This window comes from Bos mutus, chromosome 11, assembly GCF_027580195.1.
Source record: "Bos mutus isolate GX-2022 chromosome 11, NWIPB_WYAK_1.1, whole genome shotgun sequence".
In the NCBI taxonomy this organism is placed as follows: domain Eukaryota; kingdom Metazoa; phylum Chordata; class Mammalia; order Artiodactyla; family Bovidae; genus Bos; species Bos mutus.
The window spans coordinates 33,242,144-33,303,091 of NC_091627.1; the positions used below are offsets into that span (position 1 = coordinate 33,242,144).

The window sequence follows — 60,948 nt, forward strand, 5'->3', positions numbered from 1 at the left end:
GTTAAAAAAAAAAAAAGTAATTTCAGGGGCCTCCCTGGGGATCCAGTGGCAAAGACACTGTGTCCCAATGCAAGGGGCCTGGGTTCAGTCCCTGGTCAGGGAACTAGATCCCACATGCCACAAATAAAAGTATACATTCCATAACTAAGACCCAGGGCAGCCAGATAAATAGATTTTTTTTTTTAAGTAAATTCACAGTGGATAAGCACTACCTTAGCCAGGTTATCAAGGTCAAAACAACAGTGATAAATCATGTTAATAGTAGTATGTACCCTAGGGACTTCCCTGGCAGTCCAGTGGTAAAGACTTTGAGCTTGTTTGGGTTCGATTCCTGGTCAGGGAACTAGAGATCCCACGTGCTGTGTGGTGCAGCTATATATATGGCTTCCCTGCTGGGCTTAGATGGTAAAGAATCCATCTGCAATGCAGGGAATCTGGTTTCGATGCCTGGGTTGGGAAGATCCCCTGGAAAGGGGACTGGTAACCCACTCCATTTCTGCCTACTATGGACACAGGAGTCCTATGGACACAGGAGTCTGGTAGGCTACAGTCCACGGGATCTCAGAGTCGGACGTGACTGGGCAACTAAGACACACACACACACACACATACACACACCCCGTATCCTTAATATGATGTGATGACAATGATACTTTGCCTCTATGGTGTTCTTCCCAAAACCCCATAGCCTCAGCTTCCCCAAACCCCACAGTCTAGTCATGAGGAAACCATCAAACAAAGCCCAATAGAGGGACCGTTCTATAAAATACCTGACCAGTAATACTGACAAGTTCATCAAAAACAAGGCAAGTCTGAGAAACTGTGACAGTCAAAAGGAATCAAAGGAGTCGTGCTGACTAAAAGTGATGTAGCATTCTAGATGGGATCCTGGAACAGAAAATTAGGCAAAATCTAAGGAAATCTGAATAAAGAATGGGCTTTAGCTAATAATAATGTATTACTATTGATTTATAAATTGTAACAAATATATCATATTAATAATGTGAGATGTTAATAGTAGATATAGAGTATCTGAAAATTCTCCAAACTATCTCCACAATTATTCTGTTATTTAAATCTCTGCTTAAAAAAGCTTAAAAAAAAATAAAGAAAAATAATTCCTAATGAATCATGCCTCCCTATGTCCATACCACTTTATAATATATCTTGCCACTTCTCCCATCAAAAGAGAGTCTGGGATTTCTCTGGTGATCCAGGGGTTAAGAATCTACCTGCCAATGAAGGAGACACAGGTTCAATCCCTGGTCCAGGGAGATCCCACATGCCGCAGAGCAAATAAGCCCCAGTGCAACAACTTCTGAGCCTACGCTCTAGAACCTAGAAGCTGCCACTGCTGAGCCCGCCTGCCTCAGCTACTAAAGCCGGAGTGCTTAGAGCCTGTGTCCAACAAGAGAACCTACCATAAGGAGAAGCCCCCACAACTCAACAAAGAGTAGCTCCTGCTTGCTGCAACTAGAGAAAACTAGAGAAAGCCTGCTTTCAGCAAAACAGACCCAGCACAGCAAAAAAATAAAATAAAACATTTTTTTAAAAGATACTCCATGAATTTAAGATATTATTAGCAGAAAATTATGAATAATAATTATAACTAATATGTGCACAATGTATTTCTCCTCCTGTGAATTTTAATATGAAAGAAATACTCTCTAATGATAGTGTTTCTAGTCTCTGTGGTGTTTAGGGGACTTGTTTGCAGAGAGTCTATTCTGAGGTCCCTTCAAATCAGCCATGAGTGGCTCAGTCATCTAGCCTACCTGTAAAGCAGTACAGCCCTGCTTGGGTATTCCAATTTTCCAATGAGACTTCTTTCAGAAAACAGCAATTTGTGTATTCTATATCCACCTTCTCCCACAATCTTTTTTTCTGTTTTTTAGTTTTCCCTAAATGGTAGGTCATAGACCCTGGAGTCTAGATAAGAAGCGTCCCCTCTGCCTACGCTCCACTGACTTTTTCCTCACTTAAGGCCTGTGTCCTAGCTACACCATGTGCAGAAGATTCCCCAGGGATGCTTCTCACCTGCCTAAGCTCGTGCGAGCATTAGCTATGTGCTCAGTCGTGTCCAGCTCTGTGACCCCATAGACTGAGGCCCCCAGGCTCCTCCCCAGGCTCCCATGGGGACTCTCCAAGCAAAAATACTGGAGTGGGTTGCCATTTGCTCCTCTGGGGGGTCTTACCGACCCAGAGACCGAACCTGTGTCTCCCATATTGTAGGCAGATTCTTTACCATCTGTGCCACCAGGGAAGCCTGAACTCAGTCCTTGGTAAAAGAGAGAGGCAGACCCTGAAGAGGCTGAGCTGTCTGCCCCTCTGTGAACCCAGGAGCTGGAGCTCCAGCTGAGCCCTGATCAAGTGTGTTTCATCTCTCAGGGTGGCCCTCAGCAGGATCCCTTGGAAACAAACCTGCATTCACTTTGGAGACCAACCACCCCTCCCATGCATAACAGAAAGCAAGGGCAACTCTTGCGGGGCCATTGCTTCAAACAGTGGGCAACGCAACCTCTGGGAAGTAGGACTTGGGTTAGAAAAAGCATCAGTGACTTACCTAGCTTTTTCCTCCAGCTTGTGCCTATAAGTAGTAATATGGTTATCACATCTAATGACACATTCAAGAGCGCGAGAAAAGCAATAAATCTTTGTTGAATGGTTATTACAACAGTAGCTACAGCCCTAGGCAGTCTCTCTCACAGCACCCAACTTCTTTATTATAAAAAATTCCAAACATATAGACATATAAAATATAGTTTATCCATCCTCTGCTACTGCTACTGCTAAGTCACTTCAGTCGGGTCCAACTCTGTGCGACCCCAGAAACGGCAGCCCACCAGGCTCCCCCGTTCCTGGGACTCTCCAGGCAAGAACACTGGAGTGGGTTGCCATTTCCTTCTCCAATGCATCAAAGTGAAAAGTGAAAGGGAAGTCGCTCAGTCATGTCCAACTCTTAGTGACCCCATGGACTGCAGCCTACCAGGCTCTTCCACCCATGGGATTTTCCAGGCAAGAGTACTGGAGTGGGATGCCATTGTCTTATCCATCCTCTAGTTTCAACAAAAATTCAGGGCCAACCTCTTTTCATCTTTATCCCTACCCTCACTTGCCCTTCCCGTACTATTTTGAAGCAAATTCCAGATACCATATTCTTTTAACCAGAAATCATATTTCAATATGTATCACCAAAAGATAAGAGCTCTTTCACAACATAGCCACAAATCATTAATATATCTTTAAAAATTAACAATAAACTTTAATATCAAACAGTCGGTCAGTATTTAAATTTCTCTAACTATCTATATATATCTTGTAACCAATTCAGTCATTTCTCTTAATCATTTTTGAACTCTTCCCTGCCCTTTTTCATCTTTGTGCTTTCACATTTGTGTTTTCTGCCTGGACTGCCCTTTCCTGCCTACCCAGTGAGACAACAGCTCTCCAGATCTGTTCAAATATCACCTCCTCCAGGAATTTTTCCTTTGCAAACCTTCACAGTTAGTCATCACTTCAGCACTGACTCTCTGCTCTCTTTGTGTACGTACCTGTCTCTCTCCTCAGATTGTGAGCTCCTTGAAGACATGAACCCTACTCTCCTGGTCTTTGTAACCCCAGTACCCAGCATGGCGTCTGCCCTTTAGTATCTGCTTCAAGCCAGCAGATTATTTCTAAGAAGAGGTTCCCAAGGCCTTTCTATTGTTCTCCTTGTTGATCTAACCTTTTCTAAAGTTCAATGTCTTTTGCAAAGATGGTGTTTTTCCTCCTTCATCTGGGCTGGAGGTTGACCTGGTGTTTCAAACTGAAAGCTTTTAGAAACCGCTGGAGGCAGAATTAATTGGTTTAGAGCTTTTTTTTCTTTCTTTTTTTTTTTTAGATTCCAGGATTGATATAAAGCAGAATGACTGAGGGAAGAGAAAGCCACTTTGTCAATCAGCAGCCTGCTCTGGGATTTACGTAGTAAGAACTGTACAGAATTGAAAGAAAAAGATATTTTCCTTGTCCTCTAATCGGATACAATCTACAAAGCATCTGGTTCTCTGAGAAGGACCTTGGAATATGCTCCTAGTTTCCAAACTGTAGTTAATAACATTTTGAACAATACTTTTCAAGCATTTCTTTAACTTCAGAACTCCCTGTTCGGGTTTATCTAGCCTGCAAGATCAATGTGTTATACAGACAAAAGCAGATTCCTGGGGCCTGGTCCACAGGGCTCTCTGCCAAGTCCGTCCCATGTGACCCCCAGACACAGAATTCAGGACACCAATCAATCATTCATTCATTCTGTCATCATTCAACAATTTATTGAGCGCCTGCTATGTGTTTGGTGCTGGTAGCTCTGTGCTGAATAAGACAGATGGACTTCCATTCTTTTAGATTTACATTCTGAGGGGGAAGAGGGAGAGAAGCAGTAATCATTAAAAGCCAGTGGTTCTCAAACTTTAATTCTCATCAGAATCACCTGGAGGGTTTGTACAACTACAAATCTCTGGATCCCACCCCCAGAATGTCCGATTCAGTAGGTCTAGAGTAGGGCCTGAGAACAGGCACTTCTAATGATTTTCCAGGTGATGCCAAAACTTATGAACCTGGGACCACAGTAAAAACTATTATGTCAAAAATCAAGCAAATAAAACACCTTCAGATAGTGGTAAGTGCTGAGCTTTTAGAAAATAAATTTAAAAGGGTAATGGTGTAGAAAGAGCAATCAATTTAGACTGAGTGGCCAGGGAAAACATCACTGAGAAGGTGACACTTGGGGAAAACCTCACCGAGAGGGTGACATTTGATGCGAGATATGAATGGTGAAAAGGAGCATCTACAAGTCGGGGGGAGGGTATCCCAAGACAAGGACATAGCAAGTGCAGAGGCCTTGAGCAGGGAACAAGCATAGCAAAGCTGAGGCACCATATACATAATTAAAAGTGCCAGTGTCAATACTGAGTATTTTGAGGTGGGGGACGTGATATAAGATTGTAATAAAAGTATAGATGCAGTCAGTTTGTGTAGGACCTTGAAGGCAGTTGTAAAAAAACAAAAACAAAACCCAGTTTTTAAAGGGTAACATAAAACCATTGGAGAGTTTTAAGTAGGGGATTCTTATGATTTTATTTTACATTTTAAATATAAACTCTTTGCTGTGAAATATCTTTTTGGCTATTGTGTGGAGAATGTACCATGGGGACAGGGATGGGGATGGGGCAAGGAGAAAAGGAGGAAGGTAGAAGCTGACAGACCAGTTAGGAGACTTGTAGGATTTGATGGGGGAGGGGAAGTTGCAGTGGAAATAGGGAGAAATGGTAGCTATGTGGGTGGTGAGGAATTGTTGATGGGAATGACATCAACAATGCTAAAGGCTTAGCATAAGCCTTGCTCCTTGCAGGTATTCAGTAAGTAGTCATGAATGAATGAATGAAACTCCCTTCCTTTCTAAAACACCATGACTACAGCTCTGCATTTCCCTGAGGAATTGAAGAATATGGTAAATTATCATTCCTAAGCTAGATTTCATTTTCTAGTTGGGAATGGGGCTTTGGGTAAGTGTGTGTGGGTGTATGTGAGTGCATGTTAGTTGGGTATTTTTGGATATCGTATCCCCTTCCATTCTCCAACTCTCTTTTTAAATATTTCACTGCTACCCTCCCCCACTTTTTCAGATATAATGCAGGTTTCCAACGGCTCCTTAAGAATTATTTTCTCTTTGTAAAGCAAATTGAGTGGGGGCGGCCTGGGAGCTCTGCAGTTCCCCTGGGAGCTGGAAGGAGTTAGTTGAGGCTCTGGTTGCTGGGAGAGGCTGGGGGTGAGGAGTGCTTCTTCCCTGCTGCACTTAGGGCAAAAATCCATTTATTCCTTTGGATCGTTTTCATTGAACTGCTTTTATTACTGTTTCTACCGCATCTCTTGCAACTATAATGAAATGCAATCAAAATATGAGTTGAGTTTCACAAGGAGAAAGGGCCAGGAACAACTTCTGTGGCGTGTGACAGCCCTGAGCTCTGCAAAAACAAAGATGAGTCAAGCAGCTTCTGCAGATCAAAGGGAGCTGTCATACTGCTCCACTGACAGCCATGTTCAGTAGGGAGGAAGATCTCTGAAACACAAGTCGTGCCTTCCAGTGCTAGCAAAACTTTTAGAATTCCCTGGGGAAATAAACCCTTTTTCTCAGCATGAAGTTTCAAAAGTTAAACATGTAATCATAAAAGCAGAAAATCTGTTTTTCTTGCAAAGATGGAATTGAAATACCTGCAAGACGTCAAAAGGACTCAAAGGTCAGCTTCCACTTGCTTTAGGTCCCAGGATCCTGGAGGGTAGAATCTGGTGCATGAACCCGAAGCTCTTCCTGCTGGTTCCTTCTCATTCCCCATCACTTCATCACTCGCTCTTGTACTTTCCTGGTACCGTGTTTTCTAGACGACAGCCTAAGATTGCTCTTTCACATTTTTCTTTCTCTCTTTCCTGCAAACCCATTTCCATTCTCTCTCTAAGAGTATCTTAACCAGCCAAGTACAAAACCAGCTGAATTGTAGAACTGAATTTTTTTATATGTTTGACTATTAGTTTTACATAAAAAAGTATACGTTTTATATGTAAATGTACAAACTGTTAGTTCTTCATTCCTCATTAAAAATGTAGACAGGTAAAATATATTATCATGGCTTTCTCAAAAAAATATTTTAAAATCCTGTTTTGTTTGTTTGTTTTTGAGGATTTTTTTCTTTTCTTTTATTGAAGTATAGTTGATTTACAATGTTGTGTTAGTTTCATGTACACGGCAAAGTGATTCAGTTGTACATATATGTTGCGGGAAGGGGGACCCCTTCCAGGGCCTGAAACTGGGCCCTTGTCTAACACTCGCAAATGAATTGTCCAAGGGGACACATGTGCTGACAAAGCAAGAGATTGTATTGGGAAAGAGCACTCCGGTGGAGAGCAGTAGGGTAAGGGAACCCAGGAGAACAGCTCTGTCACATGGCTTGCAGTTTCGGGTTTTATGGTGATGGGATTAGTTTCCGGGTTGTCTTAAGCCAATCATTCAGACTCAGAGTCCTTCCTGGTGATGGATGCCAGCAAGGAGGATCCTGGGAGGTGGTCGGACATGTGGTGTCTCCTTTTGACCTTTCCCGAACTCTTCGGGTTGGTGGTGGCTTATTAGTTCCGTGTTCCTCACCAGGTTCCTTACCTCCTGTCATAAAACAACTCATGCAAATGGTTACTATGGTGCCTGGCCAGGGTAGGCAGTTTCAGTCAGTGTGCTTCCCTTAACATATATATAAATATATTCTTTTTCAGATTCTTTTGCATTGTAAGTTATATAAGATATTGAATATAGTTTCCTGTGCTATACAGTAGGTCCTTGTTGTTTCTCTATTTTGTAGGTAGTAGTGTGTATCCATTGATCCCAAACTCCTAATTTATCCCTTCCCGCCGTGTTTTCTTTTTCAAGTACTGATTTCCCTTTTGTAGGCCATTGGCTGTAGAGACAGAGAGACAGAAACAGACAGACAGACAAAGAGGTGTGGTAAAAAAGGAAGGAAGGAAGGAAGGCCAACCCCAAGCACTTAAATTCCCTACAGTGAGAGCAGCCTGTCTTATCAGACTTTACTCGTATTTTTAAATAAAGATGTTCTCTAATCAGCTGCATTCCAGGTTCGGCACTGGCTTTGGAAACGGTGGTCACACAGGCTTGGCATTAAAAATGAATGTCTGTGTGAATACCTGGGATCTAGAAACTCTTCCTCATCTTTGGAGAGAGACCAAACACAGGGCTGTGTGAGGAAGCACATATTCAACAAGCATCTTTGAAAGAGGATTGCCAACCAAATAGAGAGCACATTCTCCACAGTACCTGCTGTATAGCATGGGTGTGTATACTTGTGTGTGCCCATACAAGTACACATATGCACACACACACACACACACACACCACAGGTTAAGAAGCAACACTCTGGACAAGTTCAGGCTTCCATGAATGATGCCTTTGAACAGGGCCTGGGCGCAGTCCCAGGGTGAGTTGGCCAGCTCTTAGCTGCCCATTGTTAATAGTGGCCTAATTACATAGATAAACTATTAAGATTATTTATCTACATGTTGTTTAGTTTGTAATGTGTGTGCACATGTGTGTATATGTTCGTTTATTTATTTTAACTGTTCTGACTTGGTTTAAAACTTATAGTTTAAAAAGGTTCCCATTAAGAAATTTATCTGTGGTGATACTTGCGTATTATTGTCTATCCTCTTTATCAGGAAGAGAGAAGTCTTCAGAACGTGCATTGGAAGGGAAGTGGTATGAAGAGGAGAGCTGGAAAAGCAGGGCTAGGTTACCAAGGGGAATGCAAAGTTGGTTTCTACCTTGAATCACTGCCATGAAAGCTCTGTCTACACCTATGGGTACTGAGGTGGATTTACTATGAAGATGTTGCTGCTGTTGTTGTTGTTGTCCAGGCAACAAAGTTGTGTCCGGCTCCTCTGTCCATGGGATTCCCCAGGTAAGTATACTGGAGTGGGTTGCCATTTCCTTCTCCAGGGAGTCTTCCCAACCCAGGGATCCAATCTGTGTCTCTTGCATTGGAAGGTAGATTCTTTACCACTGAGCCACCAGGAAGACATACTATGAAGATCAGATCAGATCAGTCACTCAGTCGTGTCCGACTCTTTGCGACCCCATGAATCGCAGCAGGCCAGGACTCCCTGTCCATCACCAACTCCCAGAGTTCACCCAGACTCATGTCCATCGAGTCAGTGATCCCATCCAGCCATCTCATCCTCTGTCGTCCCCTTCTCCTCTTGCCCCCAATCCCTCCCAGCATCAGAGTGTTTTCCAATGAGTCAACTCTTCGCATGAGGTGGCCAAAGTACTGGAGTTTCAGCTTTAGCATCATTCCTTCCAAAGAAATCCTAGGGCTGATCTCCTTCAGAATGGACTGGTTGGGTCTCCTTGCAGTCCAAGGGACTCTCAAGAGTCTTCTCCAACACCACAGTTCAAAAGCATCAATTCTTCGGCGCTCAGCCTTCTTCACAGTCCAACTCTCACATCCATACATGACCACAGGAAAAACCATAGCCTTGACTAGACGGACCTTTGTTGGCAAAGTAATGTCTCTGCTCTTGAATATGCTATCTAGGTTGGTCATAACTTTCCTTCCAAGGACTAAGCGTCTCTTAATTTCATGGCTGCAGTCACCATCTGCAGTGATTTTGGAACCCAGGAAAATAAAGTCTGACACTGTTTCCACTGTTTCCCCATCTATTTCCCATGAAGTGATGGGACCAGATGCCATGATCTTCGTTTTCTGAATATTGAGCCTTAAGCCAACTTTTTCGCTCTCCACTTTCACCTTCATCAAGAGGCTTTTGAGTTCCTCTTCACTTTCTGCCATAAGGGTGGTGTCATCTGCATACCTGAGGTTATTGAGATTTCTCCTGGCAATCTTGATTCCAGCTTGTGTTTCTTCCAGTCCAGCATTTCTCATGATGTACTCTGCATATAAGTTAAATAAACAGGGTGACAATATACAGCCTTGATGAACTCCTTTTCCTATTTGGAACCAGTCTGTTGTTCCATGTCCAGTTCTAACTGTTGCTTCCTGACCTGCATACAGATTTCTCAAGAGGCAGATCAAGTGGTCGGGTATTCCCATCTCTTTCAGAATTTTCCACAGTTTATTGTGATCCACACAGTCAAAGGCTTTGGCATAGTCAGTAAAGCAGAAATAGATGTTTTTCTGGAACTCTCTTGCTTTTTCCATGATCCAGCGGATGTTGTCAATTTGATGTCTGGTTCTTCTGCCTTTTCTAAAACCAGCTTGAACATCAGGAAGTTCACGGTTCACATATTGCTGAAGCCTAGCTTGGAGAATTTTGAGCATTACTTTACTAGCGTGTGATGTGAGTACAATTGTGCGGTAGTTTGAGCATTCTTTGGCATTGCCTTTCTTTGGGATTGGAATGAAAACTGACCTTTTCCAGTCCTGTGGCCACTGCTGACTTTTCCAAATTTGCTGGCATACTGAGTGTAGCACTTTCACAGCATCATCTTTCAGGATTTGGAATAGCTCAACTGGAATTCCATCACCTCCACTAGCTTTGTTTGTAGTGATGCTTTCTAAGGTCCACTTGACTTCACATTCCAGGATGTCTGGCTCTAGGTCAGTGATCACACCATCGTGATTATCTGGGTCGTGAAGATCTTTTTTGTACAGTTCTTCTGTGTATTCTTGCCATCTCTTCTTAATATCTTCTGCTTCTGTTATGTCCATACCATTTCTGTCCTTTATCGAGCCCATCTTTGCATGAAATGTTCCTTTGGTATCTCTGATTTTCTTGAAGAGATCTCTAGTCTTACCCATTCTGTTGTTTTCCTCTATTTCTTTGCATTGATCACTGAAGAAGGCTTTCTTATCTCTTCTTGCTATTCTTTGGAACTCTGCATTCAGATGTTTATATCTTTCCTTTTCTCCTTTGCTTTTCGCTTCTCTTCTTTTCACAGCTATTTGTAAGGCCTCCCCAGACAGCCATTTTGCTTTTTTGCATTTCTTTTCCATGGGGATGGTCTTGATCCCTGTCTCCTGTGCAATGTCACGAACCTCATTCCATAGTTCATCAGGCATTCTATCTATCAGATCTAGGCCCTTAAATCTATTTCTCTCTTCCACTGAATAATCATAAGGGATTTGATTTATGTCATACCTGAATGGTGTAGCGGTTTTCCCTACTTCTTCAATTTAAGTCTGAATTTGGCAATAAGGAGTTTATGGTCTGAGCCACAGTCAGCTCCTGGTCTTGTTTTTGCTGACTGTATAGAGCTTCTCCATCTTTGGCTGCAAAGAATATAATCAATCTGATTTCAGTATTGACCATCTGGTGATGTTCATGTATAGAGTCTTCTCTTGTGTTGTTGGAAGAGGGTGTTTGTTATGACCAGTGCATTTGGAAGCTTTAACCCCAGGAAACCCTGCTTGCAGGGGCCAATGAGGGGCCCTGACAATGTAATCATATAGTCACATGTTTCTTTAAAAAATTATAAAAGTAAATGGTAACTAGACTTATTGTGGTGACCATTTTGCAATGTAGAGAAATATCGAATCACTGTGCTACGTACCAGAAAGTAACATGTGGTAGGTCACTTATACTGTGTGGTAGGTCACTTATCCTACAAAAGGAGGAAACCAACAAACTCCTAGAAAAACAGAACAGATTTGTGGTTACATGTTGTAAAGGGGTGGGGAAGTCAGGGAGAACCAGATTGGATAAAGGCAGTCAAAAGGTACAAACTTCCAGTTAGAAGATAAGTAAGAACTAAGGATAAATATAATTAACACTGTTGTACATTATATATGAAAGTTTTTAAGAGAGTGAAAGTAAAAGTTACTCAGTCATGTCTGACTCTTTGTGACTCCATGGACTATACAGTACATGGAATTCTCTAGGCCAGAATACTGGAGTGGGTAGCCTTTTCCTTCTCCAAGGGATCTTCCCAACCCAGGGATCAAACCCAGTTCTTCTGCATTGCAGGCAAATTCTTCACCAGCTGAGCCTCAAGGGAAGCTCAAGAATACTGGAGGGGGTAACCTATCCCTTCTCCAGTGGGTCTTCCTGACCAAGGAATCGAACTTGGATCTCCTGCATTGCAGGCAGATTCTTTACCAACTGAGCTACCAAGGAAGCCCATAAAGACTAAATCTTAAGAATACTCATCACAAGAAAAAAAATATTTTTTTTCTATTTTTTCAATTTTTTATCTATAAGAGGTGATGTTCACTAAACTTACTGTAGAAATCATTTCATGATGGATGTGAATAAAATAATCAGGCTATATACCTTAAACTTATACAGTGCTATATGTCAATTATATCTCAATAAAACTGGGGACATTCCCTGGTGGTCCTGTGGTTAGGACTTGGCACTTTCTTTCATTGCCATGGCCTGGGTTCAATCCCCGGTCAGGGAATTAAGATCCCGCAAGCCCCTCTGCCAAAATTAATTAAATAAAATTGGAAAAGAATTCTAAAAGTAAGATATTTTTACTGTGGTCACTTAAAACCACTGTCTCCACTCCTAATTCCCTGACACCCTCAAGACATGGCTACATGTATATTTTAGATCTAACTAAAAGGAAGTTGAGTTGGGGGCATATTTAGCTTGGTTCAATGGGATATATTTATGTGGTGCACAGTCTAAATGTATAGACGAATATTGCTATCTGACATAGGGTAGGAAGACCTGCCAAGAGTCCTCTCATGACTCACTCTGCCCACTCACTCAGGTGACAAAATATTAAAGTGCAGGGCCAGAGACCGTTAACTGGTAACAATGATTCCTCCGGTGCCTGGCACCAGACATAGGTGGATAGTGAAGGAGAGACAAGGTCTGAAATTTACCCAGCCAAAAGCTCGTCTGTAGAAAATTCTTCCAGTTTTAAGACATGCAAAATAGTATAAGCAGATGATTTGGTTCTCATCAATCCTTGATCAAAATGAAAATTCCCTCCTGTCAGGAATATACATAACATAGTGTTTCTAATCATAAACACACAATTCATTTTCCTCTTTTTGATGGAAGTTGTGCAAAAGAGAATTTATTAGAATTCTTGTGTTTACAGACACAGTCTTGCAGCAGTACTAAAACAGCTAATACATCTGTGTGTATGTTGTATGTTTTCTGCATCCCCCCAATGCTGACATATGAAGATATAAAAAATTAATAATAAACCATTACAGTTAGGATATCATCAACAAACTGGTCAATGAGCATTATTATTTCAAACAGTATCTAAGATTAGTTATTGTACACATATACCAATAACTTGAAATGTCCTGAAATCCGGTAGCACATATATGAAAGAAATTTGATAGAGGTTTTCCCAAATTTAGTCATAATTCTAAAATAATATATGACAGCTTCCCCAGGTGACACTAATGGTAAAGAACCCGCCTACTAACACAGGAGGCAGATTCAGATTCCATCCCTGGGTCTGGAAGATCCCCTGGAGGAGAGTATGGCAACCCACTCCAATATTCTTGCCTGGAGAATCCCATGGACAGAGGAGCTTGGTGGGCTACAAACCATAGGGTCGCAACGAGTTCAGCACCGCTGAAGTTAGCATGGATGCACCAATAATGAAGTGAAGCAGAAAGAAACTTTTCTAAACTCTCAATAAAAATATTTTTAAAATTTCAGTCAACCATTTTAAAAGAGACACTGAATTAATTATGCACCTGGGGTTTTTGTATGCTTTTTTGGCTAGAAAATATTGCAAAGTTATGGTTACTGCAAAGAAAATATTGCAAAGTTATTCAGATGCATCCAAAAAGTGCACAGTCAGAAAATGCAGGGAAAAAGCTTTAGAGAAGTCTGTCAGATTTTTAAACATTAAGCATAACATACTATTTTTCTGAATTTTGTGATACGATATTTGCCAGCTTTTAAATTGTATAATTAGTGCTATGTGTTTTCATTCTGCCTATTCACTTCTGTAGCTAACTTTGTGCTTTTTTCTTGGTTAGAGCTCTCCTTTCTCTCCCCAAAACTGTATAAGGTCCAAGTCCTGCAAATCTTGGCTCTGTTGTCCATGACAGAAACACACATCTGGAATTTGCAGGAATCCGGAGAATACAGGGCTCACCTTGTGACCAGGAACAGGGCCAGTCCACACAGTTGTGCCATAATAAAATCTCTGATTATTAGCAACCCAGAATAAAGACCCAGACTCCCACCTTGAAGGTGAGCATGACAAAGTTCTGGCCAATGGGATTATGCAACTTCCAGGTCCCACTAAGGATCGGGACATGCCCTCTACTCCTCCTTTTTTCCCTTTCCAGGGACTGGAACACAGATGTAGTGATGAGTGTCTTGGCCCTGTGGACAAGAATAACGCTCTAAAGATGTTGAATCAACAAGGAGGAAAGAACGTAGGTTTCTAATCCCATGGAATAGCCCTATCAGTCAGCAAACCAGCCCAGGTCCACTTATACCAATATAACCATATGGGAGAGTGATCAAACTGTCTTTTTAAACCCCGGTTATTTGGGATGCCCTTTTAAGCAGCTAATCTAATATCCTGATACAACCATAATAATAACCCCTTACACTTACAGGGCTCTTTATTCTTTCTAAATTCTAGAGTGTCTCTTACCATGAGTAACTGCTGGTGAGGGGGTAAAAGCCATTATTTTAGATGACCCAGGGAGTTGGATGACTTGACTAGGGGCATACAGGAGAGGGGCCCTGCTACAGCCAATTCACCCATGAGGCCCAGTGCTCAGTCGTGTCCGACTCTTTGCGACCCCATGAATCTCTTTTTCTATGATCCAGTGGATGTTGGCAATTTGATGTCTGGTTCCTCTGCCTTTTCTAAAACCAGCTTGAACATCAGGAAGTTCACAGTTCACATATTGCTGAAGCCTGGCTTGGAGAATTTTGAGCATTACTTTACTAGCGTGTGAGATGAGTGCAATTGTGCAGTAGTTTGAGCATTCTTTGGCATTGCCTCTCTTTGGGATTGGAATGAAAACTGACCTTTTCCAGTCCTGTGGCCACTGCTGAGTTTTCCAAATTTGCTGGCATACTGAGTGTAGCACTTTCACAGCATCATCTTTCAGGATTTGGAATAGCTCAACTGGAATTCCATCACCTCCACTAGCTTTGTTTGTAGTGATGCTTTCTAAGGTCCACTTGACTTCACATTCCAGGATGTCTGGCTCTAGGTCAGTGATCACACCATCATGATTATCTGGGTCGTGAAGATCTTTTTTGTACAGTTCTTCTGTGTATTCTTGCCATCTCTTCTTAATATCTTCTGCTTCTGTTATGTCCATACCATTTCTGTCCTTTATCGAGCCCATCTTTGCATGAAATGTTCCTTTGGTATCTCTAATTTTCTTGAAGAGATTCCTAGTCTTTCCCATTCTGTTGTTTTCCTCTATTTCTTTGCACTGATCGCTGAAGAAAGCTTTCTTATCTCTTCTTGTTATTCTTTGGAACTCTGCATTCAGATGCTTATATCTTTCCTTTTCTCCTTTGCTTTTCGCTTCTCTTCTTTTCACAGCTATTTGTAAGGCCTCCCCAGACAGCCATTTTGCCTTTTTGCATTCCTTTTCCATGGGGATGGTCTTGATCCCTGTCTCCTGTACAATGTCATGAACCTCATTCCATAGTTCCTCAGGCACTCTATCTATCAGATCTAGGCCCTTAAATCTATTTCTCTCTTCCACTGTATAATCCTAAGGGATTTGATTTAGGTCATACCTGAATGGTCTAGTGGTTTTCCCTACTTCTTCAATTTAAGTCTGAATTTGGCAATAAGGAGTTCATGATCTGAGCCACAGTCAGTTCCTGGTCTTGTTTTTGCTGACTGTATAGAGCTTCTCTATCTTTGGCTGCAAAGAATAAAATCAATCTGATTTCAGTATTGACCATCTGGTGATGTCCATGTATAGAGTCTTCTCTTGTGTTGTTGGAAGAGGGTGTTTGTTATGACCAGTGTATTTTCTTGGCAAAACTCTATTAGTCTTTGCCCTGCTTCATTCTGTATTCCAAGGCCAAATTTGCCTGTTACTCCAGGTCCTTCTTGACTTGCTATCACTACGAACAAAGCGAGTGGAGGTGATGGAATTCCAGTTGAACTATTCCAAATCCTGAAAGATGATGCTGTGAAAGTGCTGCACTCAATATGCCAGCAAATTTGGAAAACTCAGCAGTGGCCACAGGACTGGAAAAGGTCAGTTTTCATTCCAATCCCAAAGACAGGCAATGCCAAAGAATGCTCAAACTACTGCACAGTTGCACTCATCTCACACGCTAGTAAAGTAATGCTCAAAATTCTCCAAGCCAGGCTTCAGCAATATGTGAACCGTGAACTTCCTGATGTTCAAGCTGGTTTTAGAAAAGGCAGAGGAACCAGACATCAAATTGACAACATCTGCTGGATCATGGAAAAAGCAAGAGAGTTCCAGAAAAACATCTATTTCTGCTTTATTGACTGTGCCAAAGCCTTTGACTGTGTGGATCACAATAAACTGTGGAAAATTCTGAAAGAGATGGGAATACCAGACCACCTGATCTGCCTCTTGAGAAATCTGTATGCAGGTCAGGAAGCAACAGTTAGAACTGGACATGGAACAACAGACTGGTTCCAAATAAGAAAAGGAGTACGTCAAGGCTGTATATTGTCACCCTGTTTATTTAACTTATATGCAGAGTACATCATGAGAAACGCTGGACTGGAAGAAACCCAAGCTGGAATCAAGATTGCCGGGAGAAATATCAATAACCTCAGATATGCGGATGACACCACCCTTATGGCAGAAAGTGAAGAGGAACTAAAAAGCCTCTTGATGAAAGTGAAAGTGGAGAGTGAAAAAGTTGGCTTCAAGCTCAACATTCAGAAAACGAAGATCATGGCATCCGGTCCCATCATTTCATGGGAAATAGATGGGGAAACAGTGGAAACAGTGTCAGACTTTATTTTTGGGGGCTCCAAAATCACTACAGATGGTGACTGCAGCCGTGAAATTAAAAGACGCTTACTCCTTGGACGGAAAGTTATGATCAACCTAGATAGCATATTCAAAAGCAGAGACATTACTTTGCCAACAAAGGTTCGTCTAGTCAAGGCTATGGTTTTTCCTGTGGTCATGTATGGATGTGAGAGTTGGACTGTGAAGAAGGCTGAGCGCCGAAGAATTGATGCTTTTGAACTGTGGTGTTGGAGAAGACTCTTGAGAGTCCCTTGGACTGCAAGGAGATCCAACCAGTCCATTCTGAAGGAGATCAGCCCTGGGATTTCTTTGGAAGGAATGATGCTAAAGCTGAAACTCCAGTACTTTGGCCACCTCATGCGAAAAGTTGACTCATTGGAAAACACTCTGATGCTGGGAGGGATTGGGGGCAAGAGGAGAAGGGGACGACAGAGGATGAGATGGCTGGATGGCATCACTGACTCGATGGACATGAGTCTGAGTGAATTCCAGGAGTTGGTGATGGACAGGGAGGCCTGGCGTGCTGCAATTCATGGGGTTGCAAAGAGTCGGACACAACTGAGCGACTGATCTGATCTGGTAATCCTAAGGACATCTTTTTTGGGTGTTAGTTCTAAAATATAAAGTACTGGAAGGTTTTTGATTCAAATATAATGTGTCTCCCTCTCCCTCCACACCATCCAGTTCCATCCTCTTCTGCCTCCCTCCTTCACAATCTGGTCATTAAACATGGCTATGCAGACCATGGCCTCCCAGAGATATTGGTACTCATGTGAAAAGGACAGCTGAGCAGGGTGGCAGCCCCGTGTGCTATGTGACAAGTTGCTCAGTCATGTCCGATTCTTTGTGAGCCCGTGGACTATAACCCACCAGGCTCCCCTGAACATAGGATTCTCCAGGCAAGTATACTGGAATGGGTTGCCATTTCCCTCTCCAGGGAATCTTCCTGACCCAGGGATCGAACCTGAGTCTCCTGTGGCTCCTGCATTGCAGGCAGATTCTTTACCGCTGTGGTGAAAGAGGAGAGTGGAAAAAGTTGGCTTAAAGCTCACATTCAGAAAACTAAGATCATGGCATCCAGTCCCATCACTTCATGGCAAATAGATGGGAAAACAGTGGAAACAGTGGCTGACTTTATTTTGTGGGGCTCCAAAATCACTGCAGATGGTGACTGCAGCCATGAAATTAAAAGACGCTTAGTCCTTGGAAGGAAAGTTATGACCAACCTATACAGCATATTAAAAAGCAGAGACATTACTTTGTCAACAAAGGTCCATCTAGTCAAGGCTATGGTTTTTCCAGTGGTCATGAATGGATGTGAGAGTTGGACTGTGAAGAAGGTTGAGCACCGAAGAATTCATACTTTTGAATTGTGGTGTTGAAGAAAACTCTTGAGATTCCCTTGGACTGCAAGGAGATCCAACCAGTCCATCCTAAAGGAGATCAGTCCTGGGTGTTCATTGGAAGGACTGGTGTTGAAGCTGAAACTCCAATACTTTGGCCACATGATGAGAAGAGCTGACTCATTTGAAAAGACCCTGATGCTGGGAAAGATTGCGGGCAGGAGGAGAAGGGGACCACAGAGAATGAGATGGTTGGATGGCATCACCAACACAATGGACATAGGTTTGGGCGGACTCCGGCAGTTGGTGATGGACAAGGAGGCCTGGCATGCTGTGGTTCATGGGGTCTCAAAGAGTCGGACACGACTGAGCGACTGAACTGAACTGAAAGGATGTATTAAAACATAGTGAGAACATTTGGGACTCCCTGGTGGTCCAGTGGGTAAGAATCTGCCTTCCAATACAAGGAATGCAGGTTTGACCCCTGATTAGGGAGACTAAGATCCCATATGCTTCAGGGCAACTAAGCTCACAGGCTGCAACTAAAACCCTACACAGCTAAATAAATAAAGAAATTTAAATATATATATAACAGGAACATTAATTTCAAAAGGACACAGAAGCCAGCTTGATGGCACTGCCACTGATCAAATCTGGGATAATCTGAGTGTCAAAACAACTCACAGTAAAAAAAAAAAAAAGAGAAACTCATAGTAATGATGGATTACAATTCTATGAATATCAAAAGAATCCATGAGTCCATACTGATATAAATAAGCAAAAACCAGATAAGGAGAAGAGAAAGCAAATTTCTAACACATTAATGTCAACTAATAAATATAGGAAAAATAATGGAATTTTAAGGCCACTGTTTGTCAACCATATAACAATAGTTCATTCAAGCAGGAAATTATCAATGGATATTAAAACCATGGGTGAAATTTAGAGCAGTGGAATGTTTACATAACTTCACAGTACCTCCTCCCAAGATGCTTATTACTTACAAATGGATAAAGGGTGACTGCTTTACAGTAGAGAAGCCTGGCAGACACCACCTTAATAAGTGATCAAACTGAACATTATCAGTACAGGACAAAGCAATGTTATCATGTTCCATCTGATGGGATACAATGAAAGGACCACAGCATCACTTCTGTGCATCACCTGACTCTAATCAAGGGAGATTTCAGACAAATCTGAATTGAGGGACAGTCTACAAATTGACTGGCCTGCAACATTCAAGAACATTAAGGTAGGTGTAAAGATCAAGAAGAAGACTAAAGAGACATGACAGTTAAATACAACACATGATCCTGGATTGGATCCTTTTGCTATAAAGGTCATTCTTGGGACAGCTGGCAAAATTCGAACAGGATCTCTGGGCCAAGAATATGCTGCTGCTGCTGCTGCTAAGTCGCTTCAGTTGTGTCCGACTCTGTGCAACCCCAGAGACGGCAGCCCACCAGGCTCCCCCGTCCCTGGGATTCTCCAGTCAACAACACTGGAGTGGGTTGCCATTTCCTTCTCCAATGCATGAAAGTGAAAAGTGAAAGTGAAGACACTCAGTTGTGTCCGACTCTTAGCAACCCCATGGACTGCAGCCTACCAAGCTCTTCTGTCCATGGGATTTTCCGGGCAAGAGTACTGGAGTGGGTTGCCATTGCTAAGAGTATAGGGAAGTTCTTAGTGTGATTCTTACAACTTTTCTACAAGTTTTAAATTATTTTTTAAGAACACAAAAAAACATAGTGTGTCTAGAAAACAAGTCCTTATGCTCCCCAGGCCCAGCTTGCACACCATTCATGTGACTTTGGGGAAATTACTTTCCTTTTCTGGGTGTGCTGCTGCTGCTGCTAAGTCACTTCAGTCATGTCCAATTCTGTGCGACCCCATGGACGGCAGCCCACCAGGCTCCCCCGTCCCTGAGATTCTCCAGGCAAGAACACTGGAGAGGGTTGCCATTTCCTTCAATATTGCAAAAAGGGAGTTTTGGATATTAACAAATAATCACTTTGGTCTTCTAGCCCAAACAAGGTAGCAGCCCCTCACCACCTCACTCCACTGGTTTGGAAGAGGGGGCATGTGGTTGAGCACAGGGGCTCTGAAGTGCCCTCTATGTCCTTTGCCTTTACCACCCTCAAGGGCAGTTCTGGTGTTTATGCAGGCAGGTGGACGTGGTGCTTGAAGGGCAGCCCCACGCATGACTCAGAATCACAAATGGCTTCAGCCACCTTTCTCGGACTTGAGTGAGTTTTCACTGGAATCAGTTGGAGGTGCTTTTCTCACAAGCAGATCCCTGGCAAATCCACCTAACACTGGCTTAAACCTCTGGGGGTTTGTCTGGCACCATTAGAAGTCTAGAAGTAGACAGACTCAAGCTGGTGCAGCAGCACAACCCCCTGTCCTCCCCCGCCACCCAAGGACTTGGTCTCATGGTCTCTCCACTCCATAAATCTTTACTTGTTTTGCTTGTTGCCTCAAGGTTGCAATGTGGCTGCTGCTCCTTGAACAAGTCTGACACACTTTCATCTATGAAGTTTGCATTTGCTTTCTCTCTCCTGGACTCCACTTCCTTGTGTCTTTCAAGACTCTATTCCAATGTCACCTTCTTAGTAAGTGACTAAGGGAATGGCTACAACCCACCATCACCACCTCCATTACCACTGCCATCAGTACCTAGAGCTCCCCGTCTCCTTTCTCTGCTTTTTCGTGGTCACACATATCACCCGAACCTACAAGAGGTTTTTCTTGTTTGTGTCTTTCTCCCCATCCTAGAGTTAAGCACCATGAAGACAGGGGCTTCTGTCTGCCCTGTTCACTGATGTACACCAAGCACTTGGAACAGAACTTAGAATACAAGGGTCACAGGTGCTCAATAAATGTTTTTTTTTTTCAGTGAAGAATGTACTTCAGGAGGTGTGTTTGAATTCTAGGCAGGAAGAGGAAAACTCGGTGTTCAGGAAAAACAAAAACATTTCCAGAAATCTCTAGCTGACTTCCACTTACATCTCCTTGGCCAAAACCATGCCCTAGGGGTGTCATCGCTGCACAGAGTCTGAGAATATGAGTATTTTCAGTTAGATGCACTGCCCTCCTTGAACAAAATTATTGTGTAAGTAAAGAAGAAGGGAAGAATGGATATTGGAAAGGCAAACTGCAGTGTCCACCATATAGATCTATCCTAGAGGTAATAAGGCAGAATCTCTGAGGGTGGTAATTTTAGTGCAGGTTATAAGAAAAATAGACAGGAAAAAGAAGAAAAAGATGATCCCAGAGCAAATTTTTCTTAAGCCATTCTGTGTGATGGATACACTGGTTGTGAACATCTGTTTTGTTGACTGCCCGGAGCATACTCCACCCTGACTGCTACCCCCGCCAACATTTGTGAGGAATATGTTTCTACCATCATCACCCCATGTACGTGTGGTTACAGAACTAGGACTCTTGGAGGTCACATTCATATATCATGTTCCCATCTATCAGACCTAAACCACTGAATTGGAATCACATTCCCAGGAAGTTGGCACTGGGACTTCTAAGTCTCTCTGAATGATTAAGTCATGTAAACACAGCTGTTGGCAGATGTATTTCCTAAGTCCCGGCCTGGAGCAGCTGAGGAGATCATGCACCTCACACGGACAGAAGTGCAGTGAGATAGAGAGGGTCCCTGTGGGGTCTGAGCCCCTGGTACTGGGTTATTCCTGAGAACTAGTCCGTCCTTGCCCTTGGGGGTCCACAGCATGCTTCTGAGCGTCCTTATTTTGTTCAGGCCAGCTTAAGTGAATCTTTAGTTGTGGGGAAGAGTTCTAATTAACACACACTCAGCCTTAGGCAACTGAAAACACAAAGAAGTGACTCTGTGGAGATCAGGTGCCCAGCCATGAAGGAAGAAGAGAAACCTGGCAGTTGCCTTATCAACAACAAAGCTGTCTCCAAGAGACTCCAGCCAAGGGTAAGCTTCTGCCCTCTGGCTGTTTCACTGGAGTTCTGGAACCACCTAACTCAGCCACTCAAGTGAGCCCACAGCTAATAGGAGGAATGAGTGGCTTTAAAACAGGATCTCAAGGATAAGGGTCTGGAGATTTGGTTTATTCCCACCACTCTTCTCTTTTGTCCCAGGCTTGCACTACTTGTAGAACATGTAGGGTGCCTATCAGTTCCGAGGTGCAGATGGGCTAATGAGATGAGGCACAGAATCAAAAATTACAGGCTTCACAGCCTCATCACTAAGCCCACATCTTTAGCCAAGTTAGTTAGTTTCCATATATCTCACCTGTAAACTAGGGACAATAACTCCTACCTGGGAGAACAATAGATGTATAAAGATTGGGCTTCCCAGGTGGTGGCACCAGTGGTAAAGAACCTGCCTGTCAATGCAGGAGACATAAGAGACGCTGATTCGATCCCTGGGTCAGCAAGATCCTTTGGAGGAGGTCATGGCAACCCGCTCCAGTATTCTTGCCTGGAGAATGCCTTGGACAGATGAGCCCGGCGGGCTACAGTCCATACCTCTTGGACAGAGGAGCCTGGGGGGATACAGTCCATAGGGTCACAGAGTCAGACACTACTGAAGCAACTTAGCATGATAGCAAATTATTGATACCTAAAAATACCTGACAAATCCCTAAAGCAGCAGAGCCCTAGAACCCCCTTAGATCTCAGGGCTGGAGCCCAGTGCAAAGGAAGGAGGCCCCTGCAGGAAACCATCAGTGTCACCATTTTATTTTTGCTGTGCCATGGGGCCTGTGGGATCTTAGTTCCCTGGCCAGTGATCTAACCTGGGCCCCACCACTGGACTGCCAGGCAACTCCCTGGGCTTTACATTTTTTAGCAGCAACTACTTCTCATTTCCTATAAGACTGCCACACTACAGGGAGCCAGCAGACGAACTCAGAGGGAGGAAAAGAGGCCCTGGGAAGACAGGGTGAGGGAAAGCTAGTTTTTAATTATTTTAATTCAGTACCCACCATGTGCCAGGCATACGGGTGTGCTTTTCCCACATTATTGCCTGTTTTAATCTCTCTTGGCTGATAAACAGAGAAACAGAAGGGGCAGAGCTGTGAAATGATACTGACAGCTAATGTGGACAGCATCTAGGCAGTTCTGAAATCTGCTCATACTCGAAATGAACTGGGAGGGGACTGCTAGCCTAGAACACGAACAGCTGCTGCCATAACTCAGGCACAGGCTTCAGCCTAGAGCCCGACCCGTCCCTTTGGCCCCACTGCTCAGATGGAGCCCCTGTTATGAAGTAGCCAGTGTTCCCAGGTGCTGATCACTCCTGCTGGGCTCCAAATACTCTTGAACCCCTCTGGGAAAAAACCAAGGAAGAGAAAGAAGGGAGACCATAAAAAAGAAACGTAGAAAGAGTCAAGGAAGAGAAGGCAGGCAAGCAACTTTGTAACGATACTCATTCCTTTATTATCGACTGTGTTAATTTGAACAGGGCTGGGGCCTGCAGGCTGCTGGCAGCACTGAGCTGCAGGTGCATTTCAGCTTGACAGAGAGATCTCATCCTAAGCCAAGGAGACAGAGGGTAATGTTTTATATATATATTTATATATTACATATGTCCTGTATCGTCAACTGTATAGAGTGAAAAGAACGGGCCACTGCATTGTTAATCGCTGTCCTAAATAAAGACCATAGCAACAGACATGGAAATTTGGTCCTAATCAAGGCCCTTACTTTGTCAACCAAGTGTTGGATACATCAAAAGGAAAAGAAGAGAAAGAGACAGAGAGACTGAGATCCAGCCACCCCGGTGGCCCTGTTCCCAGCATATCTTACACGGAGTGTAAAGTGTCCCCTGTGGAGGTAAACGCACACACACACAAACACACGCACACACACACACACATACACAAAACTGCAGGCAGGAGCTCCTCCTCTGACCACACCTTGGGCCCAGCCCTCCGACTGGGGGTGGGGAAGTTGGGTACATTGTGCTATAAGACTGTGAGGGTCAAGTGAGCAGACAATGCAGAGTTGATGTGTCCAAGTGATGAACAAGGATAACATGTGAGGCTTCACCCACAAACAAGAAAGAGGTCAGTGGGAGAGGCTGCTCAACACAGGCCTGGAGGTCCCTCTGTGCCCAGGCCACCTGGAAAATTTCTACACGCCACTCCTGTCCTAGCCATAGCCAAATCTCTGATCTGAAACCCTTGTCTCAAACCATCTTCTGGGCTCTGATGAAAAATGTTGTTTCCCTGAAGGACAGGAGTCAGTGGAAAATGAATGGCCCAACCACCTGGTGTCATAGTTACAGGAGCAATGACAGCATCATTCAAGTAAACCAAACCACAGCTTGGTCCTCAGAGCAGAAATTGAGCTGTGTGCAAGAAGGGTTCATTTCCTGATGGAAAGAGAATAACCAGGTAGCCAATCCCCACCGCCACCTCCCACACACCAAATTTCAGGCAGCCCTGTCAGCTTCATGCCTTTCCCCAGTGACTAAACTCCTCATATTCTAGTAACTGGAGACTTCATATTAGGTCGTTTTGCAGTCCCAAACTATGTGTTTTCATTCATGACTACCTCTTCACTCTTCCACCAAAATATACACTTAAAAGGTAAGTCAATGAAAATTAATCTTTCTTTTTGGTAGAAATTTACCCGAGATACCCGGAGACATCTTGGGATGTCACAAAGGGAAGTGAGAGGATTTCCTTAGGGACCAATTTGCACAATGCTGAAGGGTCAGTCTTGTCAACAAAACAGTGCCCAACAAATGTGATTCAGGGACAGGGGCAATGGGCAGAGTTGGTGGGTTGTGCCTGGGTCTCCATCTCCTGTGCTCCATGAGCCGGGAGAAGCATCAAATTCCGGTACCTTTGTTTAGCCAGAGGGAGGACACTGATCCTCCTACTAGTAGTGGGGATACACGCAGCTGCAAGGAATGATGAGGGCTGGAAGAAGCAGCATCTCAAAGATGGAGAGTTGGCCTGATTCCTTGTCGGCCAAAATGACTTCTCAGAGGGAACGGAAACAAATGGACGGTCCCTTGATGACTGTCCACACCGTCTCCATTACTGTTCCATGTCCCGGAGGTCCCCAGGAGGCAGCGACTGGTCGGTTCACAGTTCCCTTCCCCGAGTTGGGAAGGTGGGCAGGAAGCAGTTCGGGAAGCCATGAGTTCTTGCCAAAGCTGAAAAGCATGGGCTGTGCGGATGGAGTCACTGGAGTCCTTGATAAGGAGCCCGAGAAGCGGAAAGAGGCTGTTTGAAGCCTGGAAAGCGGAGAGGGGGGCTCTCCCTCCGCCAGGAGCACACGCTCACCATAAGCAAGATGGATGTCTTCTGTCCTCAGCACACATCTTGTATTTCTCTAGTCCCAGAAAGCGCTCAGCAGCTGCTCATCAGCGGCACAGGAGGAGATGGCAGATTCCGGGACAAGCCAGGTAGAAAAAAATACACACAGGCACCTGCGTCTTCCCTTCTGGGCACAACTGACCAGAAGGAGAATGAGGTCTGACTGGGGCAGCGGGGTGGGATCTAAAGTCAAGAGGAGGAGGTGGCTGGGCGGTGAGCACGGCAGGGTCAGGCGAGGGCTCCTTTCCCACACGAATTGAGTTCCACGAATAAATAACATTAATTAAATAAAGGAGGCTAAGAGCCGGCAGAGGCACGCCTGCCGGGGTCCCCCCCAACATACGCACACGCACATGCGCCCACACACGCACACGCACGCACGCACACCGAGCGGCAGCGAGATGAGCCAGGGTTGGCCACCCCGTCCCTGGGGGTCTGGGCGGGGGGGACGGGGCAAGCCCGACGGAAGGTGGTCACTCGTGGTCGAGCACTGTCGTGGGGCGCAGAGCAGCAGAGGCGGCCAGCGAGGCGTGTGCGGTGGGAGGTGGAGGCCGCTGAGGACTCTGGCACCTGCAGGGGTGTGGATGAGGTTGGGGGGTTGGGGGTGCAGGAAACAGAAAAAGTAAGAACTTTTCTTTCCCTCATCCTGTCGCTGTAGGAACTCAGCCCCTGCAGCCCCAATTATCAGTCTCCCTTCACGCCCTTTGGGTACAACCACAACCCTCCTCAACATCCACCAGCTCCCACCTCACCAACTGTGGTTTCCACGCTAAGTCCATTGCCCACCCTGACCATGATGGTACTGACCAGGATCTGGACTTCCGGACTTTAGATGTGGAAGGTCTTTCCAGAAAGCTGTCCAACCGCATGAGCCTCTCCATGTGTAGTGCACGGGGGTCTTGGTCTTGGTCATGAGAGAATTCCATCTCAAAGACTGCTGGCGGAGACACATCCAACTCCAGAAACATGATGTTCTCAGCCTGCGGTGGGAATATGAGGCCAAAGGTGAGCACTGGTCCTGACGGCCAGCATCTTCTGGGCATTCGGGGAGATAATGGGAGTAGCAAGGGTGATGAGGCAGGTAGAGGAAGCAGCAGTTGCAAGCATCCACCCACCCTTTCTATTTCCCAGCTTCTTACCCTGTACCTGGGGTGGGACCCCATTGCCATGGCAACCCGAGCATACTGGCTGATCGGCCTCTTGTAGCCCACCGCAGAAGTTGGCCGCTTCTTCATTTGGCTGCTATTGCTGTAGGGAAAAGGCTATATTTTAAATCAATTTCCTCTGAACACAAAGGGAGAGTGATATGAAGGCTTACATATCATTCAGGTAGTCAGGAGGCCGCACAGACTGCGAGTTCTGGAATTTGCTTCTCTTTGCTCTAAAACAATCTGACAACTCAAAAGAGTAATAACACAAGAAGACATTTCTTCACTCTTGTTGCTTCCATTTTTTCCCACAGTGAAAAGGTCTGACTGAAGACTGGAATGAAGAAAGGCAATCCAATCTTATTTTAGCTGTCAGACTCACAGACTGACTTCACATACTACACAAAACCATTAATTAGTGGTTCTGCTTTTCATTTTTTTTCATAGGTTTTAACACAATAAAATGATTAGAAACTTAGGCTTGAAATGCAAGAGTTCCAAAATAGCCAAAACAATCTTGAAAAAGAACAAAGGGAGAAGATTCACATTTTTCCAGTTTCAAAACTTATTGGTGGTGGTTTAGTCGCTAAGTTGTGTCCCTCTTTTGCAACCCCATGGACTGTAGCCTTCCAGGCTCCTCTGTCCATGGGATTCTCCAGACAAGAATACTGGAGTGAGCTGTCATTTCCTTCTCCAGGGGATCTTCCTGACCCAGGGATTGAACCCGGGTCTCCTGCATTGCAGGCAGATTCTTTACCAACTGAGCTATAAGGGAAGCCCCTCAAAACTTATTACAACATTGTAATTTAACTATACATTAATAAAAAAATTAAAAATTACAAAGTTACAGTAATGAAGGCTGTATGATACTGGCATAAGGAAAGACATAAGGATCAATGGAACAGAATTAAGAATCTAGAAATAAACCCTTATATTTATTACAAGCAACTGATTCTCTATAAGGGTACCAAGACTATTCAATGGGGCATGAACAGTCTCTTCAGCAAATGGCACAGGTACAGTTGGATAGCCACACACAAAAAAATGAAGTTGGATTCTTCCCTTGTACCATATACAAAAAACTAACTTAAAAATTAATCATAGACGTCAATGTAAGTGTTAAACCTATAAGACTCTTAGGTAAAACAAAGGAGTAAATCTTCATGACCTTATAAAATGGGAGAAATTATCTGCAAATCATCCATGTGATATATGAGTTGTATTTAGAATCTATAAATAACTCTTATAAATCAACAATAAAAACACAAATAATCCAGTTTAAAACTGGACAAAGGATATGGATAGCCATTCCTCCAAAGAAAATATATAATGGCCAATAAGCACATGAAAAGATGCTCAACACTATTAGTTATTATGAAAATACAAATCAAACCCACAGTCAGATACCACTTCATGATATCTCATTAGCTACTAGGATAACTATAATCCTGAAGACAGATAATAACACATGTTGGTGAAAATACAGAGAAATTGGACCCTCCGATGCAGCCCCTTTGCAAACAGCATAGCGGTTCTTCAAAAAGTTAAACATGGAGTTACCACATGACCTGGTACTTCCATTATAGAGGTACATAGTCAAGAAAACTGAAAACATATGCTCTACAAAAACTTGTACATGAATGTTCAAAGAATAATTATTCATAATAGCCAAAAAGTAGAAATAACCCAAATGACTATTCATTTATGAAAAATAAACAAAATGTGGAATATCATAGAATGGAATATTATTCAGCAACAAAAAGGAATGAAGGACTGATGCATGCTACAATGTGGAAGAAACTTGAAAACATTTTGCTAAGTGAAAGACAGTAGATATAAGAGACCACATGTTGTAATATTCCATTTATATGAACTATCTGGAATAGGCAAGTCCATAGAGACAGAAAGTGGATAGACTAGTGGTTTTCTAGGGATGGGGACACTAGGGAGCTAATGGGTTTGAGGTTTCTTTTTGGAGTGATGAAAATGTTCTGGAATTAGACAGTGGCGTTATTACATAACTGTGAATATACTAAAATCCACTGAAGAACATACTTTAAAATGGTGAACTTTATATATGGTTTATATCTCAATAAAGCTATTACTTATAAAACAAACAAAACTCAGGCTCGGCTTTTAAAACATGCATATTCTTTGACCCAAATTCCCATTCCTAGGAATTTCCCTAAGGAAATAATCAGAGAATGGGTCAAAAATTTGGGATGTTTGCTGCAATATTATTTACAAGTGCAAACAATTAGAAACAAACTAAATGTGCACCAGGATGGACAAGTTAAATTATTATTCAGTCACGTGAAGGAATATTATGCAGTCATATTGTTTTTGGCTTTATGTAGCCATGAAAAGATTTCTACAACATATTAAGTAAAAAAGCAAATAAAAAAATGAAATTTGTTTTGATTTTAAAGAAGTGTGTACACATATGTGGATGCTTAGAAAGAAGTTTGGATATTCAATGAAATGTTAATAGTAATTGTCTTTGGATGGCTTTAAATCTTTAAAATGTATAAGTTTATATCTAATAAGTTATTTCAAATACTCAGAAAAGCACAGAAAATAATATATATCTGTTTACCTACCATCCAGTTTTGCTAAATCTTAACATTTTGTTATACTTAACATCAAATCTTTTTTGAGAAGGAAAATGTAGGCACAGTTTTTAAGACTTTCCTTCTCCAGAATTAATCCCTGTCTTGAATTTGGTGATTATTAATGTCAGGCATGTTTTTATATTTACTTATATATGTATATATTCATAAACAACATACATAGTATTGTATGCCTATTTCTAAATTTTGTACTGTATAGTACAGATACATTTTTTGTGTGCCCAAACATGTCTTTTATATTTATCCATACTGCTCTAGATTAGATGATTACAATTTAACTATATTGATTATCTTAAGGTTTCAATACAGCATTTTATGTTTTTTATATATTCCCTTATTGATGGACATCTAGGTCAATTCCTTTTTCTCTCTCCCTTTCTATTTAACACAGTGCTGTTGTAAAGATTTCTGCATGTACAGGTATCTTTAAGTATATATTCAACAGTTTCTTTGGGGTATATACCCAGGAAGGGCATGGTTCCAACGTGCATCTCCAGTTTTACTAGATATTGCCTAAGTGCTATATACTGACAAGAAAGTTCCCATTGCTGTATATTCTGGCCAACTCATACTATGTTAGACTTTGTACTCTCAGCAACCTAATGAGTGTGAGGTATTTGATTATTCAAAACAAATACAAATAGGAAAGAAAACAAGACAGTTATTTCCACTAAAAAATTAACAGGGTTTATAGTCAGGCAGATCCAAGTTTGAATGTTGGCTCTACCCCCTAGGCTTTGTTACCTTGGGAAGCAGCTTATTATCTCTGAGCTTCAGATATCTCATCACCATCCTACAGAACTGCTGAGATTAACAAGACAAGCACACAGCACAATACACGGCAAGGGCTCACTACGTGGCAGCTGTGATGATTATTTATTCTCAGCTCCACTTGCTAATTTCAAACAGGGATACGAACGAGCAACGCAAAAAGCCAAAAGGCAGACAGAAGAGAAGAAACAGGCTGAGTAACTCAGAGATAGGACATTCTGTCCTTGACTAGGAGAACAAACCGTGCAGGCCCTGGCAGAACAATGCCAGCCTTCTGCACAGCAATAGTGAAGAACCATAGTCTCAGGTTTTATCTACAAGAATGCTGGACTCCACTTGGGGTTCCCATCAACCCCTCTTCACAGATGAAAAGGAAGGAAGGAGGAGGCTGTAGAAGCCCCAGCTTGCTCTGCTGCTGCGGACCCTCTGAGAGGTGGGGAGGCGGCTTTTGGCGGAGAGGAGCAGGAAAATCAGTAAAATAATAGCTTATCATTTATAAGGTGCATCTCATTCAAACTTTACAACAACCTCCTGAGGTTCAGATGGGACAGACAAGGAGACTGAGGCTCAGAAAAGTGAAATGCCTTGTGCGCCCAAAGTCATACAACTAGAAAGAGACTGGGAACGGAACCTTCCCAAATGCTCCTTTTAGGACACCACTCTGTCTTTCAGGAGCGCACACACAACTGTCTGGGCCTCGGCGTGCCTCGAAGGCTGCAGGCTCTGGGAACGGGACAAGTGAACAGGGCTGGACGAGCAGAGCCGTGGATCAGTGTGAATTGGCAGCCTGACCCAATAAAGATGCCAGGGCTATTCTGGGCGGCAGGAGGGAAGAAGAGGGTGGGGGAGGGGAGTCTGTAATTGGGACACCAAACTTCCCATCTCTTCTCTCTCTGCCCCAGGCCTACTTTCCATGATTGATCCTTCTGTAGTAAGCAGGTTGTGGCTGACAGCCCAGAATGGAGGCCTGGCTCTGGAGTATCCACCCCTCCCGAAAGAAAGCCACAGCAGTTATCCTGTGCTTAGTAGATCCTCAGAGTTCTCTTAGGACCCTCTCTCCACATAGCTTCTATCACAAGATTATATATATTCTCCCCTTAATATTAAAAATATCAGTCCCATCTCAGAGGCTGATCCCAATCTCATTGCCAGCTGTCTGCTCACCATACCTTTCTTCTGTTCTGAAAACCAGCAGTCAACATCACAGGGTATGTTTTCTCCTTGCACATCCATCCTTTACAAGCACCCACCACAGCAAATCTGACTTTTCTCCATGATCGATCAGGTACCCCCTTCCCTGTAGGTCAGCTGTCCACCTTGCAGCGTCCCTTAGCACATCTAAACTACCCGTGCCCCCTTCCCACGGCCCCTCTGCATGGCTCACCGCCTGCCTGGGAAGGCAAAAACTTCTTTTTTCAGATTCTTTTTCAGTTTTCACAGGCCTGGGAACAAATCTAGGGACTCAACCAGAGAATGTTCTGACTGAGGTAAACTTTGCCTCTGTAACAAAACCAGCTTAACCTTCTATCCTTATTCTGTTTAGAGCAAGGAATGCTCTCTCTAAACTTGGAGGCAGCCTGATTTAAAAATCAAAATCTAAAACAAAAGCAACAAATCAAACTGCCCTTCTATGGCACTTGTAAGAGATGGTGACAAACTGGTTTCTCTGGAGTCCCCAAATCATCATGTTGGCCTCCTGGTATGACAGCAACCATTTATGGACCATCTCCTCTGTGCGAGGTAGTGGCCTAGAACAGCCCCCCACCTCCCCAACACACACAGACACACGTGCATTATTTCATTTCAATCTTGACAGTCCTGCAGGGATTTTTGTTTCATCATCCTGACTTTGGAGGTGAAGAAACTTGAGTTCAGAGAAGTTAAGAAACCTTCTCAAGGCAGAGCAGGGACCAGAATTCCGAATGTTCTACATCCCAAATCCAGTCTCTTTCTACTGCACCATGACACTCTGAAAAGAATCTAGAGCGGCCAGGAATGCAAACAGCAAAGGGCTAAAGTTACAAATAGAATTTTTGAACTGCAAACCATGGGCTATAGACACTGCCAAGTATACAACCCTTAGAAGACAGTTGTGTATAAATGCAATTAAAAACAAAGTCCATTATGAGAAGCCAAACATAAAAGGTTCTACTTGTAAAACTGTGATGGTTGAAGGTGGCTGCCAAGATTTTCTTTTCAAAGTAACCAAAATAATTTTCTTTTCAAAATACCCAAAATTATTTGCGATTGTGGAACAGACCTCACCTGAAATTATTGTATATCAGCGAGAGACAGTGGAGAAAAAAGAAAAAGGGACAGACTTCCAAAATAAGTTGATATGACTGTGTTTCAAGAGCTCCCCAACAATAACTCCTTGTTTTAGAAAGAAGCGCAGGGAAGAGTGTGGGGCTAGATGCCTGCAGCTAAAGGAGGAGAGGAAAGGTTTTTTCCAGCAAAAGCTTTCTAGAGGGACAGCGTGACTTTAGGTAATTTCTTTGCAACAATGCTTTCGTCCTCTCATTTTGAGCAGCCTTCAGTGTCTCATCCCCAGAACGCCACAGGCCAAAGTGAAGCGGAATACTCCACAGGTGAATTGAGCAATCGGGACAATGCCTTCATTAGTTAAGTGTTTTGGGACAGAAGAGGTTCTCGGCCCTGATCAAGTTATACTGCAAACAGTGGGACCCAGTCCTCCCAGAGAGGCAGCTTGTTCCACAGTCTCAGGCCCCAGAGCTCCCCGAAACGGGGGAAGCTGCATCCAAGGCCCTCCCCTCTCTGGCTGTGAAAGGAGGGGCTTGGGGCACAGATCCAGGCCAACGACTCTGACACCAGGATGCTACCCTGGGGCGCTCTGTGCTGAGTCATTATCTCACTTGGGAATTCCAATTAGGAGGAAAGTGTTTTTACTTTAACCACCAACTGCTATGGAAAAAAATTGCTTTCATAAAAATCTTCCTAGATCTGTTACTACTTCTCTGTTGTATTTTTGTGATTTTTTAAAAGCTCTGAGATAAATATTATTTATTGCAGTTATCAGACAATGGACAGGTGACATTAAAAAAGAAAATAATTTGGAGCAGTAATTCAGAATAGCATGTAGTTGACTACCTGGTATTTATTAATAAGTCTTTTTGAAGTAATTTATTTATTGGAATTTTTTCTTAAAGAAATCTATAATACCTGTTTATATCAACCGTATTTAAGTACAGTGGAGAACACTGGGATGTCACAATTGCCTTAATACTTTTTACCCTTACCCAGATTATTTTCTACACAAAATATATACTCTGCATTCCGAAGAGGTACATACAGATTCTGTATGAAATAGCATGGTTGTGAATATACTTAACTGTAACTTTGAAAAAGCTTGTGAAAGTATTTATATGTTTACAATTTTAATATAAAATTTTATGGAAACACAGTCCATTTGGGATCCAGTCAGAAAGCTGCTAATGGAGACATACAAATGCGGGCTGGTGAACAACTCTATGCAGATTTAAGCTAACAGGGTATGTACAGTGGTTCTTCCAAAAAAGTTATGGAAATGAAAACACTACAGAATAAGCTAAAGCAAGCAGCTTTTGAGGAATGAGCCAAATTTTTAGGCTTCCCAATGACAAAGAAAACACTGAATCTTTATCTCTTTGCCTTACTAGGCTGCTGCTCCTGCTGCTAAGTCACTTCAGTCGTGTCCGACTCTGTGCGACCCCACAGACAGCAGCCAACCAGGCTCCTCCATCCCTGGGATTCTCCAGGCAAGAATATTGGAGTGGGTTGCCATGTCCTTCTCCAGGTGCCTTACTAGGCAGGAGAGGGAATAAATCAACAGTAAGCAAAGATACCAAGTAGAGGACTTCTTCTATTTTACAAGCTGTTACTGGTATCTACTCTAAATATTATTTAACATGTGCTATTTTAAGATAGCTGTTTTAATTTTTTTAAGTCTGTGTATGGTTTTTCAACAACACAAGAGAAGACTCTATACAAGGACATCACCAGATGGTCAACACCGAAATCAGATTGATTATATTCTTTGCAGCCAAAGATGGAGAAGCTCTATACAGTCAGCAAAAACAAGACCAGGAGCTGACTGGGGCTCAGACCATGAACTCCTTCTTGCCAAATTCAGACTTAAATTGAAGAAAGTAGGGAAAACCACTAGACCATTCAGGTATGACCTAAATCAAATCCCTTATGATTATACAGTGGAAGTGAGAAATAGATTTAAGGGCCTAGATCTGATAGATAGAGTGCCTGATGAACTATGGAATGAGGTTCGTGACATTGTACAGGAGACAGGGATCAAGACCATTCCCATGGAAAAGAAATGCAAAAAAGCAAAATGGCTGTCTGGGGAGGCCTTACAAATAGCTGTGAAAAGAAGAGAAGCGAAAAGCAAAGGAGAAAAGGAAAGATATAAACATCTGAATGCAGAGTTCCAAAGAATAGCAAGAAGAGATAAGAAAGCCTTCTTCAGTGATCAATGCAAAGAAATAGAGGAAAACAACAGAATGGGAAAGACTAGAGATCTCTTCAAGAAAATCAGAGATACCAAAGGAACATTTCATGCAAAGATGGGCTCGATAAAGGACAGAAATGGTATGGACCTAACAGAAGCAGAAGATATTAAGAAGAGATGGCAAGAATACACAGAAGAACTGTACAAAAAAGACCTTCACGACCCAGATAATCATGATGGTGTGATCACTGACCTAGAGCCAGACATCCTGGAATGTGAAGTCAAGTGGACCTTAGAAAGCATCACTACAAACAAAGCTAGTGGAGGTGATGGAATTCCAGTTGAGCTATTCCAAATCCTGAAAGATGATGCTGTGAAAGTGCTGCACTCAATATGCCAGCAAATTTGGAAAACTCAGCAGTGGCCACAGGACTGGAAAAGGTCAGTTTTCATTCCAATCCCAAAGAAAGGCAATGCCAAAGAATGCTCAAACTACCGCACAGTTGCACTCATCTCACACGCTAGTAAAGTAATGCTCAAAATTCTCCAAGCCAGGCTTCAGCAATATGTGAACCGTGAACTTCCTGATGTTCAAGCTGGTTTTAGAAAAGGCAAAGGAACCAGAAACCAAATTGCCAACATCTGCTGGATCATGGAAAAAGCAAGAGAGTTCCAGAAAAACATCTATTTCTGCTTTATTGGCTATGCCAAAGCCTTTGACTGTGTGAATCACAATAAACTGTGGAAAATTCTGAAAGAGATGGGAATACCAGACCACCTGATCTACCTCTTGAGAAATTTGTATGCAGGTCAGGAAGCAACAGTTAGAACTGGACATGGAACAACACACTGGTTCCAAATAGGAAAAGGAGTTCGTCAAAGCTATATATTGTCACCCTGTTTATTTAAGTTATATGCAGAATACATCATGAGAAACGCTGGACTGAAAGAAACCCAAGCTGGAATCAAGATTGCTGGGAGAAATATCAATAACCTCAGATATGCAGATGACACCACCCTTATGGCAGAAAGTGAAGAGGAACTAAAAAGCCTCTTGATGAAAGTGAAAGTGGAGAGTGAAAAAGTTGGCTTCAAGCTCAACATTCAGAAAACGAAGATCATGGCATCCGGTCCCATCACTTCATGGGAAATAGATGGGGAAACAGTGGAAACAGTGTCAGACTTTATTTTGGGGGGCTCCAAAATCACTGTAGATGGTGACTGCAGCCATGAAATTAAAAGGCGCTTACTCCTTGGAAGGAAAGTTATGACCAACCTAGATAGCATATTCAAGAGCAGAGACATTACTTTGCCAACAAAGGTTCGTCTAGTCAAGGCTATGGTTTTTCCTGTGGTCATGTATGGATGTGAGAGTTGGACTCTGAAGAAGGCTGAGCGCCGAAGAATTGATGCTTTTGAAGTGTGGTGTTGGACAAGACTCTTGAGAGTCCCTTGGACTGCAAGGAGATCCAACCAGTCCATTCTGAAGGAGATCAGCCCTAGGATTTCTTTGGAAGGAATGATGCTAAAGCTGAAACTCCAGTACTTTGGCCACCTCATGCGAAGAGTTGACTCATTGGAAAAGACTCTGATGCTGGGAGGGATTGGGGGCAAGAGGAGAAGGGGACGACAGAGGATGAGATGGCTGGATGGCAGCACTGACTCGATGGACGTGAGTCTGAGTGAACTCTGGGAGGTGGTGATGGACAGGGAGGCCTGGCGTGCTGTGATTCATGGGGTCGCAAAGAGTCGGACACGACTGAGCGACTGATCTGATCTGATGGATTTCCAATGTATGCATACCACTTTATTTTTGCAAAAAGGGAAGTTATTTTTAAAGTTTTTACAAATATTAAAGTTATTTGAGTAAAAGGAAGAAAGTAAACTTAAAAAAAATAGAATAAAGAATGGAAATTTAGAAACATTAAGCAGAAAGTGTATTTTAGCTTCAGGCAAAGTACCACTATGCTTTGAACTCTGGATTGTGTGCTTATGCAGTCAAGTAAAAATTGCAGGGACAATGTTTTGAGAAACGAATAAACTCCTCTGAAGCATGAAATTTTCAAAACTCAAATCAAGATCCCTTTTCAGTTCCAGATTAAAGGAAGAAGCATGACTATTAAATGCAATGCACCATCACAGGTGGGCTGGTGCGGGTGGGGAAGAATTGCCTTATTGGATATTATTGAGCTAACTGGCTAAAATTGAATATTGTTTGTTGTGTATTCGTCTGGTGTCAATACAGAATTTCCTGAATCTGATCACTGTACTGTGGTTATGTAAGAGAATGTCCTCGTTCTTAGGAAATATGGGTAAAGGGTTGACTGCCTGCAACTTAATCTCAAATTGTTGGGGGCAGGGGATTAATCAAGCAAGATGTGGCAAGATGCTAACAACTGGGGAGTTTTGGTGAAAGGCACACGGGAATTCTTTGTATTATTCTTGATTTTCAAAATTAAAAATTCAAATATAAATCAACTATACCCCAATAAAAAAAAATGTTTAAATAAAGTTAGCCAGTAAGGGAAAAAAAAAAAAAACCAACATACCTTTTCAGAGCTTCTCTCATCCATCTCTGTCTAATGTAAAGAAATTCCTTTACCTACAAACTTTCAGCTCAAGAATTTTGTAAGTACAAAATAACGTTACAAAGCAGAAGCTTCACCAGCATCTTCCTCCGGTAGATGGCAATGAAACAGTAGTTTCTGAACCTAGCTTCCCAGTAGAATCAGCTGGAGGCTTTGAAAAAACAATTTTTTTAAAAAAAGTCCTGGGATCCACCCATAAGACCTCTTAAATCAGATTCTCTGGAGCCCAGCTCAGAGGTGATTCTAGATGCAGCCAGGGTGGAGAACATCTGCAATAAATGATATACTACTGCAGGTCTCCACTTAGATTGGAAAGGTGGATTTTAAACCCAAACTGACACCATTGGAAAGTCCTTTACTCGTGAACTGGCTGCTTACCAACTTACACATGGGGTATGTATGTCAAGATTTGTTCTTCCCAAAGAGTCATGGAAATGAAAACACTGCAGAGTAAGCTAAAGCAAGCAGCTTTTGAGGAATGAGCCAAATTTTTAGGCTTCTCAATGACAAAGAAAACACTGAATCTTTCTCTTTGCCTTACTAGGCTAGGAGATGCAATAATTCAACAGTAAGCAAGATACTGACTGCAGGACTTGGGCAGGATCAGCCCTTCAGAAAGCAGGCAAATCAAGTAGGCAATCTGATGCTCCAGTGAGGAGTTATGGATCCCTAAAATTAGCTTCCCACTCCAGCTCTGGAGAGACTTTTGCCCTAACTTGGTATTAATATTCCTAGGATAGATAAAGAATCGCCAGGGAAGTGCACTGGTATCCAGCCTCCCGAGCACCCCTGTATACAGATTTTCAACGAAGGGACAGTGGTTCAGCTGGGTGAGGCAGTCACTCTGATGGGTGTGCCTGTCCAGTCTTGTTCTTCAGGGCCACCAGCAGAGGGAGCTGCACACCCAGCCAATGGATGCAAACTAAGAGCTAGGATGTGGAAACAGGTGGAAATGCTGAATCACCCAGCTGAGTAAGGCTACAAAGACCTCACCTGTCTATCATTTCTTGATCTGGTTCCTTTTCTGTACTCCCCACTGGACTGTGAGCTCTGACTGTGTCTTATTGACCTTCTGTCTGCAGAGTCTCCCACAGTGTCCGACACACAGTGAGTGCTTGGCAATAGTATCTATCGATGCTGTTTTGGGCATCTGACAAACGAATATTCACCAGACTGGCCAAATGTTAGCCAGCTAGTATTTTTTGGGCCGAGACACTGTATTTGACGTTCCTTCCTTCACGGAGATCCCTGTATTTGGTCCTGAAAAAACCCATCCTCCATCTCCCCCAAGCGCCTGGCCACCCCCAACCAGGGGCGAGCTTGAGAGTCCCTAGGCCCAGACAGCAGGATGAGAGACTCACGCTCCACTAGGAACAAGGGGTTGGAACTTCCACTGCTCCTCTTCGCAGTCTAGGAAAAGCCGGTTCATGATCTTGTTCTTCTCCTCTGGGGGGATGAAGTTCTCGATGATCAGGTATCTGGGAGCAGGAATGAGGTAGAGATGGGGGTGTGGGCAGTGAGACCACGCAGTGTAGGTGAAGGTTGAAAGAGAAGCAGCAAGACACAAAGAGGCAGAGGGAACAGAGAAAATGGAAAAACCAAAAAGTCGGGGGGAGGGGGTCCCTAGAGTAACAACAGAGCCTGGAAATCACTGCTTCTCATGCAAAGATTATAGACTCAGGGCCTTAGGAGTTACCTCTGGGCAACACCCAGCATGACTTTACAAGGTTCATCTAATGCAGGCAGAGGACAGAAAGGAGAAAACAGGAGGTAGAAGATACTCCAATGGGTCCCTCCCCCATCCATTCCTATGGGTCACGGACAGGGGTGAGGAGACAGAACTGAAGCCTTCAGGAAAGAGAGGAGCCTGTCAGGGAGAGACCCGGAGCCTGAGAGATGGCTGTGCGGGCCCCAGCTGGGAAGAGAAGGGGCCCTACTTGAGCTTGAGTTCCCGGGTCTGCTCATTCTGCGCCTCCTCCAGGTCCTGCCGCACGCGGATGTACTCGTCGTGCTGGTCCTGGATCTCCGCCTTCACCGCCTGCAGCTTGGCGTAGAGCTGGCGGGGGAAGGTGCAACTCAGAGGTGGTAAGGAGTGGCACCCAATGAGGCTCGACTCCCCCAGCCTGCAGGCTCAGGGTCCACCAGCTCAGTGCAGGATGAGGCCAGGGTCCCCGTGTGAATGTCCCTCCATCCATCGGATCGGGTTATTTTAAGAGCTGCCCCATCCCTCCTACACCGCTCACTCTCAGCTGCTGTCCACATTGTGCAATGCTCAAGTTTGATGGGACCTGGGGAACCTTCTGGTCCAACACCCTCTTTTTATAGATAGGAAACTCAGGAACAGGTTTGCTCAAGGTCACATACAAGGTGCAGAAGAGCCTGAATCAGGACCCGAGTATCAGGACTACTGGTCCAGGGCTCAGGGGAGCCTCAGCCAGTTTGGAAGGTGGCCCATCCCACTCCAGCCTCTCCAGTGACTCTTAAAAGGAGGGGTGTGGGGAGGGCACCCCAACCCCACCGTCTATCCCACTCCTAACACACCGCGAGGTGTGGAAACTGGAAACTGCCGCTGGAGCTGGACCTCTGCCGGGCCTGCTCTGGGGCAGCCACCTCAGCAATCTAAGGGCTTTCCAGGCTCTTCCAGAATCCAGGCTGGAATCTGCGGCTTCCTGCCCTAGGCCCTCAGCTCATGCGCATGCCATTCCCTGGCCATGGACCTCACAGGGTCCTGATGGCCAATACTCTCATCTCTGGAGTGCCTTGTGCTTCCTCTCTGAGCTCTCCCGGGCTCAAGTCTCCACTCCCCTGGCCTGCTCAGTGCCTGACTATCCAAACGGTGACTCACTGGTGACACCACAGGGAAGGGGCAAGTGACCCAGGACCACGAGGGCAGCCACCCTGCAGAGCGGAAGTGAAGGCATTCCCAGCCTCTCAGGCCCCTCCTGAAGCAAGAGAAAAGGTTCTATTCCACCCAGACCCCCGCATCCCCCGGCTCCTCACCCCAGCACCCAGGCAACGTAACTCAAGGGGTCAGCAGTTCAAGCAAAGTGGGGAGGGGTCGCTAAAGCACAACCCTCCTTGGGCAGGTGACTGCCAGGCCCTCACACACCTGGACCCGGGGTCCTGCTGTGGCAACTTACCTTCTTGAGTTTCTTGGTTTTGACCTCCACCTCTTGCTGCAGGGACGTGTAGGTGCCCCGGAGCTCCATGGTCTCCTCATCCCGGAGCATCATCTCTTGCTGCATTTCCCGCTCACGGCGTTTCTAGGCCAGGGCAGGGGACAGGGCTCAGAGGAGCAGTACATACTGGCAAGACCCAAGGGAGCTCTGCCTGTCATGGAACCTGGCTCCGTCGTGGCCACAGGAGCCAGGAGGACACAGAGAGTTTCTCACAGCCCAGGTCCATCACTCCCACCCCATCCTCAGTGGAGGCCTCTCTGAAACTTCTTCTCAGCTCACAGGGCCGTGCTTTTGCAGGCACTGCCCCACGTGGAAGGAGACCCCGCCCCTAACCACTGGGGCTTCCAGGGGTGTCGACCACATCCACTGATGCCCAGGTACTGGCTTTTCAGCTGTCTCAGCCTCTCCTGTGTACTATCACAGCTGATGGGCAAGACCAACAAACTGTGGTTCTTGATGCTTTCAGAAACAGCCCTACAGTTGGTGAAGAACTCACACCTTTGTGGAAGGTTTGGGAATTAGGACTGGGTGCCCTGTAGAGGCTGACATCATGGAGAGCCAGCACCTGGGCGGGTGGACCCATGGGATGCAGAGCGTTAGGTTCTCAGCACTGTAATTCCAGGGACCCTGAGTTCAAGAAGACTCACTGCCCTCAGCCCCCCAGACCTGACCTCAAGGCCATGCAACCCCCAGCCCCACCTGCTCGGCAATCTCCTGCCTCTTTAGTTCGAGCATCTTCTGCTGCTCGTTGGTGTGATCCATGATGTTCCTGCCCCCGATGAGCAGCTTGCTCTCCATGGCCTGGGGACACAGAGGGGTGAAGAGATGGGTTTTCAAAGGGCCAGAGCAGCTGCAGCTTGAGAGGTTTGGCTTCCCTGCCCTTCAGGGCGGGAAAAGAAGATATGTCCCAGATGGGGGCTCATGACCCTCACCAAGAAGGAAGTTTTCCCCTCTAGCTTTGTGGGCCCCAGCACAAGGCTCCCATTGTTAGCAAGACCATTAGGTGAGACAAGGCAGGGAAGCCCTCAGAGAATACAGGGCACCTGATCTGTTTGCTTTGGATACGGAGGGAAGGCTGGTTCACCATGCCTCGGGAAGGGAATGCAGGCGGCGATCTAATCCTGGCAACCAGGACCAGCTGGTGTTCAGGAGGCAGGGAGATGCAGGATACAATTCCTGAGCAGCCTGGCCCTTTAGCTAACTGGCTCCTGACTCAGGAAGGGGGCTCTCATTCAGGCAGCAGGAAAGGGTCTGCTCTTCAGCTGAAAAACAGAAGACAGGGAGAAGACTCCACAGCACTGAAGGGCATTTGGGGCCCCAGAAGCAGCAGGCGTTTGGAGAGGGCCAGAAAGACTTGAGCTCCACCCACTCACTGCAAGGTCTCAGCCCAATTACCCTTCATCTCTCACATCTGTAACCCTGGGGCCACCCCTGCTCTGAGAAAGATAGCCAGCAGACATCCGCTGAGCGTTACTGGCCAGGTGCCTCAAACTTTACCCCCAGAGAGACCTCAATCAACAAGGAAGGAAGCTAAGAGCAACTGGCCTTAGGTCATGCAGCTGGTTAACAAAGAGGTGAACCAGTCTCCCCACTGAGCCCTATGCTATGCACAGCCCCTCACCTGGTGCTTGGCACAGACATTGTGTAGGTGCTTATTGAATCTGAAGCTTAAAGAATAACAGCCACAGATAAACTGTGCCAGTTGTGACTACATAAAATACATTTTCACTGTTGCTAGTCTGAGGGTGCTGCCCAATTGTTCTCTGATTTCATCCCAGGCCTCCTGGAAGGTTGAAATCACCTTGAGCCACCAAAAGAAACTGGCTGCCTCCCCACTGGAATTCTTTCCAGTGGAAGTTGCTGACCAATTGAGGGCTCTCAAAGCAGTGAGTGCTGGCAGAATAGGGGAGCAGGGGGGTCCCTGTGTCCCATACATCATGGACGACAGAGCAGGACAGGAGTTGAAGGTGGCTTTTGGAGGGGGTCAGAGGTGGGGCTTCTCCCAAACCAGATGCTCTAGAGAAGATTTGAGTGAGGAAGGCACAGGGCCACAGCTGATGCCCTGCTTTTTACTACCTGATTTAAAGACTGGGGATGAGGGTGGAGAGAGAAGCAGAGGGCAAGGAATCAAGAAGAAGAAAACAATTCTTTTCTCTGCACCTGCTATGTGCCAGGGGTCTCACACTTATTTCTGCTCATAACCCTTTAAATAATGGATCTCAAGATTTTGGTGTACATTAGAATCACCTGGGGAGCTTTTAAAAGGCTCAATGCCCAGACTACACCCTGAAAGTGTTAGTCGCTCATTCGTATCCAACTAACTCTTTGTGACCCTGTGGACTGTAGCCCTCCAGGCTCTTCTGTCCACGGAATTTTCCAGGCAAGAATACTGGAGTGAGTTGCCATGTCCTACTTCAGGGGGTCTTCCCAACTCAGCGATCAAACCTGGGTCTCCTGCATTGCAGGCAGTTTCTTTACAGTCTGAGCCACCAGGGAAATCCCAGACTATACCCTACCACCAGTTAAACTGGAAATGGAGGTGGGTAGGGAGGTGGTGGGGAGAAGGCAATGGCACCCCACTTCAGTACTCTTGCCTGGAAAACCACGTGGATGGAGGAACCTGGTAGGCTGCAGTCCATGGGGTCACTAAGAGTCGGACACAACTGAGTGTCTTCGCTTTCACTTTTCACTTTCATGCATTGGAGAAGGAAATGGCAACCCACTCCAGTGTTGTTGCCTGGAGAATCCCAGGGACGGGGGAGCCTGGTGGGCTGCCGTCTATGGGGTCGTACAGGGTCGGACACGACTGAAGCGACTTAGCAGCAACAGCAGGGAGGTGGTGAGGTCCAGGCATCGGTGGATTTTAAAGGTTCCCAGGGGATTTGGGGGTGCAATCAAATTGGAGAATCACTGCTTTCTACAGTCCCCAGAACCAGCATTATCTGAGAACTTGTTAGAAATGCAGAATCTCCGGCCCTCCACAGGCCTAGTGAATCAGCATCTGAGACCCCCTCCAGTAACTTGTGTGACATGCTTTAAGGACAAACTATAAGCACCATCATTTTTCTGATGAAAGCTCAGGGAGGTTAAGTAATCCATCCAAGGTCACACCATGGCTGTTGCATATAAACGGAGACTCCAGACCCAAGTCTGCTTGATTCCCAAGCCCAGGCTCTTCCTACCACAGACGCTGTGCAGTGTTTTAGGAAGCAGAACCTGCTAAAAGAAAAGCAGCATTTTCCAGCAAGAGGACTCATGTCTGACTACTCTACAAGAGTTCCCTCAGGGACAGAATAGATTATTCCAGTCCACGAGGAAGCCAATGGCCAGAACTTAAGAGGTTAAAATGCTCCTGGCGCAGTCCTACATCAGCTCCGTGGCGGAGGGGGAGAGGGAACAGAGAAAGGGGAGGGGAAGGAGGGGAAGGAAACAAACAGACATCTCTCCAGATGGAAAAATGTTCAAATGTCAGAAATCGCAAGAAAGGGTGCACAGCGTGAAATTCCAACTTCACAGATGCCCCCAAATCCCTGCAGGTGGGAAAGAGCAGGAGAATTTCTAGGCCATGTGAACGGACCAAAAAATGCTTCAATTAGTTTTACATTGGGGAAAAAAGTAATCCTAAATCTTCATTAAATGATAGCTGTGAGCAGTCAGTTATAAACCACAAAAAGAGGAAAAGCGAGGAGTAGTTCTCTATGGTTCCCAGAATACAATGGCTTAATATGCTGCCACAGCTAAAAAAGCCCATAGTATCTGGCCAGGTACCATCACCAAGGCTTTTTTGGAAACAAAACAAAAATCATTCTACCCTAATATAAAACCATGATGCAGCTGAATCTGGAGTACTGTGTATAGTTCTCTTACTGCATCTCTGGGGACCTGAAGGAGAGAGAGGATTCAGAAAAGGGCAGCTAAAACCACGCAAGGGCTTAAAAAAGAAAAAATAGGACTCTTTAGTTGGCAAAGACAGAGAAAGGCTAAGAGAATGGACCTGGAAACTATACCATCAAAAGATGTGAAAAGCAAAGATCTAGACTGTTCTAATCAACGTCTGGTAGGGAGAATAAGAGCTTGAATTTTCAGGACAAAAGGGAAGTTCTTCTTTACAAAGGTAATAATTTTATGCAATGTGATATCTCAGGAGTACTAGATTGAATAACTCACAGTTCATCAAGGGATTATGGGGACATATTTTTAACCTTTTATTGACTTTCTCTGCTTTCAGAAAAAAAATTTCACTAATGTCAAAATAAGCACAGAAATAAAACAAACTGGAAAAAAAATTCACATATTCTTCATCATACATATTAGCTTTTTACCCCAGATTTTTCCATATGCACACATCATTTTTCATATCTATAGACATAGAATAAATATAAGTTTGCTGCTGCTGCTGCTAAGTCGTTTCAGTCGTGTCCAACTCTGTGTGACCCCACAGACAGCAGCCCACCATGCTCTTCTGTCTCTGGGCTTCTCCAGGCAAGAATACCGGAGTGGGTTGCCATTTCCTTCTCCGAAATATAAGTTTATATCCTGCTATTTCCACACTATCAAATAGCTCAAGAATTTCCTGAACTAACACAACATTGTAAATCAACTATGCTCCAACAAAAATTTAAAAACAAAAGAATTTTCTGTTACTTTAATGATTGCATAATATTTGAGCTTCCCTGGTGGCTCAGACAGTAAAGAATTTGCCTGCAATGCAGGAGATCCGGGTTCAATACCTGCGTCAGAAAGATCCCCTGAAAAAGGGAATGGCTACCTACTCCAGTATTTTTGCCTAGAGAATTCCATGGACAGAGGAGTCATAATATTTAGAGTGGATAATTTATAATATAAACCCCATTATAAGAAATTTTGTTTGGCTAGTTAATATTTACAATAAACACTCTTATGCATATAATTTTTTTGGACATGCTGCTCGGCTTATCGGCTTTTAGTTCCCGGACCAGGGGTTGAACCTGGGTCACAGCAGTGAGAGAGTGGAGTCCTAACCACTGGACTGCCAGAAAATTCCCAATTCTTTATCTTTTAGATGATTTTCTTACAAGGAAATTACAGAAGTGGACAAAAAGTTATAAACATTTTGTATATCTTAGAACATACTGTCCAGTTACCTTTCTAACAGTTTTACCACTTAAAACCACTGCCAGCAATAAATAATGGAACCACTTTTATTCATAGTCATGAAGTATTATCATGCTTTTAAATTTGGCTTAATAATAGATATAAAATTGAGTCTCCTATTTATATTCTCTGTACCTCTGTGGTAGGCTTGCAAAGGTTTGCTCTCTCCTTTTCCAACATGCTCTTTTATGCTTGCTTTTTTGTGTTTTGGTGATTTTAAAGTGAGGAGATGGACCTGACTCAAAACAATTCTTTGTTTATTCAGCCCCCACGTTCTCTGGCTATGCACACCCAGCTCAAGAAGTTGGACACAGGCAGACTTTATGCTGCCCATCAGGCCTGGAATCTGAAGCATCAGTCGAGGCTACCAGGGCCGCCAAGTCCCGAGGCTCCTCCCACTGCCACCCCCATGCCATGGTTCCCAGGATTGGTTTCTGTCCTGGTTTTTTCTCATCAGACTTCGTGTTAGGCTTCCTCCTTGGACTTGGAACTCTGTTTCAGGGTTTCTCCTTCTGGCCAGGGCCTGGGCTCCAGGCAGAGAATTTCTGGAAGATGCCTGACTGCCCGTATCACCCCATTTCATTCGTCCACTGCTCCTACCCGTCTCTGCCTGACCTGCCAGGACCCAGCACAGACATGGTCTGAACGACAGCCGAATGTGCCTTATCGGTTTCTTGCCAAGTCTTGTCCACTGGCCCAGCCTACACTGTCAGTCAAGCCAGCCTGATAGAACCTGTCTTGTGCTAGAAAAGGGGGCTGGTCCTGGCACAAAAATCTGGGGGTGAGCCCCAATTCAGGTGCAGAATCTGAGCTCCCTCTTCTCTCCAGCCTCAGTCCTTTGCTGCCTGGATCACCCCATGCTCTGAGACATGTCATATGTGACTTCGGTTCTTTGTTTTGAAACAGTTTTCTGGTGGTTTTTTCTTTTTTTCTTTTCTCATTTCTCTGAGGATACCAGTAACCATCTCCTTCTTTTCCTCAGAGATCTCTGCCTTTATCACCTAAGGAGGGCAGGGGACAAGGATGTCTCAAATCCCTGGGCCCACTTCAGGCTGGAAGGGTACAAAGCAGAATATGGGGTTTCCAGTTCCCAGGAAAAGTTCCCCAGAGCTCTTAGCTGCCCCAGTTAATGCTGCCTTTGCGATTTCTCAGGGGAAAAGAGTCCAGGTGGGTGGAGCCTGTAGACAGGGCTGGGTTTGGTTCTACTGGTTCTGAATATGTCCAGTGTAACTAAAAGGCCAGCAGAGGCTGTGGGGGCGGAAAACAGGGCAGGGAGTTGCAAGGACATGGTCTGACTCTTGTGAGAGGGAAACAAATCACGGGATAATTAAGGTGACCTCAGGGAATCATCAACCCCAATGCCCTGTGCTTCACAGAGGAGGAAACTGAGGCCCAGAGATGAAGACTTCTAAGTCTAGAACTCATAATTAAGGAGTCGATACGTGTATCTGTTGAGGCTTTCCAGGTGGTGCTGGTGATAAAAGAATCTGCCTGCCAGTGCAGGAGCCGCGGGTTCAATCCCTAGCCCAGGAAGATCCCCTGGAGGAGGAAATGGCAACCCACTCCAGTATTCTTGCCAGGATAATCCCATGGACAGAGGAGCCTGGTGGGCTACAGTCCATGGTGTTGCAAAGAGTCAGACACGACTAAAGCGACTGAGCACACACGCACATGTGTATCTGTTCCTATACTGACTACACACTTTCCAAATAATTTCCCAATTTGATTAGGGCCTTTGATTAGGGTATTAGAGGCAGGTCAGCTGCTGTGACAATTAGCAACTTACTGACCAGAGACATATTAACACGTCTTTTGTTACCCGAACATTACTGACTGGAGTATTTCAGTATTCACTTAGATAACAAACCACCAGCCACAAGCATTATTAGTTCCTGCAAAATTCCCCCAGTTAATAGCCAGGATCACAACAGGGACCAGGCCAGCCTGCAGATACAGCCTGGGATATTCAGAAGCTCCCCTCTTCCCATCTCAGGATCAACTGAAGTGTAAAATCAGGAGTAGAAGGGAGGCCCAGTGCTCATTAAATGCTGGTCTGGAAAACCAGCAAGGAGACAGCCAGGCGCATCCAGCCACCCTTTGAGGAGATACCATCAAGTATGATTTTACAGAGAAGCCAAACAGGCTCTGCCTTGTGACTGCCAGCTAACCTACGACATTTTGCAAGAGACAGGAGTCCTGGCTGCCACTTGCCATATGCCTATGGCTGGGTTGGGTCCTTTTTGCATTTATCATCATCCTATTTAATCATCACAAGACCCTCATGAGATAAGGGATCTGATCCCATCCTCAGACAGGTGAGGTGACTAGATTAAGGTTATGGAGATAGTAAATGGCAATAGTAGTATTTAAACACCAGCCTCCTGATTCCAAGTGCTTGTGCCACAGTTTTCTCCTGGATTTGGGCAGGAAAGTACCTTGGGGGAAAGCAGCATTTGGTCTTTGCACCTTTGCCAACTTAGGAATCATCAAGAAAGCTCAGGGCACCATTTCTTTCTCTTTCAGATGAAACAGGAGGGGTTCTGCTGAAGATGCTTCTGCCTGTGTGAGGTTCTTATGGGGGCCTCTGAGATGAGTGGGATAGGGCTCTTAAGTGTGTGCTTGTGGGGAGGGCATCAGTATCACTAGGGTCCCTGGGAGAGGGGGAAGCCCAAATGCTCACACGAAGGGCCACCTCACAAGTTCCATGGTGGAAAGAAACAAAGAGCACCAGGCCTGTCAATCAGAGAGCATGAATCCTGGCACACACTCTGCCATCCTATTTGCTAAGAAATCTAGGGCATTAGCTCTTGGAGTTCTGTTTTTCTCATCTGTAAAACGGGGCAAATATTCACTAACCTTGCAGCTTTGGTAAGAATGGTGAGCTGGATAACAGGTGAAGAAATACCTAGTAAATGATAATGTACAATCAAATGTCAGAGGTTACCTCCTGTTGCAGTACCTGATTGACATCTATCCACCACTCATCACACAGAACAGAACAAACAACCAGCGTAGCAATCCTGGGTCCCACCTCTTAGGGAATACAGCCATGCCTACAGTCACAAACCTGTTTCTCCTTCTGTGGCCTCTGGTTATAGATCTTGAGGAACTAGCAGTAAGGGAAGAAGAAATGAAAGAAACAATGGCGAGGGGAAGAAGAATGCTATTTTCAGTGATTCTCTGCCCTCAGGAACATAAATCAGGAAACTGAGTCTGAGTTTCCTGCCTTGGGTCTCCTTGGATGCCTCAAAACACTACATGCTAGTAATTCTCTCATCCAGAAGAAGGAACAATTAGGACTTTCCTGGTGGTACAGTGGATAAGAATCTACTTGCTAATGCAGGGGACATGGGTTCAATCCCTGGTCCAGGAAGATTCCGTATGCTGTAGAGTAACTAAGCCATAGCACCACAGCTACTGAAGCCCATGTGCCTAGAGCCCTTGCTTCATAACAAGAGAAGCCACCTCAGTGAGAAGCCCTCATACCACAACAAAGAGTAGCCCCGGCTCACTGCAACTAGAGAAAGCCCTCGTGCAACAAACACCCAATGCAGTCAAAAAAAAAGGAGGAACCATTAGAGATCAGTTAACATATTGGCCAGAGAATGAGATGAGCTGTATTCTACTTCCAGTCTTGCACTGGACAAGATATGGATGCCCAGAAACGCTTCAGTCCACGTTGGAGAAAAACAGGAAGAAAAAAATCAGCTCATCTGCTTGAGTAGGAAAACCATGATCACTTCAGATCTGATCCTTAACTTTGTCTTTCTCCTCTACTTTGTTCACTTATTTGCATTGTCCTAGAGGGTTTCTCTCCAACACTGGGGAAGAAAATCCAGTCAGACTAAAGAAAGGTATTAATACAATGTCAGAACTGGATGAGACCTAAGGATGCATAAAGCATAGACTCGGTAGTTTACAGACCCTGGGTCATTCAGCCTCCAGCTTCCAGGCAATGCTTGGTCATTCCTTTCCAGCCCTCACTGTTCCTCATCCAGGCTGGTCTCTAAACCTGGGCTCCTGACCTGCTGCTTCCACTGTGAATCAGCAAATAGTGCAGAAAGCAAGGAATCATTGATTGATCATTTCTTACAGAACCAGAAGGGCAACTGACTTGTCCAAGTCACAGGATTACCAAAAACTGAGTACCATTAAGAATTATTCTCGACCCTGGGTCTCCCTCAATTATTCATTTAAGCCAATCTTCCAACCATGTGTTAACACATTTCTTTTACATATTTTTCTCCCTTAAAAATTCTAGATTTGTTTTTAACAAACTAATATAGTGAATGAAAGTCACTCAGTCAACTCTTTATGAACCCATGGACTATACAGTCCATGGAATTCTCCAGGCAAGAGTACTGGGGTGGGTAGCCTCTCCCTTCTCCAGGGGATCTTCCTAACCCAGGGATCAAACCCAGGTCTCTCACATTGCAGGCAGGTTCTTTACCAGCTAAGCTACAAGGGAAGCCCAAGAATACTGGAGTATGTAGCCTATCCCTTCTTCAGCAGATCTTCCTGACCCAGAAATCAAACCAGGGTCTCCTGCATTGCAGGAGGATTCTTTACCAACTGAGCCACAAGGGAAGCCCTATATGCTTGCTGTTCAAATTTTTTTAAAAAAGTGAAAAAAGCCTCCTTCCTATTATTAATAAAATCCCTAGAGATAACCATTATTAGAGAGTTCCTGTGATTCACTCCAGAAATTTAAACAATTTAAAGACAAAGTTAACCCTACCTATTGATTTATATTCTTGGCCATAGTGTTCAAGAAGATTTGTTGATTATACAAATGAACGGCCTCAGACTGAGGCCTGAGGCTGGGGTTTGCATCATGTGTAAGGACAGAGATGAGTTAAGCATCTCAGCAGACAAGAGCTCCCACTGGGGTCTATTAGCCAGGGATCTGAGTTGGTGATACAGGATGGAGGGAAGATCATGGGCTTTGGAATCAAGCAGATATCGGCTCATATTCCTGGCTAACATTCATAAGCATGTGACCTCGGATTGTTCTTTCATTACTGTGCCTTAGTATCCTCATCTGTCACGTGGAGATTTAAACACTACTATTTCATGGTGCTATTGTGAGGACTAAATAAAACAACTCGAGAATATATTGAGTACTAGACATTGTGCACGCATGCTCAGTCATGATTGACTCTTTGAGACCCCGTGGACTGCAGCTTGCCTGGCTCTTCTGTCCATGGAATTTTCCAGGCAAGAATTCTGAAGTGGGTTGCCATTTCCTTCTCCAGGGGATCTTTCTGACTTAGGGATCGAACCCATGTCTCCTGTGTTTCCACATTGCTACGTGGATTCTTTACCATTGAGCCACCCAGGGAGCCCATACTTGACATTAAGCATGCACTAAAGAAATGGTGGCTACTATTATTACTCTAATTGTTGTTATTATTCTGCTGGCTCACTTGAAGAAAGAGAAAGCCTGCAGGTCCATTCCTTACCACTACAGACACAGTTCAGCCCAGGGCCTGGTACCCCTCAGTTGAGTATATCTGATAGCAAAGGGAAACAACTAGAAAGTAAGTCTTGGGTCTGACCAGAATTTAATGCCCAAGAATTTCTCAGGATATTCAAAATTCTAGATATACACCAACCCCCCTACAAGCTCAGAGCACTGGAATCCGCCTTACGCAGACTTGTCATGGTTGAAAGGTTAGACTGGGTTGGAAGTGAGACCATTTCTTATCTGCTCAGGCTACCTGATTCAGCAGCTCTCAGGCCCAGTCAGCCCCAGAAGTGCCCCCAGACTGGCCAGGGGCAGCAGACTGGCAGGGCACAGATGGGAGGGCGTGCCCTTCTACTGCTGAATTCCAGGCCCTTCCTCCTAGTCCTCAGTGCACAATAAGAACATTATAATCGCCACTTCATCCAATCTTGTGCTGTCTAGGGGCTGGAGATGACTAAGGGCAATATGATAATACACTCCTCTAGCCAACACACAGAAAGAGAAACCTAAGACTGGACCAAAAGGTCTGCTGAGTCCCAACATAACCTGAATCCCAGAACCTCTGATGGAAATGTCTTACATACTTCCTGCAGGTCAGATCTTTATATTACAAAATGCACCCAGCTCACGGCAATTCTGTTAACTGATCACACCACCAGGGACAGGAAGGAATGTAAGTCACTGCTCTCAGTGGTGCCAAGAAGCCATGGACTCTGACCTAGATGCCAGACGCAGCCTGGAGCTCTGGTTACTTGCTTCTCTCAAGGATCACAGAGGACTCAGCTGGAATGGGTGGTGGCAGTGGTGGGGAGTGGGGAGGGCAGTGTACAGTTCCCTGATCTCTTGGCCCTATAAGTTTCAGAGGGTCTGACTTGGGGCTAGTGTCCCTGGGGATATGGAGAAGGAACCAGACCAGCTTTGGGAACATAGGTGCTCCCTGGATTATTGGGGATTCTTTAGAGACTGGACACACCCCTGTTTGGAGACTAACCTCAAGATCATGCTAGTGGAACAATACTACTTCATGCTCTCCTCTAACGCACTTTCTCTCCCAACTGGGGTTTCTTCTCCCCAGAAATTCTGTTGTCCATCTCTTCACCCACTCTCTCTCTCTCTCCATCTTTCTCCCCAAATCTGACTCCATTTGTCTTTCCTCTCTATTTCTTTCCTGTCTTTCCTCCCATTTTCTTCTTCTCTTTGTCTGTCTCTAACCAGTCATGATGGAGAGCTGAAAATATCTTTCATTATTGGTTGAATTCATACATTAACATTTAAATCTTATCACCTTAATTTTCAAAAAGATGAACTGAACACTCTATATTTTGCTTTTAAAAAAATACTACTTTTAACAATAAAGAACTTTGAAGAGGAGGGAACTTTAAAGATCACCTAGTTCAGTGGCTTTTCTGGCTTTTGAATCCCTTTAGAGCAACTGTGATGTTCAGCTTCTCCCTGGACACTTCCAGGGATCGGAGACATTATCTCTTGAAGCAGATCAATCCTAACTATCAAGAAGCTCGTTACACTGAGTTTAACCTGCTGCCGTAATTCCCACTCCCTGGTTACCAGGACAACCTGGGATATAACAGCAGAAGGGCAGTGAGAAACATCCTAAGTTCAAAGTATGGGGTAGAGGAATTGGCTGTTAGGTTCTCCTATCGCTTTCTTAGGTAGGTGACACTGGAGAGCGATAACCAGGCTCTGGTAGGTCTTGAATGCCAAACCAAAATGTGATGTGTTTAACATATCAGAAAGATGGCCAAGTGAAGACATCCATTAGGTAATTGAAGATAACAGTAATGAAGTTATTATCTATGAACGCTTACATGCCAAGAACTGTGCAAAATGCTTTAATGTTGACTGTCACCTTCTCAAGAGCGCTATGACATAGGTAGTATTATTATCCCACTTTATAGCTGAGGAAACTGAGGTCTCAGAACTGGTAAATCAGGCCGGCCTGACTCTGATATCACCTCTGAATACAGCATTCTAAAAAAAAGGTCAGCAAAGACCTTCTACCGATGACCCCTCAACTCCATTTCCAGTCCTGTGCTTGTTTTTAAACTCCCCTGTTGGGACCTCCCTGGCGGTCCAGTAGTTAAGACTCCACCTTCCAATGCAGGGGGTGTGGGTTTGATTCCTGGTCCAGGAGCCAGGATTCCCATATGCCTTGTGGACAAAAAACCAAAACATAAAACAGAAGCAATATTGTAAAATAATTCAATGAAGACTTTAAAAAAATGATCCATAACAAAAAAATCGTAAAAAAAAAAACAAACCTCCCTTCTCCATCTCCCACTGTTCACTGGACTCTGTCACCTCAAATTCAACACATTTACACCCACTGCTGTCATTCTTCACCACCTCCCCAGCAACCAGTCCTCGGATTCATAATTCTTTAAGCACAAGAGAGGATCAGAGTTTGTGTCAAACTGACCTGGACTCAATTAGATTTGCCATATACAAACCACGAGGCCTTAAGCAAGTCACAAAATCTTGGTTGTCTCAAGTATAAAATGGAAACAGTAATAACACCTTCTTGGAAGGTGTCTGTGGGGATTTCATGAGATAATCTGGATACAATATATGGTATAGGGCTTGGCACATGACAAGAGCTATGTAAATAGCATGATTCTTGCTATTACTGTTGTTTCTCGAGCGTCAGACTCCTTCTATTGCAAAACTATCTATGGTGAACCCCAATGCTGAGAAGTGGGAGGAAGAACAGGCAGTGACAGAGAGACAATGAAAATTCAAGCAGTCTGTACTCTCTGTAGTGACCTCATCCCTCTGGCTTCAGGGGCGGCTTCTGCAGGGTCTCTTTCCCACACCCACTATAGAGAGAGTTGGGCTCTAGCCAAGCAGCCCCCTCCCTCCACTCCCTCCAGACCTACTTATGTGGGGATCAACAAGCAATGTGTTGTTTCTACCTCTTCCAGTCCTCTCTTCATTTCGAGCCTGCATTTTGTATCATCTGCAGGCCTTGGCTCCCCTACACACCCTTCTTTCCCCCTAAAGATCTAGAACCAAAGCTTTAGAAATTATCTAGTCCAAGCCCTCAAAAAATTAAGCTCAAAATGAAAACAGTCATTAAAACATGTTCCTTGCACAATGAAAGTCGGCTTTCTCTCGATCCACCCACACACACTGCATATTCTCAAGGTAGTGAGACTGCACTGTGCACAAACACTGGAATTGCTGTCGTGCAGAGCCATAACCTCAGCCGTGGGTCTTGACCAACTCCCCCTACCTCTCAGGTCTGGTACGCGTTCAAGCCCCGCAGAGACATGGCAGAAGTGTGGATGGCTAATGACTACCCAGAACAGGGCGCTGATGACAATCACAAACCCTCACACGTTTGCACACCTCAAACCCCCTAAGTAAGGCTCAAGGTAAATGTGAGAGGAGATGAAAGGAGACTCCTAGGAGATAGGCATGGTGTTTGTACACAGTGAGGGGAGAACAAAGGGAATGGGGACCCTAGAGGTGGTGGGCAGGAAAAACGGGTGAGACAGACTATAAGATGAGTCAGAGAGAATGAATGAGGGCACTGGGTCGCGTCAGCTCCTGCTCAACTGCCCCCAGCGGCAGTGTGAACGGGAAGAAGGGAATTGGGTTGGGGGGGCAATGAGAAGGGGAGCTGATGTCATAACTCAGAAAGTGGGAACTGGAATGTGTCGAACATGGGGAGCAGAAACTCATTTCCAGGAGGGACCTGAGCACCAGCCTTCTGAGGGCTCCTAGATCCTTCTCACCTGGCTCTGCTCCCACAGCTGCAGGTTTATGGCAAGGCAGCTGAGATGGCAGGGGAAAGAAAGCCTTAAGCCAGAAATAAAGATGTCAGTCCTGGAGATCACTGGACCCCTGCTTGGCAGACAGAAGCCACCCAGTGGCTGTTAATGCCCTCCACTTATTTAGTGCTTTCAACTTATTTCAAATGCCCTCACACTAATGATCTCACTTCATCTTCAGCATAAGCCTGTGAACCAGGCAGGCCTGGGATGACTCTACCATGCTCTTCCCCTCATTACCCAGTGGATCCCTCAAGGGGCCTCAAATTGTTTCCTCCATCCTACAAACAGCCAACTCTGAACCAGAAGTGCCTTAGGGAGGCTGGGGTCCTCTGTCCAGCCTCCGTTCTGGGCTTGCTGGCTGCTGTTGGTCCTGGGCTGGGTGTGACAAGAAGTCACAGGATGTGGAATCATTCCTCTCCTGGAATTTCCCAGACGCCCCTCCCCCTTTGCTTATATCCGAAAGCCTGGCACATAATGACCATGTCACCCAGTCCCCAAGGAGCTGCGTCAGACTTCCCCTCATTAGGCAAATGGAAACCTGAGGCCTAGAGAGGCAAAGGGCTTCGTCACGAGTCACACAGACAGCACACATGGAGGGATTCGTGAAGACTTGGTAACAGCACAGCATAGACCTGGTTCCAGTCCTGACTTTGCCACCTATCAATTCAGGTCACTGAGACCGTCACCAGCCTTGGCTTTCATCACTGTCAAATGGAAATAGTAATACTCATCTCTGGAGGTTGCTGCGAGGATTCCATGAGATCAAAATATAAGAGTTACATAAAAATGAATTACTCTGATTATCAAGTAGCAAGGTAACAACAGCAGTGTAATAGAAAGAAGCTGGACCAAGTATAACGAGTCTGGCTCTCCTTAACTCACCTGTGTGGCCCTAGGTGAGTCTGGGCCTCGGTTTCCCAAGGCCTCTGGCAGTTGTAAGAAGGGGGATTCAGTGGGCTATGCCTCTACTGCAAGAATTCTGGCACTGGCCACTGATCTCTTGACTGCCCCATTATCTGTGCTTCAAGAATCTTATGGAGGGAGCCAGGGAGTAGCCAGCAATGGGAGATCCATTGTTCCCAGTGGAAAGGATCCCAGTGGATCCTTCCCTCCATCCCTTCTACCCATTTCCTAAGGCCAAAGAGCACACTTTTAGCCTCTTTTGCCCCCTGGCTTTAAGGATGGGTGGAGGCAGAAAGCAATGGGTAGTGGTGGTGAGGCTCTTGGTAATGAAACTGATGACACACCACCCCTGTAAGATTTCCCAGTGGAAAGCACTGGACTGCCTAGATTTCCTTTCTCCTGGGAGAGCTGAGTCTAACTGTCCTGGCTTTCACATCCTGCTTCTTCCAGGAGGGCCCCAATATGCCAGGCCCCTGATCCTTTCTTTGAGGAAGCAGCTCAGCATAACCCTTGCTGAGCTCCTGGTGGTGAATTAAATATTAAAGAAGCAAGGCCAGAACCCCCAGGGTGCAGCAGCACATTCTCATAACACAGACAATGGTGTGCAGCTCAACTGTCCCTCTTCCAGCTGCTGCCACACTCCCTCCCAGGCGGTGCTTCCCTGAGCTCCAGCCCACACTCATTAGAGGGACTAAGAAACGATAGTGTTTTGCTCTCCCCAGCAAGACATCAGCTCATGGTTCCCTGCATCCTTCCTCCAATCCTCAGTGTTAAGGACTCTATGGACCTGGAAACGCCTGGGACAGGGACTCCTGGCATCTGTGACAACAAAATTTAACAGGTCGGTGGCCAGCCAGGCAGGGGGACCTCTGCAGCTTAGCTCCACTGGGGCCTGGAGGTGTCCCTGGGGCTGGGGGAATGCTGAGGCCCTGAGGCCTCTCAGGGCAATGGGGAATTGGGTCTTACTAGGAGCTAGCTGGTTTGCTGCTCAGATAGAAGAACCTCAGAGATCACCCAGGCCAACCTTCTATTTTACAAAAAGGGAAACTGAGGCTTGAGGAAAGGAAGACACAATGAACACAGGGTCACTCAATGAGCTATAGTACATCTAGCCCTAGACTCCAGGTTTCCAGTGTAGAGCTGGAGGCGCTCTCCTACCCTCAGCATGATCTCCTTTCTAAGATTCCAAGCAATAGGCCCTGTGGGCTGCTGGACTGCCTTCACAGGGAGCAGGACCCATTCATAGTCCCACTTTGCCATTCAAGAATTGAAAAGGCCCAAGGGCCACTGGTTCCAGCTCAGCTCTGCTACTTTGTAGGATGGAACCTCATGTCACTTTTCTGAGCCTTAGCCCCTCACCTGTAAATATGGGGATTTAACAACCAGGACCCCGGATAGCTACCGTGAGGATCAAATGAGAGCACATACACAGTTACGGAAACCATGAAGTGTTATCCAAATGTCAGGTATTAAAGCAGCGTGAGGTCTGATGGTGCTGCAAAGGGAGGATATCACAAGGGAGGCAGCTAAGCAAGAGTGAGAACCCACACCTAAATGAGGCTGAACGCCTGCCTGGCTGTCCATGGACCTGACTGGTTCTGGGGGCCACCAGCAGAGACTGCCAGGCCGCAGGTGAGGCCAGTCCAAGCTCACTGGCTTGAGACACTGCCTGCCTGCTTTTGCTCTGTGTTTGAGTGTGTGTTTCCTTTTAGGTGCTCCTCAGCAGCTCTGCCTGGCAGCCCAGAGCCACAGAAATTTGCCTGGCTTCTCCAGGGGAGCACTTGGCAGAAGGGCAGGACACTTTGCTTCAGGCCAGATCGCAGACCCTCAAAGCAAAGCCTGCCAGCCCAGATCCCTCTGGGGGCCTCTGGAGAGCCCTTGCTCCCTTGGGGACTCTTACCTTGTACTTGGCAGCGAGCAGCTCTGTGGCTTCCTGCTCCCGTCGCAGGTCTTCCAGCATCTTCTCCTTCTCCTCCAGCAACTTCTTCTTCTCTTCGCTCACCAGACTGCGGTCGTCCTGGATGGCCGCCTTCTCTTCCTCTAGCCGCTCCTTCTGCTCCTGCAGGTAATTCTCCATGTTCTTGTCCAAGGCCGTCTCCAGGATGGGCTGGGGCGGGCGGTGATTGTTGTTGTTGTCATCCTCCTCCTCGGCTACCCAGGCCTCGATCACCGGTCCCTCCGGGTACCCGGCTGGGGCTGACACGGCCTTCTTCCTGCGGCTGCTCTTTCTGCGGAGTCGCTTTCCCAGCATCCCCTTCTTCTCCAGCTGGGCCTTCAGGCGGGCGATCTCCTCCTGGAATTCCCGCAGAAGTGTGTCCTTTGGGTCCTCATTCACCCGGGGCTTGTTCTTGATGTTCTTGGCCCGGTTGGCGAAGCGCAGGGTGGAGAGGCTCTCGTCGTAGCTGTGAGAGGCTGGCCCCAGGGTGGCCACCATGATGGTCTTGGCATTTCCCCCCAGAGAGTCCTGGAGCAACCGGGTCAGCTTGGAGTCCCGGTAGGGGATGTGGGTGCTCCTGTTACCCGAGAGAGCAGCGATCACGTTGCCCAGGGCAGACAGTGACAGGTTGATTTTGGAGGCTTCCTTCGGCCTCTCTCCACCACCGCCACCACCCCCTCCACCACCGCCACCACCAGTGGGCTGTGTGGCGGTCCCTCCAGTGGTGTTGGGGCCTGCTTTGTTCTGCCTCTCGCTACCAGCCAAGTCCACCAGGTTGAGCTTGCCCACACGGATGTGGTCCTGGCCGTCTGAGCCACGCTCACTGCACTCCACGGTGATGACGAAGATGGCATGGGAGCGGGAGCTGACCTCATTCATGTGTGTGCTGCCCACTGCCCGGGTCTGGTTCCCCAGGTTCATCACGTGCTCTATCTCCTTGACATTCTTGGTGACGAAGGAGGACAGGTCCTTGATGTAGACGCCTGTCTCAGGGTTCTCCTTCAGCTCGAGCCTCTTGCCGGGCTCCTTGGAGACCAGGTCTCGAATCTCCTCCTGGTAGATCTCCAGGTAGGAGGCCCGGACCAAGTACTGCTGGTTCTGGGAGCGCGAGATGTGGGTGAAGATATGCTCAAAGGCATTGGGGATGACCCCGCGTTGCTCGGGCTCCACCCAGGTCCCCTGCATGGTGTAGGTCTTGCCCGTGCCTGTCTGTCCATAGGCAAAAACGGTGCCGTTGAAACCTTGAAGCACCGAGTCTACCAGGGGCCTCACGGTTTCATCATACAAGTCTGCCTGCTTGGAGCTGGCATCATACACGGCATCGAAGGTGAAGGTCTTGGGCAGCTCCCCCAGGGCAGCGCGGGGGTTCCGCAGGGTCACCTGGCCTAGTTTCACGTCCATGGTCAAGATCTGCTCGTGACCAGCAGCCTCCTCCTTCCGGCTGAGGGGGCGGCACCGGGCCACCACCTTCAGGGCCTCGCTGGCCTTGGTTTTACTGGCCATCTTTCTGCTCTGTCCTTCCTGCACACCCCCCACCCCCGGACCCACTCCGCAGCCTCGTTAGTCCTGCTGTCCGCCCTAGGTCGGGATCAGCGGGGCCGGCCCAGCCCCCAGGCACCGTTCTTCAATCCGCATGCAGCCTCCTAGGGTGGAGATGCTGGGAGCTGGCCCCGCCGCTGCTGCAGTCCGGGCCTCCACCGCTCTCCGGTCCTCGCTGCACCGGCTGCGGAGGGAGAATTAGGCAGAATCGCCGGGCAGCCGCGGGAGCAGCGCCTGCCGAACGGCAGTACCCAGAGCCCGCCCCATGCTGGGGCAGAGGGAGCGCTGCCGTAAACAGCGACGGCAACAATGAGATAAAGGAAGAGGAAAATGGGATGGGGGTGGGCGGCAGAGCTGTCTTCTCGTCCTTGTCCTCCTCCTCCTCTAGAGATCCATGGCGGGGGGTGGGGGGAAGGGTGCTGCAGGTTCTGGGGGGCCGGGGGTTCCGGCCCTCCCAAGGGCAGAGGCTCACCTGGAGTCCTCTCCCCCAGCTGGGGGATCATTCATTGCAGCCAGAGCGGCTGCTGCAGCCTCTGCCTCCGCCTTCCCCGCCGTCGCCACCGGAGAATGAGAGAGAAAAACAGAAGGGGATGGGGCGGAGCAGCCGCGGCGAGAGTGATGTTGCCGCCGCGCTGCGGCCCCAGCTAAACCGCCCGACTGGGGTGGGGCAAGGGGCGGGGCCGCGGGGCGGGAGACGCAAGCCCGGCGCGGCCAGTGCGCTGGGGACTCGGGTGCATCGCCCGCCCGCACCGCCCCCCCGCCACGCAGACCGCCCCCCTCCGGAATGACAGGCTCCGGTGCCGACCCAGGTCCTGAGCCCACCAAGCGGGTGCAGCGCAGCCACCGCCCGCCGTCACCCCACTGGGGCGCGGCATGCTGGGAGTTGTAGTCCTGCCTTTGTTAACCCGGTTCTGGCAGGTTGCTAATGACTTCTCCAGTCCGAGAGGCCCCTCCCTCTCTGGCCTGCAGCCTCAGGAGTCACTGTTGAGGTTGCAGCCTAGCTGCTGGAGGATGCGGGGTATCCACTGCCCACACCTGTTTCCTCCACAGCCAGCATCCTCTCTATCTCTCCTGCTCTGCCTTTCCGCCTGCAGACCCCTATATGTCACCCCCTCCCCTTCAGGATGTTGCCAGGCATTCTATCGCAGAAATTCTTCTTGACTGTCTTCTCCTCTCCCTGCCCTGGTTTACTTCTGGCCTTCCTTGTCCCTCTCCTGGAACCACCTCCCAGCTGATTCTCTCTTAGCATCCTTTCTGCACATGCACTCTGGTCCCCTCCCTCCTCCAACACCAGCCTTCCATATTGTATAAAAGCCGCTCCATCTTCTGACTCCTGCCACTTCCCAGCCTCACTTCCAGCTACTCTCCTATAGAGAATCTGTGTTCTAGACATTCATTCCTTTGAACAGAAAAGCAGAGACATCACTCTGCCAACAAATGTCCATATAGTCAAGGCTATGGTCTTCCCAGTGGTCACATTTGTTTGTGAGAGCTGGACCATAAAGAAGGCAGAGCACCAAAGAATTGATGCCTTCTAACTGTGGTGCTGGGGAAGACTCCTAAGAGTCCTTTGGACAAAAAGGAGTTCAAACCAGTCAGTCTTCAAGGAAATCAATCCTGAATTGATTTCTTCCTTCCCTCATTGGAAGGACTGATGCTGAAGCTCCAATAGTTTGGTCACCTGATGCAAACAGCTGACTCATTGGAAAAGTCCATGATGCTGGAAAAGATCGAGGGCAGAAGGAAAAGAGGGCATCAGAGGATGAGATGGCTGTATGGCATCCCTGATGAAATGGACAGGAACTTGGGCAAACTCTGAGAGATGGTGAGGCACAGGGAAGCCTGGCGTGCTGCAGTTCATGGGGTTGCAAAGAGTCGAACATAACTGGGTGACTGAACAACAAACAACAACAAGCGCCTGGTAAACCCCAGGCCTCACTCTAGGAACTAGACCTTCTTGTCCTCAAGGCGCTTACAATACTAGAAACCAGATTTTGTTGCCTTCTGGCTGTTTCTTGTTACATCTTTGTGCCTTTGCCTGTTACTCTTCTGTACTTGGTGCCCTGCCCTTGCCTCTGTGAAGCTTCCCTGACCAATCTCTTTTCTTTTACAGAGACACAGAGTTTGCATAGAACAAAACCTGGGCTCGAGCTACAGTTCCGGTCTCCACCCAACTGTGTGAATTTTGGCACACAGTTTACCCTGCCCTAGCCTTAGTTTCCTCCTCTGTTTAAAGCCATTGGTTTTAAAATGGTTGTGAAGTTCAA

The 60,948-nt window shown here is 45.7% G+C and overlaps 1 protein-coding gene across 1 annotated transcript; it reads right to left on the reverse strand.

Annotated features, from left to right (window-relative positions):
- Positions 1–23,203: 23,203 nt before the first annotated feature.
- On the reverse strand, positions 23,204–59,478 carry KIF3C (kinesin family member 3C). The gene is made up of 8 exons (XM_005895689.3): positions 57,107–59,478; positions 40,609–40,710; positions 39,871–39,993; positions 38,668–38,786; positions 38,092–38,208; positions 26,274–26,382; positions 25,942–26,114; positions 23,204–25,704 (listed from the first exon to the last, which is right to left on the reverse strand). The coding sequence occupies exons 1-8, from the start codon at positions 58,643–58,645 to the stop codon at positions 25,608–25,610; spliced, it is 2,379 nt and encodes a 792-aa protein (XP_005895751.2). The 5' UTR covers positions 58,646–59,478; the 3' UTR covers positions 23,204–25,607.
- Positions 59,479–60,948: the final 1,470 nt, after the last annotated feature.

What these genes read in the sequence shown, in the direction of transcription:
- KIF3C (XM_005895689.3), bottom strand. Translation starts at nt 58,645, where the DNA reads ATGGCCAGTAAAACCAAGGCCAGCGAGGCCCTGAAGGTGGTGGCCCGG. An exon ending in TGCTCGCTGCCAAGTACAAG is followed by an intron (nt 40,711 to 57,106) that starts GTAAGAGTCCCC and finishes CTGTGTCCCCAG; the next exon opens with GCCATGGAGAGCAAGCTGCT. An exon ending in GTCCGGAAGTCCAGATCCTG is followed by an intron (nt 25,705 to 25,941) that starts GTCAGTACCATC and finishes ACACCCCTGCAG; the next exon opens with GTGCCAGAGTCCTCAGCGGC.